The sequence below is a fragment of the Apium graveolens genome, chromosome 9 (genome assembly GCF_009905375.1).
Source record: "Apium graveolens cultivar Ventura chromosome 9, ASM990537v1, whole genome shotgun sequence".
NCBI lineage: Eukaryota > Viridiplantae > Streptophyta > Magnoliopsida > Apiales > Apiaceae > Apium > Apium graveolens.
This window is the reverse complement of record NC_133655.1, coordinates 280,110,627-280,182,715: the sequence shown is the minus strand read 5'-3', so window position 1 is coordinate 280,182,715 and position 72,089 is coordinate 280,110,627. Positions and strand designations below refer to the sequence as shown.

Below are 72,089 nucleotides of genomic sequence, written 5' to 3'. Positions count from 1 at the left end.
CAGGCTCCAGGTGCTTGCTTCAAACCAAATATAACTGTTTGTAACATTTGTTGCTTGAATTGTGAAGTATTATATATTTTTATTATTCCCAAATAATCTAACAAGTAAAATTACAGAAGGGGGGTTGAATGTAATTCTAGGTTTCTTTTTAATCTTTAAAACTTCTTACAAATATAAATATAACTGTGTATGAATATGCTAAGAGCGGATAAGAAATATTCAAGTATTTAAACACAAAGTAAATAAACAAGGATGTTTAAAAACTTTCTGGTGGATTGTTGTTTCCACCAGATATATATATATATATATATATATATATATAAATGTAGAAGATCTCTGTGATGGAAAAAGCACACAGCTGCTTACAAGTGAATTTACAGAGAGAGAACTAAGAAATTCTTAACAGATTATGCCTTATATATTTCTCAGTTCTTTCAATCGATATTTTTATAACTTGCTACTCTTGGTTTATATAACACCAAGTTACATGTAAAAAAGACAAACTAATAAAACAAATATGTCTAAGTCTAATCACATGTTTCTTCATTTCTCCATCCAGCATCTTTGTATTTCTTCAAGTTAGCATGGAAATAGATATGCTTCTTGATCTTCATAATCCTGATTACTGGCTGACACATTCTTTTTGTATACAGTCAACCCAAGTGACTGTCAAGTCACTATCAACTCCTATTTGAATTTGTTATCCGTCGAGACTCTGTTGGATCATCCGTTGAGACTCTGTTGGATCATCCGTTGATTGGAACTTGGGTCATCTGTCGAAGCCTTGTAAAAACATCTGTTGAAAGTATTTTCATAATAGTTGACTCAATTTCACATATGCAAGATTACAAGGCATCTAATATTTACAATAGTCAACCTATTTTGCATATCATCCTTTTCGTCAACATGACTTAGAATATCCTACAACTTTTAATTATCTAAGACATTACAGTACACAGGAATGTGCTACAAATACTTATTTAAACATAAGATACTCTTTCAACGGATGATAAGTAGGATTGTCCGTTGAAAACTACAATTTTACTTAATTAAATCTACTAAGGTGTTTTGGTGAAATATCATCAAGTCTACAACATATTCCTAACAATTTTCTTATCCTAACACAATTGTCTATGATGCATCAAATCTGAGTCCAATATAAATTCTAGCAATAGCGGTTGAAATCTCCACAAACCTTTAACAACCAAATATTAAAAAGCGCAAATTATATAGTTTATAATAAATAAGTATTAAATAAATATATTAATTTATATGACACAAAAGTTATAGTCCGGTACCAGTTAAAATTTAATTCAGACTTATGGTTCTATAATCGACATGACAACGAGGTATAACATTCTTGGTCTCTATAATGATATTTGATCGAATCCAGAAATAAACCAAGTTCATTTGTTCATTTTATTAAAATGATGAGACACAAAACATACGGGATATAATAACTTCCAAATTAAGGTTCTTATTTTATTTGAATTAATTTTTTACCATATTTTTATCATTTATAAAACGAACACGAGACATGTATTGTATACTCAAAACATATATAATTAGAGCAATCAAATAGTTTATAACAAATTTCAACGTGAATGATTGATGCATAAAATTTAATATTAAATCTGATCTAATATAAATAACATAATACATGTAGTGTGTAATACTATTTTATAAGTTATGTATTTCTAAAATTAAGAAAATTAGGATTAAAATTATTATTAAATTATACAATAACTATTGTTTACGTTATATTCGTCATGTCTATTCCTTATTAATATTTTTCTTATTGTATACTAGCTGAAATGGCATGTCTTTTTTTTGTTAATTTTGACATATCTAATTGTCTATGTACATTGTCCATGTACTTTCTAAATGTTAATGACTAGGTTGAGATTTTGAAAAATAAGATTTCGCAAAGGCAAAAGATATATTCATCAGTTAAATATTCTACACACTTTTTGTAATTTAAAAATGCAAAAAACTACTAAATTAAAATTTTAAAAAAATGTGTGTTCATAACAAGATTTTATAAGATATATTAAATTGAAACATAAAGTTATATCAATCAATATGCTAAATGAAATACTAAATATGTGGATAACTTGGGAATATTTTTAAAAATTATCATGTATGTTATTTTTCAATAATATTTTGATATTAAAAGTAATATATGTGTGTGCATATATAATATATAGTCAATTCAAATATCATCACTTTATTAGTTACATAATTAAATAAAATATACAAATTTATAAAAGAATATTGAATGTAGTAAATTTGAGTTAAAATGAGTTAAATCTTAGATCTTCAATAATATATAATTCTTGAGTTAGTTAAAAAAATATTATTATATCAATATACGATAAACTCAATATATATAATCCAAGGTTATAACAAATAAATGGGGGTTAACTCGTAAATTTTCAAAAAAAATATTTATCAAACTGCAATAAAAAATATATTGAAATGTTTTTATAAATTTAAAATTATTAAATGCATTTTATCATATAGATACTTATTCAAATTTTACTATATATATTCTAATAAAAAATTTATTAATGAGAATCATATGTGATGAATTATTGTAAAAGTATTAAATAAGGTAAAAAAAATATTTTTTAATATTTTTAAATTATAAATTATATATATATATTCAAGAAATTATTTCATTTATAAACAGATCCGTGCCTCGCACAAACTTTTATGCTAGTTTACTTAGATAAATTTTAACTTAAAAATTTGATTTGATCAGTGTGCGGTTACATCGCTATTTCTTAATTATATTCTCATTATATTATAAAAACAATTACATTGCATGATTTGTAGATATAATGGTCAACGTTTTTTAAATATTTAGTAGGTTAATAAAAAAAATTATTTATCATGCATTAATTTATATTTGAATTCATTTATTTGAATTAAAATTTGAGGCTAACGGTTAAATAAAAGCCGTTGAAATTTTAAATTTAACACATTAGAGAATTTATAAATACCATTAAATATAAGACTTATAATTAATTCACTTGATTAAGTTATATTTAAATGAAAATATTTAGCAAAAATAAAGATTTAAGAGAATGAAAACCATAAGACGAGTTTTCAATCAAAATTAATTTAAAATTTTATTTGCAATACTTAAGAAACAGGTGCAAGGAAATTTGGAAAACTAAAATGAAATTTGACAAATAACTTAAAAAAGAAGAAGATGGGGTTAATATTGTCAAATAAGATAAGAGGATGTGTAACAATCAATTTCCCGCTGGCTGCTTAAAATACATGCATGTTTAAAAATATTGGTATTTGTTATTGTGATTTGTGAGATTAACTTTCAATAAATTTTTGTTGTATTCATTTTGTTAAAAGTTCGTGTAAGACAAATATATGATCTATATGTAAAACATATTACATAATATTATCACATGCATGATCCATATGTAAATTACATTATTGTCAATTTTTTCATAAACATTTGATAATGCGTTCTTTGAAAATAATGAATGGTAATATTATATGATAAATAACTTGGAAAGGCATTCATCAGTATAGTTTTACAAGTATACTCTAAATTAGCGTATGGCGAATAATTTCATTTTGTTAATCACCTATATTATAATTAAAATTATATGAAACATTGTTATGTTATTAAGAATTTGATATCATGAAATCATGTTATATTTATAATTATTTCAACATTTCTAATATTTTTAATAATATTTTAGTACTTTTTTAAAAGATATACATATATATATACAAGTTTTAATTATAAAATAATTAATATTCTTTATATTGAATATTAGTCATTAATGAACAAAGATATAATGTTATAATAATAGAGAAATTAATATGAAACAAATATTAGAGGGGCTAAATTGTAATTTCACAGTTTGGAGGGTATAACTATCATTTTACCTTGAAAAATTGTTTCATTCAACCCCCATTTGCTAAATTGTTTATATATGGTCTTACTCTAGTGAGAACCCATCTAAAAATAAGATATGAGATCTAATTTTCATCATTCAAATTTAAATCTACTTTAAATGTACACCATTCATTTTAAATCTCATCATTATCCCCAACTATCACCTCATACATCATCTTCATAGTCCTCCAACCACCCATCACTATCTTCAACCACCGTCGACCATCATTTCCTGCAACCACCACCTCGTGCGACCACCAGAAAATCACCACTGTCAAATATAAAATCACCATCGTTAAAATAAAAAATCACCACCGAAAATACAAAAATCACCACATCTGACCACTGCTTCTACTCATCAGATACGCCCATCAACTCCATCATCAACTCCGATCACCGGTATCATAACAAAAAATTATAAGATTTTATTACAAAATACCATATTTTAAAAATAAATAAAATATAACCACCATATCACCACCATAATCATTTACACAGACCCCCAATTATAGAAAAATCGCCAATTACAAGTCAAAATCATATCTGTAAATAATAGGAGGCTGGCGGAATTTGTGTGATGAAAAATATAAATTGGAGGCTGAAAAGTTTTATAGTCGCTGGTTTTGAAGCGAAAGACTGCGGAGATTGTTCCAGCCGACGAGAAGATATTAGCGACAATGAAAATGGTGCTAGAAGTATGGAATGAAGATGTGGAGAGAGAGGGGGGGGTCCGACGAGCAGTGGTGGAGTGGCGGCGTCGGGTGGTGAGAGAGTGCATGGGTGGGGGTGGTGTCGATGAGAGAGAATAGATAAAGAAACCAATTGGTCAGAGAAATAGATGTACAATGAGGATTAAAAGAAAATTATAATAAAAAAAATAAAATGGAGGGTTGTGATTAGATCTCATATCTCATTATAATTGGGGTTCTCGTTTGAGTAACTCCCATATATATACGTGTGTGTGTATATATATTATCAAACTCCAATATATTTAATAGATAATAAATAGATGGGAGCGAAGTCAATAAAAATCAATCAACTAAGGTTGCATTTACTTCACAAAAAATGAAATGAGATTGGAATGAAATACATACAAAGGGATGAGGTAGGAGCGGAATAAGAAAGGGAACAAAAAATTATTGCATTATATTTGTCACTTTTTTGGAGAAAATTAAATGAAAATTCAATAAAAATTGACCCATAATAATTTTGGGCTAAAACAATTTTTTTTGAAAAAAACTCCCAGGAAAGCAATACATGAAAAAGAATTCAAAAAAAATTCTCGAAAGATCGTTCATGGACAATTCTAAAAATAAATTTGCCGAAAATATTTTTCTCGAAAAACTTTTTTCAGGAAAAAATATTCCCAAGAAAAATATTTCTCGGGAAAAAATATCTAAAAAAAATGTTTCCAAAGAAAAAAGTTCTCATGAAACAATTTTTTCAAAAATAATTCATCAACATAAAAATAGTGAGAAATATATGATGTGATATTTGTGAAATAATGAGGCCTTACTCCCGAGTTTTTATAAGGGAAGGAAGTAAATGATAGGGAGGTAAAATACTTTAATCCCATTTTTGGGATGAAAGTTTTGGAGTGAAAGTATGTAAAATTTATATTCATTATCACTTACTTTCGTTACTTTTAAAAATTCGGGAGTACGATTAATAATGAAAGTAAAACTATTTTACTTACCTTACATTTGCATTTCACCCTTTTTAAAACTCGGGAGCAAGGGGCTTGTGTTATAGAATGAAATTTCATATTTCAATAAAATGGAATGAATATGAAAATTTCTCGTTCCATAAGTGAAAACCCTGAATTTTTATTTTGAATAGATGTAACTTCATTCCCTCAAAAATTCATTTCATATCTAATAAGTGAACTCACTCAAAATTTATAATGTGTGTCCATGAAAAACCGATAAATAAAGTTTGTGAAAATTTTACAAAAAAAGGATTAAAACTATCAATATCTTTTAACCTCAACATATTCATTATATTTTAAATAAAAATGGAGTGACACTTCTCTTATCTCTTATATATCCTTCCATATATTATAGCACAACATGAGTATAAAATTAGTGAGACATTTAATTTATGTGAAATGACGAATTTGCTATATCTACTATAAAAAAAATATTGTTAGCGGGAGTCGAACCAAAATCTACCGATTAGTTCTCACAGTACAATACCATTATGTCACTATGTCTTTTATATTTTTAATCAAACACTTAATACGTGTCTACCACTAAAAGGTAAAAATTAAGTTCCTTATTACAATTCATGAAATTACATTTTTAGTCATGTGTTTCCTTTCATATATATTGGTTTACTTAGCTATATATTTCTAAATAATTAAAGTTACAATTAAAATAATAATTTTGAACAATATTTAACATAGAAAGGTAGCCATTACAAGAAAAGTATAAATAAATCAAGACATAACATTTATTTAGTAACAATGTAAAAAGTTTTTAAGTATTCATTTTATTAAAATTCACGTTATTAAGAATTAATTAACAATGTCAAATAATCAACGTCACACTAATACAAAAAAAAATCTTATGTTATGGGTAAAAAACTAGGTTGTAATTAATGCTAGGTTTCGTGAGCTCAAGGCCCTTGATTGACTGCTCTCGTGTTTCGTGACTCAAATCTGCCTTCACAAGATGCCTACGTACCTTACTCTATGCTAGAGATGCACAAAAAGTCTGGCCCGAAAATTTGGCCCGGTCCGATCCAGTCAAAATCCGGTCAAGCCCGGCATGGTTAAAGCCCGGTCCCGGCCCGGGCTTAGGGCTTCTACGGGCCCTATATTTTTAGGCAAAGCCCGGCCCGGCCCGGTTAAAAACCCCAAAAAGCCCGGTTAAAATCTGATTATTCTAATATATTTTCTTATTTATTTATGAATTTACATTTACTATAAATATAAATAATTCTTTAAATACATATATATTTACATATTTGTGATTAATAATATTATTTATATACTTTATTACAAGATTAATGAAAGAAGATATAATAAGTACACTATATATATTTGGATAAGATTGATAAAACATATTATTCTATAAATATGTTTATTTTTTGACAACAAAAATGTTTTTAACCAAGTAATATTTTCTTAAAATATTTCATGCAAACTAATACATTTTTACGATGATCAAGTTGCTAACATATGTAATCTATAGAATCTCTAATAAAATTCGATCCGATTTAAATTAGAAAAAAGCTCATCCCGATCCGATCCGGCCCGGAAAAAAGCTCGGCGAGGCCCGCCTCGAGGGCCCAAACGGGCTTTGTCATTTTCGGAAAGTCCGGTCCGGCCCGGTCAAACTCAAAGCCCGAAAAATCCGGCCCGGTCAATGCATGTGCTTTTTAAGGCCCGGTTAAAACCCGGTCCTGTGAGCCTTTTGTACATCTCTACTCTATGGCAATGATCAAATCAAAAAATATAATTCTGATTTGTGGGGGTGAGACTGCATATATAGGCGTGGGAAACCTTGAGTTAGATTAGGGTGAGAGACTTGGTAGGCAAGTCTCAGACTTTAAATGGACTTTGGAGTTCTGGAATGTAGGAAATTGATTTCTTGTCCTTTGAGGTTTTTTGGAGGCTAATCCCCAAAGAATTATATCCTTAATTGGATACTTTTTGACAGCTAACTTTGCCCATATTTATTAATTACAAAAATAATAAATATTTAGGGTTTCGGGCCTCATTAAATGGGCTTTACTTGTGGACCAAATCAGGTCTAATTAATGCGATATTAATTACGCAATCAGAACTTATTTTATTCCCTATCATTTGCCCCTAACTTCTAGGAAACTGTGCGGGATTTCGTAGATGTTAAGTTACTTTATGCCCTTGCAAGGTATCGTTTTCAGCGTAAAGTGTGGAGCGGCCTACACATTTACAATGACTTGCCTTTTCGAGGCTTCAACATATTTTTCGGGATTTAATAATTTTCCATACTCATTTTGTACTTATCCCTATTTTTAGGAAATTTCTGGAATTTTTCTTAAATTTTCGGGGATTAAAAATATATTATGGCATTTTGGGGAACAATTTTATTAATTATTCTCATATTTCCTTTTTAACTAACTTTCTGGTAATTTTTCGACCGGGATCCACGACCTGGATTTCGACTAGGATCCTGGTCAAAATTTGGGTCTGCTCTTGTGTCATAGTCAAACTTTTTTGACTAGGATTCACGACCGGAATTTCGACTAGGATTCTAATCGAAATAATGGCCTACTCTTGTGGTTTATTTGAAATTTTTCGACCAGGATTCATGACCTGGATTTCGACTAGGATTCTAGTCAAAATAATGGCCTATTCATGCGGTCTAGTCGAATTTTTTTGACCAGGATTCACGACATGGAATTCGACTAGGTATCTAGTCGAAATATTTGGCTATTACTGTGGTCTAGTTGAAATTATTTGACCAGGATTCACGACCTGGATTTCGACAAGTATTCTAGTCGAAATAATGGCATATTCATGTGGTCTAGTCAAAAAATTTTGACCAGGATTTCGACTAGGATTCTAGTCGAAATAATGGTCTTTTAACAGGTCTCCAGTAAAAAAAATCGACTAGGATTTTCGACTTGGATTTCGGTTAGGATTCTAGTCGAAATTGTCATCATTTAATAGGTCTCTAGTCAAAGATTTTTGACTAGGATTTACGACTTGGATCTCGACTAGGATTCTAGCTCCTTTCCTTAGTTTTATTATTATTGGGTTTTGGCCCTTTTCCAAATCCTAATTTGATTTGGGCGTGGTACTTCCAAATTGTAATAGATTTGGGCCTTAATTTTTATCGATGGGCCTAAGTTTCCAAACTCTAATTACTTATACGTTGGGTTTAAGTATTATTAGGCCTAAATTCATTTTGGTTTTCAGTGTTTCTAAAGAACTTAGTGGAAGTTTTCTAGTCTTCTCGAAAAGATTCTAGAATTTGGGTTGTTGTTTTTGGGTCTTGGGCCTACCGGCTATAGTCGGTTCAACTTCCATAATTAGCCTATATAATAGAGTGATTAGGATTTAGTTCCCGCCTCACTTTCTTATTTTCTAAGTTTCTCAAACTTCTCCCAAATTTCTTTAAGGTTCTAGAAATTTCCGGCATTTTCTCCGCCCTTAGCTTCCTAGGTTTCCGCTGCAAGGCAATTTTCGGCAACCTCGTTTCCCATTTTTCTGGTTGATATCTTCAAAACTTCAGGTATACTGATACTTTTCAGGGTTTCCACCTTCATACATATGCATAATTTCTGCATTATCTTCGTGCATATTCATAATTTATGGGTAAATCTTCATAATTTCTAGGTTAATCTTCATAATTTCTCGATTTTATATGCATATCATCATAATTTCTGAGTTTTATATTTAAACTTTTCTCCCTTTTTTGGATCTCTCATATGGCAGATAAGAAAGCTCTACGCTAAGCAAAGATGAATGTGGCCAAGAAATCTTACAAATTCCCCATTCGTTCAAGGTACTCGTCCTTGATTGACATGATCAACGCCAGGGGGTGAATATCCGTCAAACACTCACCTGGATGCGTTTGATCATATCAACACTTTTTACGATCAAAAGGAGTTGGAAAAAAATGATTTGCGTCTACAAGATTGAGAAGCCTTAAAAGCTAGTCCTTGCTAGTGCCGCAGACTGGGATTGTCACTGAAAAAGACGCACTTTATGTCTTCAGGGATACAATGAGGGCTGGTATCAAGTTCCCTTTTCACCCTTTTATTCCCACTTTACTTGTTGATGTGGGTATTAATCTGTTCCAACTTCCACCTCACGTGTGGAGGTTGATTCTTAATTTTATGTCCAATGTATTAAAAATAATTTTCCCCTATCAGTAGCTGTTTTTAGGGAAAAAAATCAGTTTTAAAATAGTCCTGATAAGAATCCAGATTGGGTTTTCTTGAACAAACGTCCCACCATTCCTCATATTTTCAATGCGAAGTCAGTGCTAGATAATAACTTGAAATGGAAGAAAGAATTTGTCTACTTGGTTTGGGAAGGTGGCGACTGGGGAACCTTGTTTTGATCATCCTTTGGTCAGGTGGTCGATGGGAGCCCAAATGATATCATTTTATCAATGGAAGAGGAAGCTTCCTTTGACATCCTTACGAGAGATAACGGGACATCCCATTCTTGGATCTCATAAAAGAGATCGTGCTTGTTAAGCATGGACTTTCACCGGTCTCAATAAAAGGTATAATTCTTACTTTTCGACCACTTTCTAGAGTGATTATTATAGTTGTTGTGCTTTGTTTAATTCTTTTATGTTCTTTCTGCACAGTGGCCGAAATGATTGTGGAGGCAACCAAGCCCAAGAACTTGGAGTTCAAGAGAATGAAAAGGGCTGTAAAAGTTTTCAAAGACCCCAGCTGGGGGATCGATTTCCTGAGTTCTTGACTCAGGTGGGTGGCACAGATGGCGAAGAAGGCCCCAACCAACCCTTGAGGGTATAGCAAAATCCAGAGGCTTATTTCCAACTCGTATGGGGTATAAGGGAAAAAGTCTCAATAATTGGAGATACAAAGTTGGTCAATGTATAGTCACTTAACTTCATATCCCTAGTTGACTATTAGGATATTTTCCTTCAAAGGAACTTAGAAGCAAATGAATTATGAGCTGTCAATCCCCAACCACGGTAGTTTCTTACATTGAAACTTTTAGTATTTCATTTTATCCTTTCTTCATTTCTTTTGAACTAACTTATTCAATTCCTTTTTAGGCAAATGCCACTACCAAGGGACGCTTCATCAAGCTAAAGCTTGGAAGGTGGGCTACGAAGATACTGTAAAGAAGCTTGAGGAGGCCAATGAAAGAATAAAAATCTTCAGACTAAGTTGGCCTCCTCAAATTCTAATTTGGAGACATCTCGGGCCAACATCGTTATTTTGAACAACGAGAGGGAGAAGGGGTTCGATGTTTGGATGGAAACTCCTGAGTTTAAAATCTTGATGGAGGAGCATGACGCCCTTACTCATCCAGTTAATTATAAAGAAGGCACGGATGCTGCAGTCAAGGCTATTTAAGCCGAGTATCCCGAGGTGCTCGAAGTTGAGTCATTCCCTTGCCTTCTCAAAATTCCTGACCTCTATGTTGTCACGGAAAAGGTCGTGGATCTTATTCGGGAAGGAGATCGCCTTACTTACTCAGCTGATGCAAGAGCTTCTGGATCTAAAGTGCCTGTGGTTGACAAAGGAAAGAAGAGGAAGGAGGTTGAGTCAAGATCTAGTAAAGAAGAGTCTTCATCCGAGGAAGAAGAAGAGGAGTTTGCTAGAAAAAAGTCAAGGACTGAAGATCTTCCATAGAAAACTTCATAAGAGGTTTCTAATGAGACATCTGACGGGTCAACCAAGAAGACTTCCAAAGAAACCTCGAAGGATGATTCTGAGAGCGGATCAGATGGGAGTTCGGAGAGCGGCTTAAGAGAAGAGTCTGAGGGAGAGCCTGAGCCTTCTAAGGAAGATGTTTAGTTTTTACTTGTTACTGTAATATTAAGATATTATTATGAAATGTGTTTTGACGTTCACTATATCTTTTAACTTTGCTCTTCTGAATATTTATGTCTTAAACTTGTTGTTTAAAACTTCATAGACATAACTCGGTATTTCAAAACCTTGAAAATATATTACTGGGTCCAACCTTTACAATCTGAACTAACGATTCTCATAAACTGGAATATAAATCCTAATAAACTTGAATATAAATCCTAAGGAGCCAACGCTCATGGTTTCAATGAACCTTATTACTACTTAATAGTCCTAATAACTCAGTATCTGACTTAAACATGGTGTTATATGTAATAAGTCTTCATACTCTGCGCATGCCAAGTTTTTGGCACTTCTTCTCCTTCCACAGTCTCTAGCTTATTGGATCCTCGTTCTTTGACACTTTTGACCATATATGGCCCTTCCCAATTTAGAGCCAATTTTCCCTTTTGCCCTACTCCGGATGCCTCAACTTTCCTTAGAACTAGGTCTCCTTGCTTGAATAATCTTTCCTTCACCCTCAAGTTATAGTAAAAGGAAGCTTTCTTCTGATACTCTACGACCTTAGCATGTGCTTGATACCGAACCTCATCAATTAAATCCAAGGCTAACCTCTGCCCTTTCTCATTCTCTTCAATATTATATGCTTGAATCCTTGGAGAAAAATATGATATTTCCACAGGGACAACTGCCTCAGCTCCATAGGCCAACATGAATGGTGTTTCTTCGGTGGTAACTCTACATGTGATTTTATACACCCAAAGTATTGGAAGTACTTCATCCACCTAATTATTTATGGAATTTTCTATCCTCTTATTTAACCCATCAAGGATAATGTGATTTTCTACTTCCGCTTGCCCATTAGCTTGTGAATGGGCAATAGAAGTGAATCGTAGCTCGATCTTATTTTCCCTGCAGTACCTCCTAAATTCCTCATTATTAGAATTACGTCCCACTATCGGTTACTAGGATGCGGGAATCCCATACCTACACATTATGTTCTTCCATAGGAATTGGGCAACCTGTTTGGTCATGATTTTGGCCAGAGGTTTGGCTTCAATCCACTTAGTAAAGTAATCAATTGCCACAATTAAAAACTTCCTCTACGCAATTTCCATAAGAAAAGGTCCTAGAATATCCATCCCCCACATGGCAAAGGGATAGGGGAGTTTATAGAAGTAAGCATCTCATGTGGTTGTCTAACAACCGGCGCATGCTTCTAACAAAGATTACACTTCCTCACATAATCTTTGGCATCAGCCATCATCTTCGGCCAATAGAAGCCCAAGCGAGTAATCTTGTGAGCCAAGGGCCTGCCCCCAGGTGTTGGCCACAAATTCCTTCATGCACCTCTTCAAGGTCTAATCGTGCCTCATCAGGTCTAAGGCACCTAAGGTAGGGAATCACAAAAGATCTTTTATATAGGATCCCATCCCAACAATTAAAGAGTACATTAGAGCATGTATTGTTAGCCTCCGTGCTTCCGTGACATTGTTCGGGAGCCGTCCAGTTTGAAGATGGGCTTTAATGGGATCTATCTATGATCCTCCCAACCCGATGGGGGAGACCAATTTCACATCAATGTTTCGCGTCTTCGGAATTCGGAAGTACACGCTTCCAGAACTTTCTTCTACTTCCGAAGAGGCAAATTTGGACAATACATCAGCCTTTAAGTTTTCTTCCCACAGGATATACTCAACATGCCATTCATCAAATTGAGTCATCACAACTTTCACTAGACGAACATAATTGGCCATGGTTTCATCCATTGCCTCAAATTCACAATGACATGGGATACCACAAGTTTCGAGTCTCCACAGACCTTTAGGGCTTGTTTGGTTAGGGGGTTGGGAAAGGAGGTGTAGGTTGGGTTAGGCTAGGCTAGGTTGGGTTAGATCAGAGTGAACCCCTGCCTTGTTTGGATTCAAGGGCTGGGAAAGAAGGGGTTCAACCCTCACCTTATTTGGATGGAGAGTTGTCATGTAAGGGTTGAGTACAAAATTTAAAATTAAATTTTTTTATTATAAAATCTGAGTACAGCAACTGCCAGCAGCAATATATTCAGCTTCAGCTGTAGAAGTAGAAACTGAATTTTGCTTTTTACTGAACCAGGACACAAGCTTGTTTCCTAGAAATTGACAGGTTCCTGTTGTACTTTTTCTATCAATTCTACAACCTGCATAATCTGCATCTGAATAACCAGTTAGATCAAAACCAGAATCTCTAGGGTACCAAATGCCAAGTTTTGGTGTTCCCTTGAGATATCCGAAAATTCTCTTAATAGCTATTAAGTGAGATTCTCTAGGATCAGCCTGAAATCTAGCACATAAACATGTAGCAAATATTATATCCGGCCTACTAGCTGTTAAGTACAAAAGTGAGCCAACCACGCCCCTATAACTTAAAATATCCACAGACTTTTCAGTAGTGTTTAATTCAAGCTTAGTTGCAGTGGTCATGGGAGTTTTTGCAGATGTGCAATCCATTAGATCAAACTTCTTTAAAAGATCAAAAATGTATTTAGTTTGACTAATGAATATTTCATCACTAACTTGCTTAACTTGTAAACCAAGAAAGTAAGTCAGTTCTCCCATCATACTCATTTCATACTTACTTTGCATCAATTTGGCAAACTTTTTACAAAGTTTCTCATCTGTAGAGCCAAAAATAATATCATCTACATAAATTTGAAAGATTATACTAGAGCCATTAACATTTCTAAAGAATAAAGTTTTATCTACAGTACCTCTTGTGAAATGATTTTCCAAAAGAAACTTTGATAAAGTGCCATACCAGGCTCTAGATGCTTGCTTCAGTCCATAAAGTGCTTTCAAAAGATAATAGACATGTTCTGGAAAATTTGGATCTTCAAAACCAGGAGGTTGACTGACATAGACTTTCTTCTCCAAATCTCCATTCAGAAAGGCAATTTTGACATTCATTTGATAGACTTTGAAATTGGCATGGGCTGCATAGGCTAAGAAGATTCTGATGGCTTTAAGTCTTGCAACAGGAGCAAATGTTTCATCAAAATCTATTCCTTCTTATTGACAGTAGCCCTTAGCAACCAATCTAGCTTTGTTCCTGACTACTATGCCATTTTCATCCATCTTGTTTCTGAATACCCATTTGGTGTCTATTGGATTCTTTCCTTTAGGCTTGGGCACCAGCTTCCATACATTATTCCTTTCAAATTGGTTTAGCTCCTCCTGCATAGCTAAAATCCAATCAGGATCCAACAAAGCTTCTTCTACTTTCTTTGGTTCTTCCTTGGAAAGAAAGCTGCTGTATAGACATTCTTCTTGAGTTGCTCTTCTGGTTTGAACTCTAGAAGAAACATCACCAATAATAAGCTCAAAGGGGTGATCTTTTGTCCATTTCCTTTGTTGAGGTAGATTAGCTCTATATGAAGAGGCCTCATTATTGTCTTGATGTGTGATTGAGTTTTGATTGTTAGAAACTCCCCCTGAGTTTGTGGATCTTTGATTTGAGAAAGGGAAACTTTCTGTAGGTGATCTATCTTGACTTCTTGCTCCTTTTGATAACCCGACGGATGGTGAATTTTGAGTACCGACGGATGAAGCTGGTTGTCTCCCGACGGATAACACAGATTGCCTCCCGATGGATGAAGCATTATGCAACTCGACAGATGTTGAGTTTTGTGCTTCATTGGTAGTAGACTTTTCTACATTATCCTTAGATACGGTTTCTTGATCACTTTCATCATCACTATCATTACTAACCATCTCCACATTGTCGAATTTGAGTCTCTCATGGTAATCTCCATCTTTCAGTCCTTTAATCTTTTTATCATAGAACACAACATGTATTGATTCTATAACAATGTTGGTTCTTAGATTGTAGACTCTATATGCTTTACCAGCAGCATATCCAACAAAAATTCCTTCATCTGCTTTAGCATCAAACTTTCCATTTTGATCAGTTTGATTTCTCAGAATATAACATTTGCAGCCAAAGACATGAAGAAAATTTAGAGTTGGTTTCTTGTTCTTGAACAATTGATAGGGAGTCATGCATCTTGCTTGATTAACCAGAGAAATATTCTGAGTGTAGCATGCAGTATTAACAGCTTCAGCCCAGAAATATGTTGGCAGTTTAGATTCTTCAAGCATTGTCCTTGTAGCTTCAATAAGTGATATGTTCTTTCTTTCCACTACTCCATTCTGTTGTGGAGTTCTTGCTGCTGAAAATTCATGCAGAATCCCATTTTCCTCACAAAATGCTCTCATGACAGAATTCTTGAACTCAGTTCCATTGTCACTCCTGATTCTTCTAACCTTGAAATCAGGATGATTATTGACTTGCCTTATGTGATTGATGATGATTTCACTAGCCTCATCTTTAGACTTTAGGAAATATGTCCAAGAGAACTATGAGAAATCATCTATAATTACTAGGAAAAATCTTTTCTTTGAGATAGACAACACATTGACTGGTCCAAACAAATCCATGTGTAGCTGTTGCAAAGGTTCTTCAATTGTTGAATCAAGTTTCTTCCTGAATGATGCTTTAACCTGCTTCCCTTTTTGGCAGGCATCACACAGTCCATCCTTAGAAAACTCCACTAGAGGAATGCCTCTAACCAGTTCTTTCTTTACTAGCTCATTCATGGTCTTGAAGTTTAAATGGGATAGCTTCTTGTGCCATAGCCAACTTTCATCCTGACTTGCTTTACTGAGAAGACAAGTAACAGATTCTGCATTAGATGAGTTGAAATCAGCTAGGTACACATTTCCTTTTCTCACACCAGTGAGAACCACTTTGTTGCTTCTTTTATTAGTCACAACACAGGTTTCTGAATTGAAGGTTATTGAGTTGCCTTTATCACAAAACTGGCTGATACTCAACAAATTGTGTTTGAGACCATCCACTAAGGCAACTTTCTCAATGATGATATTGTCCTTTGAAATTAAGCCATATCCCACAGTATAACCCTTGTTGTCATCTCCAAAAGTAATACTTGGGCCAGCTCTCTCCTTAAACTCTGTGAGCAGGGTGGAATCACCAGTCATGTGTCTTGAACAACCACTATCCAAGTACCAATGATTCTTTCTGTTTCCATGCACACATCAAAATCAAATCAAGTTGATTTTGGTACCCAAGTTTCCTTGGATCCTGCCTTGTTAGCTTTCTTTTTCTGTTTCTTAGGCTTTATCTCATTTGACTTGGGGATATCAGATTCATCCTTGGTCATTTGAGTTGGGCCTTTGAAACCATTCATTGCAACAAAATTATCATGCATATTATAATCAACATAGAATGGCATGCTATTAGTAAACATGTGATTCCAGTAAGGCATGATAAATGGCATTTGTGGCATATTAAATACAGCATAATAAGGATTAGGTGCAAATGGCATATTAGCAAACTGTGCATTCATATTCTGTGTAGACATAGCATTCATAGGCATGGGAGGCATGGCATTCATGTTAGGAAAGTAAGGTGGCACAGATATGGAAGTAGGCATGACAGATTTGCAATTAATAGACAAATGATTTACACTACCACAATTGACACGGATTTTTCTAGGAGCATAATTATCAGGTGTGTAGTTATTGTGTTTGTTAATCCCTACTTTACCATTTCTATTGTTTTTCTTTTTAGCCTCTGTTTTTACCTCAATCTTTTCAAGTCTGTCACTTAACTGTTTGACAGTCATGTGACCAACATTAGCCTTTTTCCCTTTCTTAACTTGACTCGATTCTCCTGAAACAAAGTTCTTGGAAACAGATCCATACTTTTCATTTAACTTAACAAGTTTGGCTTTACTGATAGGCTTGCTTACAGTCGAAGGATGAGGATTTTCATCAGTCGATGGATAACACTTTTTGTTATCTGACGGATGATCTTCATCATCCATCGAGTCTACATTTGTTAGCACTCCATCCATCAAATTTGGTTCTAGTTTCTCTTTGTTCTTTTTCCAGGCTTCATCACAGAAAGACTCAATTCCTTGAACTTTGGTGATTTGAGCATGGACATCCCTAGATGTTTTCCATGCCTTAATCACCTCTTGTTCACGCTCGAGCTGCTTCTTCAAAATTTCTTCTTTCTTCAAGGACTCAGTTAATTCCTCCTTGGCAATCTTACACTCAATTCTTAACTTTTCAAAATCAATGAACTGAGACTCAAGCACATTATTCCTCTCACTTAAAAACAAATTATTTTCTTTGATTTTAGCATTTTCTTTAGTAAGAGACTTAAATGTAACACGCAAATGATATAACTCTGTAGACATGTCATTTATAGCATCATTACACTCAGCTTTAGATAAATGTGCAAGGTTTGTAGTAATTACCTGATTACTTGAAGAACTTGTTTTTGTTTCATCAAGCTTGGCCATTAGGGCTAGATTGACATAGCTGACATCTTCATCTTCATCCAGACCATCTGTTGCCCAGTCATTTTCTTGTGTAATGAAAGCCCTTTCCTTTTGTTTGAGCAGTTCAAAGTATTTTTGCTTATAATTCACAGGCTCAAACTTTTTCTTGCCGGAATCTGACTTTCTACACTCACTGGCAAAATGCCCTGCCAAGCCACATTTGAAACATTTGAATTTTGATTTATCCACCATGTTTCTATTTGGCTTGGCTGGTCCAAAGTTCTTTTTGAACTTGAGCTTGGAAAATCTTCTGGAAAGAAAAGCTAAGTGTTCATCAATGTCTTCCATGTCATCTTGGCTCAAAGAATCTTCACTTTCTACTGCAAGCCCCTTGCCCTTGCTTTCACAGACCCTTGAAGTTGACTCAATAGCTTCCATCTTCATCTCCTTCTCTTTCCCTAACTCAGCAACTAGTGCAATGAACCCTCCTTTCTTCTTTCCTCTCTCCATCCTCTCATCTTGCTCTATTTCAAGCGCATATGTTTTCAGAATGCCATACAGTCTCTCCAAAATAAACTCCTTATAATCTTGTGAGTTTCTCAATGAGACTGCCATTGGTTTCCATTCCTTTGGAAGAGATCTAAGGAATTTCAGATTGGAGTCTTTTGTCTGATAGACCCTTCCATGCAGCTTTAGAGCCTTTAGCAGTTTTTGAAACCTACTAAAAATGTCAGTGAGAGACTCACTTTCTTCATTATGAAAATGCTCATATTGCTGAATCAGTAGCTGCATCTTGTTTTCTCTAACTTGCTTAGTGCCATCACAGATGATCTGTATTGTATCCCAAACATCCTTGGCAGTTTTGCAGTTGATAATGTTGTCAAACATATCACCATCAACTCCATTAAACAGGATATTCATGGCCTTTTATCCTTCCTGACTTGTTCAATGTCAGGAACAGACCATTCATGCCTTGGCTTGGGGACAGATGACTCATTTCCAGTTGCAGCTCTCATTGGAACATGAGGGCCTCTTTCTATGCAGTCAACATAGGCCTCATCTTGAGAAAGCAAATGAAGATGCATCTTTACCTTCTAATGATGGTAATTATCTTTATCCAGAAAAGGGATCTTGACTCCAATATCCTTCTTGTTCATCTTGTTGTATTGTTTTGATCTTTAAACTCTTTGTAAATTAAGAGCTTGTTCTGATACCAATTGTTAGTCCCTTAACAATATGATAAGAATTACAGAAGGGGGGGTTGAATGGAATTCTTGAAACTTTTTCTTGAAATAAAAATGTTCTAACTCGAATATATATATATATATATATATATATATATAAGTGTGAATTGATTAGCACAATGCGGAATAGTTACTTAAATGAATCAAAACACAAGTAATTAAAAACAAGAGTCTTTAAAAACTTTCTGGTGGATTTGAATGATTCCACAAGAGATATATAATATATATCGAGAGAACCCTGTGTGCAAAATGCTCACAGCTGCTTATAAATATTGAACAACTAAGAATGCAGAGAAATGCTAAGAATTCTGCTTACAAATGTTTCTCTGCTTGTTTCTCAGATTGTTCAATAGTTGCTACTTCTTGGTTTATATATCACCAAGATTACAAAGTAATGAGACAGGATAATAAAATAAAAACTATCTAGTCTATTACAATGCTATTTCATTACTCTATTCCAGCATCTTTGAATATCTTCATAATAGCATGGAAATGACAATGCTTCTTTGTTCTCGAAAATTCAGTTGAATAGGCTACCACATTCCATTTGCATCCACTCGGTGCATGTGACTGTGTTGTCACTGTCAACAGATATTTGAATTCGTTATTCGTCGGGTTCATGATCATCCGTCAAGTTATTGATCATCCGTCGGGTGGTTGATCATCCGTCGAATTCATTGTTGTTTATCCGTCGGATAGCAATCAGGTACTTGACTTCATTTCACTTATGCAGAATTACAAGACATCATCTATGTAAATTAATCAACCTATTCTGCATATCTAACTAAAGTCAACATGACTTAAGTACTACTACAGATTCTAAACAATGTGTATGCAGAAATGTGCTACAGACTTATTGTTAAATAAGTTACTCACTCGATGGATAATAAGTCATCATCCGTCGGGACTATATTGAGTCATCCGTTGGGACTATAAACCTTATCCGTCGAGTGCTACATAATTTTACTAAGTAAAATCTACCAAGGTGTTTTGTTCATGAAATCGTCAAGTACACAACATATACACAACAATATTGATAGTTTATCAACTTATATTAACTAGCTTAAATCCCGTGCGATGCACGAGTTCCGTTAATATTTTTAAAATTTTATTTATCTATTTATATAATAATTTTAAAATATTTATAAAAATATATAATCATTATAGTTTTATAATAAAAATAATTAGGGAGAAGACGTGGTTGTAGTTTAATAGGATAAGTTTTGGTCATAGTTTGGTGGAATAAGTAGACTATATGTAAGTACTTTAGCAATTTAGTAGTTATCGTGTGTATAACACTATTTATTTTTATTTTTAATAATCAAAATACGGGGATAACCGTTGAACCAATATATACCTCATTTCGTTTATTATATCATACAAGCTAAATCTTGTGCGATGCACGGGTTCTCGTTAATATTTTAAATTTTTATTTATCCCGTCATATTATAATTTTAAAATATTTATATAAATATACAATAATAATAAATTTATATAAAAAATAATAGGATAACATGTGGTTGTAGTTTAGTAGGATAAGTATATTATATCTAGTAGTTTAACGGATATATAACGTTATTTTTTTTAATAATAGGATAAGTTGTAATTGTAGTTTAGTAGGATAAATAGACTATGTGTGTACTAGTTTAATAATTTAGTAGTTTAGCAGATATATAACACTATTTTTTTTAATAACCAAAATTAGGGAATAATCGTTGAACCAAATTATACCTTATTCCGGTATTATAGTCTAGTATAGATAGATTAAATCTCGTGTGATGCACGGGTTCCGTTAATATCTAAATAAATTTTAAATTTTATTTATCCGATCATATATTAATTTAATATATATTTATATAAATATATAGTAGTTATAGATTACAATAAAAATAATAAAAGAATTAGGAAGAAGCTGTGATCGTAATTTAGTATGATAAGTTGTGGTCGTAGTTTAGCGGGATAGGAGACTATATCTAATAACTTAGCAATTCAGTAGTCTAGCATGTGTATAACACTATTTATTTTTATTTTTAAAAATTAAAATAGGTGGATAATTATTGAACTAAAATATACCTCATTCCGTTTATTATATTATAGTATAGATAAATTATATTTGAGATATTATAAAAATATTACTATTAAACCGATAAACAATAATAATAAAATTACGTGTTATATAAAAATATTATAGAATATGACCCGTGCTTGGCAATGGCATAAATTATTATGCTAGTTTCACACATGAAAAGTACACCTATATTGTCCTTTTACATCACTGTTACACTTACAACTTACAAATGTGGGGTCATGTTGCTCAAAAAATTAAATAATGAATCTGAAAATGAAATAATTATGACATTAATTAGAATAATGAAAAAAAAAGTTCTGAATCACTGTAAATCACTGCCACGTAAATGAGTCATGTTAACTATTGGGACCATTTATAACCTTATTAATTATTGCGACGAGTAAATGTAGAGATATAAACTCTTCAATTTTTATTTAAAGAGTTCACCAACCCACTTGATAATAATTTTATATATAGAAATTATTAGCTTACCTGCACACCACCTTCTAGAACCTGAATAAAAATATTTAACAATTAAAAGTTACCGACATAATTAAATTGGATAGATGCATAACATAACATATTTAAAAACATTTAAATTTACATTACTTTAAATCTTAACATTCATTTCTGAAAAAAAATAAAATAAAATCATAACTTATGTTCCAGCTGGTTTCAGATTTCAAAAATCAGAAATATTCATTTAAGTTATCAATTTATAATTTATCGATGATTTTGTAAAAATTAAATAATTTTTCTGTGAATCATCGGGTGAGTTGCTATAGACGGTTGGTTTTTGAAAAAACCGTCCGATTTGAATGAACAAGTTGTTACCTAAATATATTTAAGATCAAGAATTTAGACAAATTGGTACATTATCTTTTATTTTATTCAATAAAATGCGATCGACAGAAAAGCATACATTTACCATTTTATGATCTTAGGTCGAGGGTGATCACAGTTCAGTTTGAGTCGGTTTATATGTTAAATCGGAATTAAATCATATAATTACGGTTTGAGAAAATTTAAATCAATTTGAATCTCATAACCCACTAAAATCAAAACACTCATTTTCATTTTATTCGGTTCGATTTAACAAATTTTGACAGTTTGCGACAATTATTATTAGTGAACTCGATAAATAAAATAACATTTGTTTTATCTAAATGTAATTAATAAATTAAATATGTTCTTTCATAGTAAAGTTAATTACTCATATTAATTATAAATGACTATTATTAGCATGTTTGATCAATTTAGTTGCAACAATAAATGTTCAAGGCAAAAGAAATACAAAAGTCTTCAAAATAATTTTTAAATAAAAGCATTGCACAATCAGGTGAAATGTATGACAAGTCATTCATTTTTTGAGATTTAACGTAGACCCGGCAATTTTGGACATGGCATGACTTACACGACACGAAACGACATGAAAATTTAGTGTTTATGTTTGCATTTTTGGTACACGACACGAAAGTACACGAACACGAAAGTACACGGTCGAGATTTAGTGTCGGTTTTGTGTTTAACTTTCGAGCACACGACACGACACGAAGTATACGACATAAATAAATATTATTATTAAATTTTAATATTTTTTATAAATATATGTATAATTACAATAAATATATGTATATTTATTTTTAAAATATTATATGATTTCATTATATTGTCTAGAATTGGGATCTAAATATATATTTTTCATATATTTTATAATTTTTTTACCTAAAAATATAATATTTTAATTAATATTAATATTAAATTATATATATATATATTAATATTCAATTAACACGACATACACGACACGAAACGACACGAAACGAAAATACACGAACACGAATGTACACGAACGCTAAATATGTCGGTTTTGTGTTTGACATTTAAGTACACGAAATATGAAAATAGACCACACGAAAGTATACGACACGAACGAATTGTCAGGTCTAATTTAACCTGACTTTAAGATTATAGGATAAAATTACATTATATAATCCTTAATATAAAAACTGTGTATATATATCCATATTAATGCGGTTTAAATCGGAAGCAGATTGGGTTAAATTTAAATTAAAACCAATGAAATACCTTCGAATTTTTAAAATAAATGAAATATAATCACGAACAATATTTGGTTTTAAATTTGGGTCGGTTCAATATCGGATAGGTTCATCCGAATTATCCAATTTAACCCGAATTATGATCACCCCTATCTAGGTCAAAACAGAAGAAAGAAAATAAATTGTGAAGGGACTTATCTGAATTGTTAGGATCATTCGCATCAAACAGTATCACCCACCCAGAACCCAAACTCATTCATCTCTTCTGACCCTCGTCAGTATTCGTATTTTGTGAAAAAGCTTTCACCCTCCTACATCAACTACTGCCTGCTAGTAAAAGCAAACAGGTTTCATCAATGTCTGTCTTTTACATCAGACTTCAAACCAAATGGCAAAATTTTATTTACTTAAATTATTTATTATTGTTTTATCAATAATTTAAAACCGTTTGAAATGAATATGTTCTCAATTCTAAATTTGTAATCAGTTATAGCGATTTGATTGTGAATTAATTATTCTCCCAGTAAGAAAAGTATAGCAAGAGAACAAAAGAATGCCTTTTCTATCCTATCCCCATCACTCTTAACAGTTGTTTCTTTTCATAAAATAAATATGCTTTCAAAATTGTCTAGGTTTTACATATTTACAACGTAGATTTGTTTTTTTTGTTTTTTATTTTTAATTTTTATTCCTTCACCATATAATGCAGGTTGAGCTGAACTTTGAAGCATTGAAAATAATAACCAAATATTTCATACTTTTATATATATATATATATGGGAGCTGTTCCTCAGTCATCGTTGGATGCGATACAGCTGCCGCAATAAAGCATTGCGATAATAAAGCATTGCGGTAGTACTCATCTGCCGCAATGAAATATTGCGGAGGGTGTATCCAACCAAGTTAGTTGGGGATAATTTACCTATATATATATAATGGAAATTAAAGAAAATGTATATGCATGTTGGCATGAATAAATTCAAGTTCAACAAAGAGATGAGCGAGTTTAGATAAGATTCGCATACTAAATATTTTCTAGGTCCCAAAATACAAGTTTTTTTGAATTTTTTATGCGTATTTTAAGATACATAAAATTCAAAGTTTCACATACTTCTTTATAAAATTTGTTTTCTTGAATTAAAATTTAATATGTATATTTGTATTCAGAAAAAGAAAATTTGAAAAATAATTTGTGTAGTTATTCTTTTTATTCATCTTAAAATACGCGTAATAAGTCAAAAAGATTAGTATTTTGGGACGGAGGAATTACACGCTAAAAATTCGTGCTTAATGACTTATCAAAATTTTATTAGTGGAGGGTATAATAATGGACCCTCTACATGCACAAAAATTTTTATCAATTAAATTTTGATAACTCATCGGGTACAAATTTTTAAAGTGTGCTATTGGGCACTAGAAAAACAGTCACAAGAGAAGTAATAATTTGGATTACACATATAACACTATTGTTGCATTGTACTTCCTCTGTCCCTCCCATTTGTTTACAATTTTCTTTTTTGGATGTCCTTTCCAATTATTTACATTTCAAAATTTTCCAAAAAATAGTAAAGTTTTTATAATTTTCAAAATAACTACATCCACTACTTCTCTCCACTATATCCACTTTATATATATAATAATAATCGGTCCCACTACTTTACTCACATTTTCAACTTTTCTCCACTACTTTATCATTTTTGTTAAACTCCGTGCCCAACCAAATGTAAACATTTAGGAGGGAGTACATTTTATGTGTAGTTATTTTTTCTTCTTTAAATTACCTTCATTCTTTAAAAGGTTTGCTAGGCAAGGAATTCTAAAAATTTAGTTAACTTTGATTGTTGCCGTTTTTGTGCATGTGTGGAGTTTACGATTGTTAAAGAAATGGAAGTCAATCAAACGACCTAAATTATACTAAAATTTAGTGTTAAGTGGACACACAGTAGAAAAAAACCGATCTTTAAAATTGCATCCATCACAATCGCACACGGTGGAATTGGCTATAGTTGTCCCCCCAGGACATGCAAAAATGAAATGAGGGCAGTAATTGCAGTTGGTGTAGGCCGTGTGTGTGGAGTGAAGAGTCATTGTCTGCAACAAAGGCCGGTGGTGGGTCCACATCTTCTTTCATTTTCATCCACCAGGCTCGTGCAACTACACTGCTCTCTGTGTCTCCTTGCATATACTTCTAGAAACACGGATGAATAATGGATACGTGAAATGACAAGGATTTGAGAGAGAGAGAGAGAGAGAGAGAGAGAGAGAGAGAGAGAGAGAGAGATGCCGCCTTAAACAGTAGTAATTGATTTGTTTGCGACTGAATGTGAATAGATGACACCTCTTCAGTAAAATTGTTGACAAGCGATTTAGAAGCGATTTAGAGGCAGAGGGAGAGAGAGCGAGAGAGAGAGAGGGAGGAAGGGAGGGAGAGAGAGAGAGAGATGGATGCACTATTTTTAATTTACTAAATGGATAATTTAGTAAATTGTGTATAATTTCTTTAATGTTTCTCTTAGCCGTAACTACTAAAGGAGTGAATCGACCTGTACAGTACAGTTATGTAATTAACAGGCTATAATGAATGATATATTAGCATGCATTTATGAGACTATGCAATAAAAACGTCAACAATGCGTTGCCTACCTCCCAAAGGAATGTATACAAGAACTAACAATGTTTTGAATAAACTGTTATGGCGGCTGTACAATGTTTTTGATTCTTAATTACACAATAGTTTTGGATTGCAATTTACGTATTAAAACAAACCAGACATGCTCCGTATATCTTGCGTAAAAGATTCACGCAAACTTCCAACGGAGTTTCAGATGATTACATGAGCATGTTAATGTCACTCAATTATCTGGTTCAGCCTGAATAAGTGGCTGCCGGATTTGAATTTTTTTCCTGCATAGTGTTCTCTAAAATAGAAAATCTGTTCTGACCAAAATTTTGAACATCTTGCTGAAAGGGAGATGTATTTGACAAAAATAAAACCAGAGGCAAGACAGATTGTTGAACTACACTTGACCGATTATTCAAAAAGAACGAACAAAGTAATAAAATAAAAAATGGAGAGAAAAACATCATACATCAACTGAGAATGAATAAATATATAAACAGAAAACACAACTGAACCTACAGAAAACTTTTACAAACAATATGAACACATACCACTAACAAAGACCACTATTGATTTTCATAGCTCGGAAAGAATGGCAGGGATGTAATGAGATAATTCTGCAGTCAGTGACTGAAACCCGTTGACTAACTGTGTATGGAAATCTTGGTCTTCCTCCCCAATCAACCTGAAGTGTACCCGGATGGCACGCTTGCAAACAGCCATAAATTCAAGGAGAGCAGCAATGAGTTGCTGCAGCTCCTGTGACCTCAGCCTTGTCGCAGGCTCACCTGACAGGAAAGCCGTGCATACACTAAGGACGCCACTGTTTACCTGTTTATATATAATACAAGGATATTTACAGGATAAATTAAATACTGCTCAACTAAAAGGAAACCAGATATACAGCAGACTCCTAAAATGATAATGAACGAGGGATTTAAATAGTTCAATTGCAGATAGATGTGTTAATTAGAAATGAGAGACTGAAAAAATCATAAAATTAACTGAAAGAATTTGCTTCGAAGCTCTACCTGAACTGCGACAGAGCCTTGAAGTATTCTCTGTAGACTCTGCAGACGTGGGAGCTGATCACCATCAGAACTGCGAGGCTCTTCAAGCTCATTTCTTAATGCAGCTGTGCGAGTTTCAATCATTCCAATTGCATTCTCTACGGGGGAGAACTCAAGAGATTCTGACTTCGTAACCACGAGCCTGTTGACAAGGGCAGGAAAAGATCCCTCAGTCTGAAGAACAGTTCGCCGTTTCCACTGGTCTTCTAATCCACCTTGGGTCTTGCCATTTTTTGTAAAAGGAGTATCAAACAAGAAGCGATCAAAGACACGTGCACGGACACTTCCAGTAGAAAGAGAGATTATTCTCTCCCTTCTACTTCCCAAATCTTCATCTTCCATGACAGGATCCACAGCAGTTATCTGCAGGTAACAAACTCCAGGTTGCAGTTCTTCAGCTTTGACTTGTCTAGAATCTGGAATTATGTGCAAGGTGTGATTACCATCCATCCTTGACTCATATATATGACTAAGTTTCTCCATTATGTCGCCCAACCGAACATCACGGGGCTCTCTGTAAACATATTCCTTTTTATCCAACTTGCCAAATTTTTCACCATAAAATCCTACTCTATAATACGTGGCATCAGTGAAAGGAATTGGACTTGATTCCTGCTCAAGAATTGATTCATAGATATTAGTTAGCATTGTGTGGCATTTGGCTAGCTGTCCATATGCCCTTCTGCTTTTATAAACTGGAATCACAAGTTCTAGAATGTTTGCGCAGAAATGATAGAGCTCAGCTTGAGAAAAAAGCTTATTTGCAAGCTGTAGGTATTTCACTGCAGAATCAACTGTGAGTTTTGAAGCACCATATCCTTCTACCTCAGCTGCAGAGGCCTCAGATGTTATCTCATTGCTAACCATGGGGCAAATTTTGCGTAGTGCAGTGATATGATCATTGCCCCAGACTCCATCATTTCTACTTACGAGAGCCTAGAATATGCTTATAGTTAGAATGGATTAGACAACTTGAAAACCATTCATATGTAGATCATTATGATGTCACCAAACTACAACAGGAACATGAAGTAAATGGCAGAAAGATAATAACAAATTAATAAGAGTCAACTATAACCCCCACATTTTTATTTAGCAAAAAAAGAAAAACTATAAACCCCACAAACAATTTGCATTATTACCTGCATAACAACACCTGCAACGCCCACTGCACACTGTGCAGCTTCAGCCCACGACTGCATCTCCTGATGTGCATCACAAAGATGCAATAACCACATTATGTGGAGATCTGGTACAGGAGCAAATGCCATTGCAAGTTTAAAGAAACTCTCTGCGGCTGCATATCTATCCGTGTTCATAACAGAAGCCTGTAAATAAATGTACTCCACAGTATTATATCAGTTCCCAGCACTTGTTCTAAAATCTATATATAAAAAGCCAAAGGGAAGTCATCACTTACCAACAGTGCATGTTCCAAGCTAGCATCAAGAGCCAGGATAATGCTATTCGCAAGGACTTTCACCTCCGACCACGACCATTTTTTCTCAGCTAATGTGTCCGGAATAGTTCCAAGTGCGTTCTCCGGTAGACCACACTCTGTAATTAAGTTGCCACTCTTAGACTCATCCGCCATTTCCTCTAAAGAATTACGGAGACGACGTGCTTCCCCACTTTCTTCAAGTGTTCCATCAGACTTCATCTGGGTGACTTGAACATCAGACATCAACTCCGATAATGTTATTGTCAGCATCACCCTTAACCTTGCCGTTTGCGTAAAGTAAGAGAAAGAGCTCTGCAAAATGAGAAGTGGACCAATGTTGTAACAAAGCAACATGATAATAAAATCGGAAAGTAGCACATACAGGATACAGTTACAATAGTAGGCAACACAAGCTTTACCCGGACGAGTATCTGGAGGCCCACAACAGCTCTTTTCCTGATATTGTGATTCCGAAAAACAGCAAGCCGTAGAAGATGAAAAGCAATTTGTTTTAAAAATCGATCATTTTCCCTTGCCATTAGTGTTGCTCCGTGAAGCTGAAAGACACTGGTGAACACTGGAAACATTGCTTTCCAAAATGCCAGCGGCTGATAACGTGAGAAGAAGCTTGTGAATATGGATGTTATGCAATCAAGTTTCCCATAATCTGTGGTGATACTATGTGACGATGCGGTACTGGAGAACTTTTCTGTTATTTCCAAGACCTGAAGACTGACAGCAGCGCTCAAGTTTTCTTCCCAAAGTTCCTGAAGTAAGAAAATATTTTAAGCTGACTTGTTCAGTCTTCATTGTTTGTTGGGAAACGGGAGAAAAGGCTCAATGTAGATTAAAAGAACAATTAGTTAGTCGTCATTATTATCAAGTAACGGCATTTCGTGGTTTCAGCAAAAGACTGATCACACTTACAAGCTTTTGCCTCAAGATCGGGTGCAATGATTCCCTTAATGCTTGAGTTGAAGCGCCAATTCTAGATGATTGTGCCTGAGCAAGTGCTTCTCTTAAAGAATATGGCTGACTAGGAGAGCTTAACTGGGAATTTGCCCTCTGCCACATATACCCATTCTCAGGAGTACCTTGCGGCTTCAAAGGAAAATGTTAAAACATAAGTAACCAACCCAAATATTCATGAATAATTAACAAAGTCAATTCATGGACACAATTTCAAATAGAAAAACTAGTCACAAAATTCTTTTAAAAAGGGTACACTTACTCTAACTTCTTGCCTTGATGCCTCAGATAGATAGTGGTTAATAGCAGGTGAAAGCCTGTCAGAATATTTAGGAGAGACAGGTCCATCAGCAACCGGGCTGCGAGAACTGGCGCCCATAAGCATACTATCAGCAGGTTTCCTATGCTGTATAATATAGAATCAGTACAATGGACAATATTTTGATGTATGCAGATTTACGATAAAAATAACTCTTCAGAAAACGCAAGCAAAATCAGATATTGGTAACGATGGGATCCATTGCACTGGAATTCAGGGCTTAAAATGGATCTTATACCAACCTTGATACGGATGATGTCACAATGACTTTTCTGGTAAAATTTTAATGACATTATCAGATAGTTTAGAGCATCTCCAATAAACTCATCATTCAAGCTCTTTAGCTAAGTTTTGCGAAGAATCCTCCAAAATAAACTTCAAGAGTCTATAAGCAACTTCTCAAATCATTAGGAGTTTCTCTTCACTCTCTCGTAAAGGAATCCTCTCCCCGTTCCCAAATAATTTAATGCTTACTTTTTCTTCTTTCTCACTTGTGTCTTCCATCTTTGTCAAATTTTATCACTTTAACTAATAAATAAATGAAAAGGAAGTAACAATAAGGAGCACTGCTGGAGAATAACACATCTAAGAACAAGGAGCGCTGTTGGGGACTGACACAGGATATTTATGTACTAGGTAATTAGGAGCCAAAATCGTTATATTATTTTTAGAGAGGGGACTAGGAGTCTCTTGAAGATGCTCTTGGTCACAGAAGAAGAATAAGTAACATTTACTCTATTCTAATCACATCAATTAGAGTTTCGACAAACAAAATCACAATCATTTTCAAAGAAAAAAAAATTATTATTTCCATTTGCAGTTTACAAAAAAAATATTGAAACAAAAAGTTAGGGAATATGCAACATAATTTGTCTAAATTAAATGCTGTCATTGCATGTCACAAATTTACAGCATACTTAATAAACAGTTGTCTAAAAATGTCAAATGTGAAACAAAAAAATAATTAAGAACATCCATAAGATATGAACAGACCTCAAAAAGAACCAAGCTTTCTTCCAAAAGTTTGAAAAATAATCTGGTCCGAGCAATGCTTTGCTGCCAGGCCTTCACCAGTGATGCATCATCCAGATTACGTATAATTTGCAAGATGACGATCAAGACTTCACGTTTTTCAACAGAATTAAGATTATAAAAGACAGGCATCTCATCCAGAATCTGCATTATAAACAGCAATAATGATATAAATTCACTATTATAGACGCTAAAAATTACCAAGAAACTTTTACCTGCCTATCATAAAAACCCATAATGGATTCACAATGATAAATGCTACTTTGATAATAAACTAGCACAGATTGCGGTGTCCATCTGTACATTATTTAGCTGCCACTACTCCCACACTTGGTGGTAATTTTCATACCTATAAATTGCAATGAACAGAACTCTACGCACTTCTACACAGTAAATGTAAAGCCTTAAGAGCTCAGCACAGTTTAAGCTACGTAAGGACATTCCAGCATAAGATACAGACATACGGTGGTGCAGAATGTGACACAAAATTACACAGGATAATAATATATACAAAAAAAGATAAAAAGAGGAATTTATTAGAAACCTGGCCAACAAGGGGAAAGTACAGTTGCGCAATATATAATTTATCTTCAGGCTTTTGGTAACGAGCATCAAATTCATGCTTGCATAAAAGGACTACCAAGATTCGAGCTGCCTACAAATACCAACAGCAAGTCATGTAAGATTCGAATAGGAAATATAGAGAAAAAAATAGAACGCCAGTCACTCACTAAACAATATAACTATGAGATTAAAGGGTAAAATATCATATACTATACTCACCTTTGCCCGTAGAGATAAATCATCATGGTCCCATGTTAAGAAAAGTTCTTGAATCAAGACAGAAGAAAGGTAATTTCTGCAAAACATATAACAAATATATACAAAGTCAAGCATAGTTTCATGCTTTGTTGGAAATTTACTACCAAGCAATATAACCACCTTGCACTAGTTGTCACCCGCGTGATTAAGTAGCAATAAGTAATACAAATATGGCTCTCAAATGCTACTAGGCACCTGACGTACAAACAAACGATTTAAAGCCAAGTTTGTCCATAAACGTGTTTGGTGTCATCATGATAAGCTGAGATAGGAATCAGCTTCTCATTTAAATTCGTCACTTCTAGATGTCACACAGAATATATGAACATTTATATCCGCACTCAAAATGCCTCCACTGCGGCTCAAACCCTCAACCTCTAGTACACTAGTACTTGAGAGATACTAGTGAGCTACAAGTCACCGGTGCTACTGCCAATTTCAGTGTGACTGCTTCAGCATTTTATACTTCAAAAGAAATATTTATTAGACTGTGAAAAGCTTCAAGCAACAACTTTGCTTTCCTAAATGGTGTTTATTGGTAGCAAGTTGTGCCCAAGAAAGATTCAGTAGAGCACTACTTAACCAGATAGCCCACAACTACATCACCGAAATATAAACTTCTGTTAGATCTTTAAAACACTTATATGCTGGGATTCAGTATCAACTTAACATCTACTCAGAGGAAGAAACATAAGTACCAAGTATAAGTACTTCGCTGCAGGTAGTTTTAAGATTAATATTAAATGAGTCCCTAAACCTTAAAGGAGGATAAAATGTCTTTTAGTATAAGCGCTATAAATTGGGATGTGAATTCAATGTTGTTTTGTGAGAAGATTCAACAGGGAACAAAACAGATGAAAAAGTGTAATAAATCATTAATGCGGGGAACAAATGACAATGAACTGCAGCTGGTTAGCCTTTTCTTTTATATTGAACGGTTGTTATGATAATTGAATTATGTATTGTGTATCACGTATTCAGTGACCAACTGAAACATATCCTTTAGGCAGTAGAATAATTAGGCCATAATTGATTATAGAAAAATCACAGGACATACAAGAAGTTACAGATACTGTACTGAAGAATTTAAACCAAACAGTTACCTATCTGAAGGATCTCTCCCAGGCATTTCCACAAAAAGATCATGATCGCAAATTATCTGTAAAAATGTAAGCTTGCAATCATGCAGAACTAACTGACATACCCCCGAGAACTTATCCATGTACAAGGAGACCTGCATGAAATGTAAATAATCATTAAACAGTAACTGAAAGATGGGAAAAGGCTGTAAAACAAAAGAGTTGAAGGAGGCACATGAATTGAAATTTCACAAATATAATATTGCAACCTATGAATGAAAAAATATTTTTAAATGCAGACAACCACATGCAATCATGACATATATATTAATAATGGGATACGACCAACAACTACAGGCGGTCAAAAGATATAGCTGAAGGAGAAACATATTTAAATTTTAGATTCATTTAGTATAGTTAGTATATATTTCCGGGTGTGTTTACTGCATGTGTATAATATATATATATATATATATATATATGTGTGTGTGTGTGTGTGTGTGTTGTATACATACAAAAAAATATGCAATCACAATAAAAGATACAGTACAGAGTATAGAAAAAGCTTTTCTGATGTTTTCACTTGTGCAGATTCAAATATTCTAGAACTCTTATTACTTTCAAAGTGTATCAAAAAAAGATTCCCTATATGTAATCCTGATTAAAAATTTTAAATATTTCATGCCCCAGAGAGATGAAGTTAACCTATATATATATAAAGGAAACACATAACGCAGGGGACAAGAAGACGGAGACTCTTTTGACATGAACATATTAACACAAAATACTGCTTGTTGACATAAGAAGTGCATGAAAGATGGAAAGTCCAAAAGACCATAAAAAGTGAAGATTACCAATTCAAATACTTGACGAGGCTCAATGATCGACAAAAGATCATAGCAAAAGAAAGCCAAACTGCTGTTTAAGCGTTTCGCCAAACTTAGCCCCCTTTTGCAACGCTCGTGTACTTCTGTTAGAAGGCAATCATATAATTGCAGTATACATCTGAAGACACCATCTTTTAACTGCATGGGAGGAATATCTTCACCTATTTCATGAAATAACAATACACAATCAACATGGATAATCAACTAACTACACTCAATCAAAGTTCTCTACACTCTTTTCTTGCATTCGTTTCTTTTACTTGTTTTTTGCATATGTGAGAAACTTGTATATTTTTTTTATTTTTTAGTTTATTTTTAATGGAGGAACTAGAAGTCCACCGTAACCATACAAATACAAGGGGGGAAAGGTGCACCATTTTGGTCCCTTACCAAATCACATGGACAGTCGCATTGATATATCATGAGAACCTATACTAGAAGCTTTAGGAGAAGAAAGATATAAAAGTCAAGGACTCAAGGCTGCCACTAACATACATTATAGCTACAAACTAGTACAGTCCCCTGATTGACGAGAAACCAACACTAAAACAGCTAAGCAATTCGTGAGAACACTATAAGCCCTTGTACTTTAGCCTGGTAATGCATACAAATTTCCATAAAATCATTGTGTTACACAAACAGTCCACAGAATATGACTGTTATGCTGTGTGATCTAAGCGATTAAGAGCTGTAAGATGCTGATGCAATTATCCACCAATTAAGTTATCACTGTCACCAGCAACAGGAAGGCATAACTGGAATGATATTCTAAATGTCGAGAAATTTAGTATATCATACTTAAAAATAGTGTGAGACTTTCTCCATGAAAGGCAAAGAATGAACAATGTCAAACTTCACAATTTAGCTTCAAAGTGCTTAAAAAACGAACATGCCACAAAACACTTTGTTTGAAAAACAAATACCAAGTGGAAGGTTGTGATAGAACAGTCGAGTCTGCTCTAAGGCCATCGACTTGACAATTAACTCTAGGAAAAACCATGCCATTGACAAGACATCATCATAAACTGGTCCTACACGGTAGCCTTTCGCCTGTCCATACAAACATTAAGAAGTTACAAGGTAAACTAATCACTTCAACTTATACTACATGCAAGTACACGATCCTTGCATTCTGTGAGATGTGGTAATTTAGTAATGAAAAAAACCTACTCATCTAAATAAAATATAAATTGAACAAACAACAGCAAATTAAACATCTATAAATGTTTAAAAAGAGTAGTAGCTTGATCCTGTAGACTAGAAAGTGACCACTATACTAGCCAGTCACTGCACAATGTTAACTAGCAAAAAAAATCACTGCACAATGTAACCTGAGTACTCACCTTACTGCGAGCCAAGCTTCCCCAAACAGTTGATAAACCAGGATAAACGGGTGGTTGACGACCACCAAAATCATCAAAAGAGTAATCCACATAGTTCACTAGAAAAATGTTTCGTTCTGCCTCATCAACTGACTCTTGTTGCACCCTGCAAAACAACAAGCCATACTACTTATGATTTGCGCATACAAAACATAAAAAACCAGAGTGCCTCCGCAGACAGTAGATCTAAATTACTGACCAAAGCTAAGAAAATAACAATGAAACTATTACCTATGGTCCTACATACTTAGATTGCATACTTACTAAATTAGATACAATTTATACAAGTTGACAATATATGCATGCAATGGAACGCATACCATTGTGAACCCTTCTGTTATTTGTAATAGCGTGTCATCAGAGGTGACACATCTATCAAGTTAATTGTTCAAATGAAAAATTATTTTAAGGCAAGTCTGACTAAAAACCAACATGGTACTTGTCCATACTATTTTTAAATAAGAATGGTTAATAGAGGCCTCATTGTTTACCAAATTGCACACTTGTGACGCATGATCATATTTATTTACTTATTACTAAAGCTAACAATTTGAGAGTAACTTGTACTTTGAAAAATATTGTATATACATACCGAGTTAAAATATTGACCATGGCTCTGAACGCTGCAACCTGAAATAAAGAAGAAGCGACCAAGTAAAAATTTGAAGCTTATGCTTAACACGTGTCCTGTGATAGAGAAGCTTCAGAATGGAGGTAAAAACTCATTTCATTTAAAAACAAGAGGAACACATTCTAAGATATGGCCAATGACCTGAAGAGTTTCACCCCCATTTCCAATTAGGTGGAGAAGCATATTTAGTATTGGCTGAAGAAACTGAAGCAGAGCAGTCGAATCAACATTTTTCAAGCTGTTAATAGCCTGCAAGGATATGAAATGTACATTGTTCTGGTAAAAACTTCTGCTTGTACACAAACATTGCTTATATAACATTGATACTCAGTACCGACTCAAAACATGCATCATCACTAAAACGGTAAAACGAGCTACAGATGCAACAAAAGAGATGGGGCATTTCATTTTTTTGTATTTATAAAACAATCAGTGAAGAAGACATCTCAACTATCAGCAAACCAAATAATGTAGAATATACCTCAAGTAGTTCAGATCCCCAAGGGGGACTTGTCCGAAGTGTGTGTCTATCATACTCGAGGAAAAAATCTCTAATGCGCTCACTAATGGGATATAGGGACGAACAAAGTCTTAACCGTAATTTAAATACATTCTTGCCATCCTCTAGGTAATCCAACCTTTCCTGAAACCCCCAAGTGTAAAATACAGTATCAGGTCACATATATTACTACAATAATGACAATTCGGACTACATAAATAAGAAGTCAAAATGTAAAGTACGAACTTTCAATAGTACTATATTGCAATTAATAAGGAAAAAAAAACTTTAAGTAAAGAAAGAGAACAACTTCAATACAGCTCGAAACCAGAAAACAATTAGAATTACACTTAAAGTTCTTACTGGACTCAACAACTGAAATTTTAAACATAAGTATAAGCCTCATAACAATTTAATCCCAATTTTACACCCATGAACACATAGAACCCTAACATTGATAGATGTACAATTTCATTTTTAAAAATTTACATAATATTTGCAAGTAGGGGAGGGGGGAGCCGGGGAGGGGAGTTAAAAATTGAACTCCTGACATTTCTTCACGGTGGAGTGCCTTGACTCATAGGCACAACCTCAAAAGATGTACACTTCAACTCTTTGAATTTAAGTGATTAAAACAACAGGCACCACGAGCAAGCTCTTTACATACACATCAGAAGGCATCACTAAAAAGACCGAAAGGTTTATATTCCTAAACTAGATAAAGTTTCAAGCTTTAAGGTATACATATATGCGTATATGCTTTTATTTGTTAACACTAGTACACATCGGGGTTTAATTTACTGTCAAGACCAGGTATGTACCGAAGTCAAGGATAATTTGCTTTGTCTACATATTTAGAGCTAAAAAGCAAATTTATTGATATTTTTAATATAACCGAAAGGTGGAATTAATTGGGGAATATAACATAAATATAGGATTAAAACATAAGTCGCGAAATGTAGAAGCTGTCAAGCTATACCTTTCCACCATCTTGAAGATAGTGAGGAATCAGCTCTCTCATTATTGGCAGCGAAATTTCTGATCTCAACCTGAATGGTTTCATAAAGTTAGTTATCTATTAATTTAGTGGTCAAAAAATTATACAAAAGGCATAGAGTAAAGATTTATAACAGCCAACTCCCATAACTTCCATAGATATCAGAAGAAAACAACTATTGTATCCCTATAAAGTATTTATTAAAGCTTCCAAAATTGCTTTACCTCCCCCCCCCCCAAAAAAAAAGGCCACTTAACTTACTGGAGCAGACACTTGATAAAACAAAACATTTCTGTATGTCCGGGTACTCTAAATCTCTCCTAAAATACACATTACAAGGATCCAATATGCTCCACAAACGATATGTAAACCTTTTACTTAAGCATTACATGTTTGAACCTCATATACAAAAAGATTTAATGGGTGCTTGATGTCTTCCTTTGTAGCACAAAAACACTTCAAGGCTATGAGACTAAAAAATAGAAAAATTGTCTAAATTACGGATAAACTGAGAGAAGCTCATTTCGACAGAGTACTCCGCAACATAGCAAATTACATGTGATGGCCGAGATCCCCCAATTATTGTTGTTTAACTGGTAATTTGCAATTTTAAACAATTAATAACGCAAATAAAAGTACAGTTATGCTCCGCCCTCCGGAACATAAAACAATTCTTTGACTAGAACCCATATTGCCGAAAATGGAAAATTAATGTTCTTAATAACCATCCCCGCTGTTCCACATGAAAGCATGTAGACGATAAACAAGTATGTCCTACACGTCCTGCCATTTTGGGTGAATATGCGATGACCTACAACAGGCTAGGAGGAGTCCAGCAAATGCATTCTGGAAAAGGAATTAAGATATGTTTATCCAACTAAGAGGTGTGCTGTGTTGTTACATGTTTCTCTTGCACTTGCAATTGACTCGATACACAGAGAGCAGCAAAGGTATCACACTCAAAGAACAACAGACTCAAGTGGTCTTTATCCAACTAAGAGATTTGTCCTGGATGTTACATACTGCAACTCTATTGAGTACATTACTGACTACATACAAGAAGAGCAGCAAAAAAATCACATGTAAGAACAGTCAGAATTCCAGGAGACACTTATTTTCGAAATTTTTACATATATATAATAAGAGAAAGGACATCTTAAAAGTCGATATGTTAAAGGTATTTATAAAAACAAAATTAAAAGCTTGTGCCAAATTACATACTGTGCGTGTGTCGATAATGGCAGTGATGCATATCCAATTACCACCTGTATATTAAGAAAATTGTTAGCAAAAACAATGAAACATAAATATGTGGCATATAATAGTGTAAATGTGGCACTACAATGTAAGGTGGGCATCACACCGAGTATAATCAGTTTAAAATGCTAGTAACATGATTCAACTTACTGGCTTTGGAGCTTCTAGTTTTGTCTGAAGATCAATATGAAAGAAAGTGAACAGAAGATGATGCTGTGGTGTCCATATTGCCGGAAGAGAAACTTTAATTTCATCATGGTAACAAGCAATCCTAGCACCAACAGCAACTTGTGTGTGGGCACATTTCTGAAGGGATGCACCAGGTTCCCTTGAATGCATTGCCTGATAAAAATGAACCATATATCACTAACCTGCACAATGAGATCTAGAAGGTACATTGATTTTGAAGATAAACACCAGTTTACCTCCAACGGCTGTTTACGAACATCACCATCATCTTTCCTGAGTTCAACACGTATAAACAAGTTCCTCTTCCGACTCAAACTTACAGTAATGGGATAGACATAAAGACAATGAAATGGCTGCAGAAACGGCTCGTTTCTTGTTGTTCTTCGGAAGTCAAAGGCTTGGAACTGCAATAATAACAATACAGTGTATTAATGCTGGAAAGAATAACACACCATGTCTGCTGAATCTTATCCATTAATTAAAACCAGGACCTAAAATGTCTGATGGCACAAGGAAAAAAAATCATAAGCTAATCAAATACTGCCTTCGTCCCAAATTAATTGTCTTGTTTGACTTTTCTGTGATCAAATTGAACAAAGTTTAATTGAAAATTACATACATTATATTACTGAAGAAATTTCTAAATATATATATAGATATATATATATATATATCATATCTACTTTAAAATGTAATTTTCAGTTTTTTTAACAGGTAAAGGTTTATTTTTAATTTTTGGTCAATTTAACCACAAAAAAAGACATAAACAGTTTTTTAGGATGAAGGGAGTACAAGATGTTATCTATGACTTAAAAGGGCGTGCTTGTAAATTTACATCATCATGGTTAATTGCAGAATGAAGTACAATACGATATCACAAGGCAACTCCATGAATAAACATAAATTAGTTTAGGTTGTTGTATTAGGCAAACTTAATAGATAGAAGTGACTAGATCGACAAAGATGCAACAGTATATGAGAAGGTGCATGAATTATTTGCACTTACATCATCAGTATTTACATCTGTATTTCCCAAAGATGTTGATCCATTTCGAGGCAACTCTTTTCCTTCAAAGTAATTTACTCTCGAATGGCCATTCTGAGGACCCTCAGAACCATTGCTAGGACATTTTGCAAACCTTGAATCAGTAATTTGATCTTCATGATCAATGCTGCCACCTTCTGAAGCATTTTCAAAGTCAACAGTACCTGCTTGGAGCTTTTCAATTTCCAATCTCAGTACTCCTTTTACAGGTTTATGGATTTTGCGCTTGGGATCCTAAAACCGATGTCAAAAGGCCCGGTCAACAAACTGCCTTATATATTAGCTTAAGTTATAAACATAACAATGACATTAATATGTGTAACAAACAGGACAATGTTATTAAAATTTCAACAAAAGAGAGCAGGACATTAGTTATTTACAAGTTAATAACTAACCCATACTAATAACACATGCCACTTATCTTCCCTATATCAGCATAAAACCCAAAACCAACATACACGCTAAGATTACAAAAAAAATTAAAGAAAACCTTATACAAGCATAAGCATAAAATCTTTACGAGAGAAGAATTTTTAGTGTTTTTTAGGCGAAGGAATGCAAGCACATAGACAGGTTACGCTCATTCAGTCTTCATCTTCAATCTGCTTACAGTTCGTAACATTTCTATTGTAATATGTTTTGTGTTACACGAAGTTCATAGTGAACAACTATATAATCACAAACTGAAATTGATAACCCATAATCCATTACCAACACAGGCAACATTGAACAGCAGCATAGTCTTCCGAGCATCAAATATATATAGGATAGTTAAATACTTAAAATATCCAGTAGAAATTACATACACTTATTCAATACTAGAACAGAAAATTAAAGGCGATAAAATGCTGAAGAAACACAGAAAAAAAATCATGCAAATGGCCAACAAACCTGGAGTGAATCCTCGGTATACCCTTCTTTTACTTTGTTTAAATTTGATACTTCAACCACAACAGAGTTTCCGCTGGTATAACCTATTTTTCCATCTAACTTTGCAATGGGATCTGAGCCTAAATCTTGGGAGCTTGATACGGACACATTAGGAGCAACAGAACCACTGGGGGAAGTAGGCCCACCCGGGGAAGAATTAATATTGCTATCAAACAATGAAATAATAGCCCAAGCAAAAGATTCCCTGTAAGGCATGATGCGAGACCACACTTGGAGTTTCTGCTTTTCCCTCTCTGTCATGTGGACCTGTTTTATTTATACAAATGTAAAGTATGCCTTCCTCTATAAAAGGAGCATGCTAATGACATGCATAAATACACAACTATGAAATTATAATTAAAATATTTTAGAGTTCCTGACTTGCAAAAAAATACATATTTCATATTTGAGTTCTGGGATTGGATAAGAATTGTGTGTGACTTTTAAAGAGCATTACATTTGAGTTTGATTGCATTAAGTAAGAATTTCAGTGAACTTTCTACCTTTTATGTGTGTGTCTGTGTGTGTATAGATACCGGTCCAAATGAATACATGAAGATAGTCAGGCAAGTTCACTGAGAACAGAAATTCAATTTACACAATAAGTTGTTAAGGGAAATACATACCGGTTCTTTACGAGAATAAACAGAGGGAGTTACCCCACCTTCTTCTGTGGCAGGCTTCTCTAACTGGATCAGAAGACAAACTGAAGCTGATGGGGTGTCTAGGTAAAAAATTCCACGAGGCTCATAAGAACTGCTAGCCTGGTAGCAGTGACAAAAGATGACATAAAAAATCATATCAATTAATATTAATAGTAAATACCGCAAAAGAAAACCTAAACAGGCATATAAGATAGGAGTATAGGACAGATATGGGGAGGGGAGAGAGCTTGCCTCCTGCATTTCAGTGGGTAATGCAGAAAAAATGAAGTCCTCTGAGAGTTTCTCCCTCCTTTCCTTGTTATACAAACAGATGGTGCCATAAAATGGCTCTGCAAAAAAAATTGACAACATTAGATTACAATTTGATAGAAGGCTTCAGAGTCTCTAACGTAAATTTAATAAAAAATTGGTATAGTCCTGTAGTAAATCCAGAAGGCTCACCCACTAGTCCCGCTTGAAAAGATAAGGAATGTACTTTAACTGAGATCTTCAATCCACTGCAACACAAGAATATGGAAGCAACCAAACTCAATAAAACAAGATTGTAGACAGAAAAAACTAGACGAACACTAACATCAAAAAGATTCAAAATCTACTCTAAAACAGTTATTGACCTGGAATATTGTCCCAGCTGAGTTTCTGGGATCCTTTGCCCAAATATGGTTGACCTCTCAGTTTCCCAATCAAAAACAGGTTCATAAGTGGGCAGTGGGGATTCACCCAAATGCTGCAGTTGAAATATAGATCAATTGGCAATAAGTGAATGTTATACTTGCTTCTAAAAGAACATAATGTATAAATTGTATGTAACCAGAGGATTCATAAATGAAGTACATACACAAATACATTGATAAACCATCATAATTTTCTCAACCTTTAAGACTTTTGAGCTTGATGACTTGGAGGCGGTATCTGTAAACTCCCTCCCAGACGTACTTGGGATGTCGTCATCAGTATCATCAATCTTATTTTGCCTTGCATTCGCAAGATGCATTTCTGGAGACAAAAAATTAATATTACTACAGATCAATAAGAAAAACAGGCTTTACAGTGTACACTCCATAAAATAGTAATAATTTATGATCAGGTCAAAAATATATTTTGCAGAAAAAAAATTATTCCTTTCAGTTGCATACACGAAATAAGCCCAAAACAAATTAAGAAGCAAATACATGCACAAAAAAATCTTCCCCGCCCTTAATCAAGGAGCTAAACATGTCAATTATTAGTTTTTGGTCTAGTTTACCTGTTTCAAAATCAGTATCGGGTCCCTCAAAAATCTGATTCTGAAATGATATGGGGCCAATGCTCTCATAATGCCCATACTTATTATCATCCTTCACCCAATCAGTTCTGTAACACTGAACAAGTTCACTGAGATGTGGCCACTGTTCCAAATTTTCATCAAGCTGGAAAAGAAACAAAGTATGTTACTGTGTTACTTTTTCTGGTTGAAAAGATAAAAAATAACTTTAGAATTCATAGGTAGAGGTATTAACCATGATCTGCAAGCCATTATGAGTGACAATTTCAATATGATCCAGCTCAAAAATCATTTTAACAGCATAAGACAATCCAAGGGGAAAACTTTCCACCATTATATTTTGAGAATGTTCACTTATTATTATTAATGATCACAATTAGCACAATAACGCTATAAATTATTAATTGCAGTAAAACTTTATGGATATAGAAGGTGACTGGATGTTGGAACAAAAAGTTCTTTTATGCAATTTGTGTTTGAAATAAAATGCTTTGCTGTCTAACCTTTAAAATAAATTGAGGCTAATAAATATATAAATAATAGACTTATTGTGCATTCAGATAATACTATGTTATTGTTAATGCATCAGACATTGACACTTATTTCATCTTATAACACTTAATTAAGATGTATAGAAGTCATAAGCAAGTTTAGCTATAAAAAAATGCGGAGGCTTCCAGCAAAGGACTGGCAAGATATCAAAAATTAAGTGTTCCAAACTCACCAATGGATCTAAGTTCAGACTACCAGCAAAGGACTGACGGGAAATTCTTCGAAAACGATGCCCGTTTGGAGACAAGTTCTCCATCTGAAATTAAGGCCAGAAAAGAACATTTAGCTTATTTCATTAAATCCAGATTTGAATATATAGCATTCTGGTACCCCATTATGTATACACATAAGGTTGCCCTCTATTAGAAATAGATATTAGCACAACAGTGAACAACTGTTCTGCGCATCTTTTACAATTTTTGTTTTACATTTTCCTGTGTTTTTAAGAGTGTGGCCCCGTACATACAGACTTTTCTCAAGCATTACATAACTGTGTCATCAGCCTAGAAAAGATATAACTGATATTCAAATATACTTTTTGGGATTTTAGTATCATTGTTACAGTAACTACGTGCCATGCTATCATTTATTCACAGTAATACTCCCTCCAGAAAATTCATCCCGTCGACCAAATTCTTTTCAAAAATAACATCTACAAGTCTAAAAGTGCAAAATCTTGTCACTGAGACTTGTGCCGATAAATAGTAGACTTTAGCAACAAAAAACTACACCTTCAATTTGTCAAACTAAATATGTGTTAAACGCTTTCTTATATCTCTTAATACTGGAAAGTTAAAATAAAAATAAAAAACAGGTATATAGACACACAATGGAGTTAGATTTTAACTAACTGTTAAAGAATTACGATATCAGTGAGAAGTAGTAAAATTTAAGTCAAGCAAGAAAAAAGCACTTTGTTCAGCTCGATTTTTACTTACAGGAACTACGAACATTGTAAAGTGACAGTTTGATACTTTTTACTAATGCATTTGCAGGCATAGTTCACATTTTAAAAAAAAAATAATAGAAAGCACAAACTAATTATCAAGTTATTTATTTAAAACTTTATACAAAATTGACAGATGAAAGTAGGGTAAACCTAAACACACTAAACAATACGAAACAGTATACAGTTAACAACTAATTTCAATTCACTTCCATTCGATTGAAAACCGAGACCTAATTTCGACTAAAAGCTAAACAACTATCGGTAATTTAGTTGAATGTAGCATACAGTATATAAACAGTAACAAGAGAGCCAAGATCGAAGCAGCTGAGGCCTAATTAGTGAAGTCAAGACCTAAGTCAAACAGTAAATGTAAAATTAAAAGCAGATTCGAGTTGAATTAGAAGAAACAAGCGTCTGAGATTCGCGAATCTAGAGTGTAATTAGTAGTAATTAGCAATGCAGGTAAAAATCGAACAGTAAATCTGACCTGAACTTCAAAAGTAACAGTATTTAAGGAGAGAGGGAGAGAGAGAGAGAGAGAGAGAGAGAGAGAGGGAGGGAGAGAGAGAGAGAGGGAGAGAGAGAGGGAGAGAGAGAGAGAGAGAGAGAGCGGGAGAGAGAGAGAGAGAGAGACTTACGAGGAGGGAGGATTAGGAGGGGAGATGTAAAAAAAACAAAGGAAGGTGTGTGTGTTTATGTGTGTGTATAGATGGTTTGAATAAGGGGGTGAAACAAAACAAACTTGGAGAGTATGCGACAGTGATTGAGCACCTAACGGGATCGTAGGGATCCCTAGATACGCGAACAACTATACATACACCGTATACTCTCTCTCTCTCTGCTCCTCTCTCTCTCCTCTCCTTATTTTTTGACGAACCTCTTTACTCTCCTTACAAGTTACAATGGTGGTGTTTCTTCATTTTTAAGTGTGTTTCCAATTTCCATGTTCAAAAATCAAATATAATAAAATATTTTGGAACAATCAAAGGCAAAGGAAAGTACTAGTTACCAACTCTGTTTAGAATATATCGTGAATAATGTTTTAAACAACTTGGCATGATATTTGTCCCATTTTCACTTATGAATCTGTGAATATATATAGTAAGTTTCGTCGTATTATGAAAAAATACAAAATAAATATGCACTTTATATATAACTTTTAAGAACGGTTTTGAAAATTGTTCAGGAAATTCTAGCAAATCTTTAATCACATTGGTTTTTAGTTTGGAAAATGCAATATATTAGGTTAAATAAACAGAAGTCACCAATTTAGGTATTAAAATTGTTTGAAATGATGTAGAGATGTCAATCTGAAACTTAGGTATCAAACTGTTTGAAATGATGTAGAGATGTCAATCTCAGTTTTTATTTATAAAATTTGTGAGAACATGCAACAGTTTAAACCATGACACTTTACATTCGGTGTTCTAGAAATCAATTTGGCATTTTTTGGTATTTTTCATGGTAAATTTAGGCTTTGTTATAGCATCTCCAATGGTAATTACAAGTATTGTTAGCTAAAATATGATAAAACACGGATTATGTAAAATTTTACCTAAGGGGAAAGCCGGAAATGAAAACACTTCAATGATATTATGTATAATTATGATAGCAAATTATACTTAAGGGTGGTTCGACAAATATAGTCAACCAAATGTAATTATCTATATTTTTGCTAACGGCAACTATGGTTTGAGTGCTTCAAATGTTACATAGTTTCTAAATATTGTCATTTTATGTGCCACATTGATTCCACGTAGATTATTTAGTTAAGGATTTTGAACCGTTGGAGATGCTCGGTTACATCTATTTGGTTAATTTTACCAGTTCCAAGTAGAGTTGCGAATTGGTTAAGAAAAAGGAAACCCGCACTCCCGACCCCGAAGCAATTTCGAAAAACTAAACCGAAATTCATGAAATCGATATTTGAATCACATAATCTGATAATTACCATAAAACCAAATTAAACAAATCTAAATATTATCTGAACCGAAAATTTAACCGAAAATGATCTGAAATATTAGATCTGATTATAACTTGGAACCAATCGAACCGAATAATATATTATCTGAACCGAAATTGATCCGAAATAAGCAAAATTCATACTTAAAACAATTTTATTGTTATGATAATATAATAATATAATCATAAGTTTTTGTAAAATTACATTATTGTATATTAAAAATATTACATTTAATAAAAATGTGTTTTTTAAGTCTCGCGAATTGAAAAAATGAATAAGTTATGATTCGAAAATATCCAATTTAGATTTTGTCCGGTCTTAATCCGAATTTCGAAAATATTAAAGCAATGCCACGTATCCAAAATATTTTCCAAAAACTTTCCCAAAATGAAACCTGCAAGGGCCGACTCGGTTGGTTGGTTAAAGAGGGGATAATTATCTTTTTGGTCACATGTTACAATCTCATATGAGGAAAATTTATGATAATGCCTCATGAATCAGAACATGTCGCTTAAGTGCAGTTTATCTTGATTCACGTGATTTGCAGACTATTGTGTGAGCCCGTGGGATTTACCCGGTACATCCACGAATGGTAGCGGCTACGGGTTTTTTACGATAAAAGAAAAAACTTTCCCAAAATGACGTGTCGTTTTTTAATTCATGATATTCATATTAACACACTAAGGACTTATGTTGATAGGAATCGTTAAATATTTTCCTTTATGAGTAAATATCTAATAATATGCTGATAAGTTATTATTCAAAAACGAATTTCGGGACTCTAGTATTTCTCCCAATTTTAATGTAAATTAGATCTGAATCGAATTATATCTAATTCAATCAAAATGGTATTCAAATATATTATTTGAAAAATGAATTCTATCATGTGATCCAATTATCCTAATTGTCCGGTAAAGTTCAACTTACATTTGTTAGAGATGAATATTGAACAGGGCTTCTCGAGTGACCCCAGACAGAAAGCAACAAATATAGAAACTTTTCATGACTAAAGAGTATAAAATTATAAACTTTTCTCGAGAAAAAATATACCATCACAGACCAACATTACACATCCCCCAATCCTGTGGAATCTCATTTAACAAACGTCCAAATTCGATTTTTCAATCGAGAATTACAAAAAATAATATTAACAATTATTATTATTCCATGGTTACCTCGAATGAAATCACGAGTTGTTAATTTGATTCATTTCATTAAGAATGTTACATGTTGTGATAAATATAAAAATAAGCTTGAATCATAGCACATATGAACTTATATGAAAAAATTTCTATTAAAATAATTTGGTTCAAGATTTGAAAGAAAATACTTCGATTGGCAAAAAAAAAATAATACTTCATGAATAAGTTATTTGAAATAAATACGTAAACAAGTAGTTAGAAACTGAAGATTCAGACAATAGCTTCAATCTTATTGATTAAAGAGACAATTTAGAGCATTTGAAAATGTGTTAAAAATATCATAAATAATATTATAGAAATTGTGTAAAAATTAATCTATTCCAATGATGCAATTTTGTTATTGGCTATATTTGTCGAACATGTAGTTAAATTACACATCATGTGCATACCATATTGAAATAATGCATTCTATTTATAATAATTTTTTTTGTCCGATATATTTATAATAACTTAAAATAATAAAAACATACTATTTTTAAAATATAGTCAATTCAACTCATTTGAGTAAACCACTTAACAGGATCAACACATTTTACATAATCAATATCATTTTAGCCAATCATTTTAACTAATAACAACGAAGATGGAAATGCTCTTACATGCCTCTAGAAAATAATTTACATTTTATATAAATATGCCTCCAATTTAAGTTTAGCTCTTAAATGTCTACCTGGAAAAAAGTTGACATAATCCATGGCATGATGAAATAGCATGATTAGTATCTAGAAAGTTTGTAGCAGGATTAACCTAATCACTCACTTAAAAAGGTCCAATTAATCATGTCATTTATATATCTAATCCAATTCCACTGGCCAGTTATGACTAAACATGTTGTGCAAACAGAGCAGGTGCTCAAAAAATGTGATGATCCACTCTGTAAATGACATACATACCAGCTGAAGTTCCAGTCATTCTTTTCATTTGTTTCTTATTTATACTAACATCAACATTTTCAGTACTTAACATTTCTATATCAGATATGATAATTCATATTATTATTTTTTTGACAAATATATAGCCTTACAAATGAGTATTTGTTCTCATAAATTCTCGGGATGAGAAAGAATCGAATCCAGGACATAGGACAGGACATGGGACGAGACGACAGATGATAAACTCTTAATCACTCGAGCTATCAACAGTGCTCATTCATATTGTCTTTATTAAGTTAAATAAAGAAAGAAAAAGAGGAAGTCTTGCCTTACATTTCACTCTTAGCCATCCTGGGATGCAGAAGAGATTGAAGGAGTGTAAAATGCAGGATCATCATTAGAACCACCACCAACTAATTTAGATAGATAATTTGTACCTCGTAGTCTCGATAACGAGGGCGCAACAAGCTACTCGCATCCTGTAGATCTTAGCTAAGAACTATTTAGCTGAAAGAAGTTCAAAACTCCGAGATCTTAGCTAAGAACTATCTGTGCATTTCCACTCCAAAGGATCAATCTCGTCCAGTCGGGTTATTGTACAGTCATGTCTGGCACCGCAAACTTCACTATATAACCTGCAGAGTTTAACAGGTCTCAAAGAAAATGCTTCCCCTTATTCCCTGCAAGGGTTCTGGTTCCGTAAAGGTTGTCAAATCTGAGCAATAGTGATAATGTCTATATAAACATTTCATGGACCAGGAACCATAACAATAAATTTATACTGCCACACACCTGCGATATTCAAACTCAGTACATGGGACGAAAGTTCCATCAACCTCGTTTTATACACATTTTAACTATGCTTAAGTATTTCGATTTGATTATCCAGCTAAATGATGACATGATTCATTTACAGTTTAAATAAAACCAACCACTCTGATGAAATCATAGGTCACATTCAAGGGAATTAAACTGACCAACCACTCTTGCGAAATCACAGTTCACATTCAAGAGAAACAATAACTAGATCAAAAATGACAGAACAAATTGTCCAAATATATACAGTGATGACAGGAGCTACTGCACTTGTCTAAATGAAAAACAGCTGCTAAGATAAACTACATTCGAAGCTTCGAGACCAGAAAGATAATTAGCTCCCACAATCCCATTTTCCCTTTCTGCATATTTCCTCTAATATAATAGGCTATTCCGTTTAAAAGATCGGAATTTCAGCTTCATTCTATGCACATTTCCACTCCAGAAGCTAACACCTACTCAAACTAGCATCACTGTATACACACGAAAAGAAAAGGCCCTCAGAAGAACTAACAAACCACACTACCTGGAATTAAAAGAAGATTCTGCAACAAAATGGAACGAATGTTTGTTCCTTAGGCATGAAGACCATTCCCGCTGCCATTGCTGTAGATGCCGTCTAATAACTTATTTGCATGCTTCAGGGAATGTCCATTCTGGTACGTTGTAATTGCTGAGGTACCATTCCTACCGATAAAACCACTAATTTTTGTCTCGCTCTTCCTGATGAGAATATCTAGTTGTCCACATGCCGCTGCTATAAGCCCTGTTTTTGTTGACATTGTACTATCAGGGAATTGTGGGCACAAATTATTGTACAATAAGCTTGGGAGATCAGAGTAGGATTCAAATATGCACATTTTAGTGAATAAAGATGACTATCAAGCATATTTGACACCACGCTGATTTTTGTATTCTCACATAAATACTACCTCTGTCTTTCAAAACACTTCAACTACATGCTTGCATCTATTAGTAATTTGTAACTTTTGGAGTGTGAAATTATTAAATCCTTTCACTCGTACATTCACTTCCTTTGCTAAAATTATCAGATTCAAGAACTGAGACTGAGACAGATTGATATATACACTTTTGAGATAACAGGCTAGGCATTGACTATTGGATTATAATTAGAGGGCTTGAACCTTTAGAAAATCTGCAGATCCGTTAAACACATAATTGGAAATTTGGAACATGATAACAACTCGAAAGTGGAATAATAATTTTGGCCACAAATTTAAATCTAGGAAACACAAATTTATCTAACCTTATCAACAATCAGTAGACAAAATGACAAATAATGGAAAAAAGGGAACCAAAATGAATTGTACTATCATCATGGTGAATTAACCCATCTTCGGAAAGAGTAAGATAAATTATTACCTACAAAAAGGGGAGAAGGTCTTCCTGGCCTTGATTTGAACTCAGGGTGGAATTGGACACCCACGTAGTATGGATGTGAAGGCAATTCAATAATCTGCATTTCAGGGAAAAAACAAGCTTAAGACCAGGGCGGTAACATAAGTCATTGCAGCAAAGCATCCCCCTTCTTAAAAGAAAAAAGAAGATAAAACACATTCACTAATCATTACCAAAGACTTACCTCCATGCGCTGACCAGTTTCATCTCTGCCAGTGAACAACAGACCTGCCTTTTCAAGTTGTGGAACCATATCAGGATTTACCTACATGAAATAAAGCACAATTTCAACCCTGATAGAGCTTGTAATATTGTAACGATTACACAAGATGAGCATGTATCCCAGAACAATGTGTGTTAACAAACAACCAACAGAAAGAAAGAGATAAACATATGCATACCTCATATCTGTGCCGATGTCTCTCATCAATGAAGCTCCTGTTGCCATATCTATATGAAATGAATTTCAGAAAAATATTAGAAATCACTGTAGGAGAAGTAAGCCATATTTGTTAAGTGTTTGACCTATTAAGAGAGGTACATTTTTAAAGAAAGATGCATGAATTGAGAATTAACTAATGAGACAATTTTCACTATGCACGGTTCATAATTAGGATCATGCTTTGGTCGACAAAAGCTGGAGGAAGATCAGTTATAGCATATTATCTTTAATTATAATTAGGAGCGGTCTGGAGTAGCACTATGAGTTTTTACATAACAATACCTAGAAAGGTAGAAGTTCTACTTGTATGACACAGTAACAAAAGATCATTGTAGCTTTAATTTGTAAAACACTGTCTATATTTGTATATTTGCTTACAATTTTGCAGATTTGCAGTCTTTAACCTGAAAGTATGTTCTCCTTGATCCGAGACGCATTGTACCTCCCATATGGGTCTTTGAACCCTGCAAGAATACAAAGATAAATAGTGCAGAGGATTTAATTTTCAAGAAAAATGAGAATCAAAGCTTTTGACAGAGAATGAAGACGAACCTCTGGCATAAATATAACACAAGGATTCGGAGTTTTTGGGTCAAACTCTGCACTGTTGGCATCTTCCAGCCCTAGAACAGACCGGGCAAATTCAACAACAGCAATTTGCATTCCTAGACATATACCAAGATAAGGGATTTTGTTCTCTCGGGCATAGTTTGCAGCAAGTATTTTGCCTTCCACGCCTCTGTCACCAAACCCTCCAGGAACAAGTATAGCATCGGCGCCCTAAAGTTGAATGTTTGTTAGAAGCTAACACAAACCTTTTGCAACACCTAACTTAAAGCAAGTGGTTATGTTTTTCCAATGACAATTAATACACCATTGCTGCACATACCTTCAACAAATCCCAGGCAGCTTTGTAATCTTTAAGACTCTGCAAGGATGAACAGATAGTCAGACAGTCATGTACGACAATTAGAAATTTCATGAGAAAGTGAACTCGACAATAACCTCTTTTTCGGTTTCATCTTCAAGGTCACTAGCTGGAACCCAATCCACAGTCAGTTTCCTGTGACAAGCAACAGAAGCATGCAGCAGAGCCTGAAATATGATAAAGCTTAATTAGAACACATTCTTCACTCTATGTGCTTTGTACCGCCCTATTGACGTCAATAATTTTTGAATTTTGGGTGTCTGTCTCTAGTTTGACTCAAATCGCGTCAATGAAATAGAAATTGAAAGAATGCAATAGAGGCTGTTAATATTAACGTTTAACGATTTCATCCAAATTCTTTCTAAATAGCCTATAACAATCCGTATCAACCAAAAAGTAATAAATAAGTATCCTTTTAATGTAAAAAACTACAGATAGTGCACTAAAGACACCTGTGAGGGATAGAGATTGTATGTTTTTAGTAAGCCTATGTCAACAATCAAAAACCAAAACCAACGAACCGTCTAGAGCATTAGTATACTCTTCCGTCTCAAAAAGTTGGCTCATTTGCACTTTTCTTATATATTTCACCTTGATGTTGTATGGGTTTTAGCTAATTTAAGACATCTTTAGAACCAAATAATTTATTTGGTTCTAAAGATAAGAGGTGGGGAGCACATGGTAAGTATATAATAGAAAGAAATAAGATTAGCAACTGCAATGTATATCATAGATCTGTGCTTTTAATGAGCAAACATGTAAAAGGAGTTGTAGAACAGCCGATAAATAAATATCACCTTCAGTATAGATAAATAAGAATCTGAAAGGCCTGTATACTTGCCAACCATGGCAACTCTAACCTGTAAATAAATGACACGAAATTCTTAGGGATACTCTAAGAGATTAGCAACAGTGAACTAATACAAAGTGAAAGCAAGTGTTAGAACATACTGGAACATGAAGCCTATCACAAAGATTCGCTCTAGATGTCCACTCCTCCAACGTAGATTTTTTAGCAACACTGCATAGACTTAGTGTGAGTGCTAGCCTTGAATTTCCAGAAAAACATAAATACAGCCAAAAACATAATCCCAGCCAACTGTGACAGATAAAAAAAGAGTGAACTCTTTGGAATTACCCGGAAAGGTTCAGCACTTTCAAGATTGCTTCATGAGCCCTCTGCTCCTATATATGGAGGGAGAGGGGACCAGTTAATTTCCGATTGCAAATTTGCAATAACATAAGACAATTATATAAGAGAACCATGTACTTTTAATAGCAAAGGAACCCGCCAGATGTTGGAAACATCATAGAGCGTAATGATGTTGTCCACCTGAAATAAAAGGATGAAAAAAGCATATGCAAGTCATTCAGCAAGTAGTAATGGAAACACTGATAGATAAATAACTAAATTCATTCTGGCGCAGAAAATAGTGTTTGTTTGGGTGTCTTATTAACTTACTGATACATTGCAAAACTGAGATAGCTTATTTATGACACTATCATCAAGTTCCTGCAATTGTGTATTGAATAAAAGACTAGGTTAAGCCTGAAAATCATAAGTGAGATGTTTCTCTAATGGTATAGGCAAGTTTACAGGCACTTGACTGCACATGTACATGTACAATGAAACAAGAGAGATACCGTTGTGCTGCGGCAAGCTAGTACATGTGGCATCAATCCAAGGCTTCTTAATCTTCTAACACTGTGTTGGGTTGGCTTTGTTTTCTGAATATGCAAACAATATAAGGTACAATTAATTAAAACCTCCTATAAGGTCCGAATCCATTGACATGTGCAATTATTGCTACAACATGTGCAGTGTTATATTCACCTGTTCACCAACAACATTTAAAACAGGCACCAGGCTGACATGTATCAAGCAAAAGTTGCCTACGCCTGAAATGAAAGAATTATGGACACAATCTTAATTACATATTAACCTTGCTTCAAGTTTCTTTGAATTTGTACGAAATATGTAGACTAATTTATGCAATATGCGTGTTACATACCAACACGGACTGAGAACTGTCCGAGAGCCTCAGTAAACGGCATCGATTCAAAGTCTCCGATAGTGCCACCCAGTTCTATAACACAAGCATCAGGTGGCCCATCTTTCCCATCAACGGGTATAGCTGCTACACGTTCAATCCAATCCTGAATGGCATCTGTGACATGTGGGACAACCTGATTGAGAGATATCAACCATTAGACCAGGCTAAAACAGATAATTTTAAAGTGACAACGGCTGCTTAAAATAGTGGACCTGAACCGTTTTCCCCAGATAATCACCCCTTCTCTCCTTGTCAAGGACAGACTATCACAAATAAAAAAAGAAGTGATCAATTCTTCAAGTAAAAGCTCAATCATAACACCACACAAAAAATTCATAAGGGATTCAAATTCTTGCTAACCTGGTAAATCTTTCCGGTAGTGATATTATTATCACGAGTCAACTTAATGTCTAGAAACCGCTCATAGTTTCCTAGGTCCAAATCCACCTTCAACAAGGAAATCATATTATTTTCTTGTTTATGCATTGGGGAAATAATACAATTTTTACTGCTTGCAGTAATCTTGCAAAAAGGATTTCAGATACAAGACAAAATCGATACTGAACGCAATGAAATTATGGAGCTCTGATATCTGATCTCAAATTTTCATATAATTTGTGAACTGTGTGGGCTGAAAACTAACATAATACAGGATATACTACCAGTAACAGCAGTTTCATGACCCTCTTTAAACAGATTATTATAGGTTTACAAAATTTGGCTAGCATATTTTTTTAATTGCTATAATTTTAATTATTCTTGTCAGGTGTACATTTTTATGATAACTTTGGTTCAAGATGTAACTAACTGTAGTATGTCTTTCGAACACTAAAACGAGTAATAGCTTGTCATGCCCATCAGTTAAGACTAAAGAATCAGAAACATATGTGTCCTATTCAAGTAGGAAAATCACAGATGTTTCACTACAAAATATTAACAACTGTTCTAAGCCTCACAACTGTACTCTTCCTGGCAAGAAAAATATATAACTTATGATTTAGTCGTGATATCCCTTTCTTTCTGTTTTCCCTCTTCAATTTAAGTCCACCACAGAAAATATCCCCGCTCTATTCATGATTCTTTTCTGTCTCAATTACCCTGAGGTAAGGCACGCTTGCACAACTAATAAATTCTGTGCAAAAAATATCATGGAAGGGGGTGGAGGGGGATACATAAGTGGTTTAAACCGTGTTTTTACCTCTCCACCATCATCCAAAACAAACACTTCGCCATGCTCGAAAGGGGACATTGTTCCGGCATCAGTATTTAAGTATGGATCTGAGAAATGTAAAGAAAAAGAGCATACTGAGCAAAATGGACTGACACAAAAGGAAGAGGTTTAAAAGCATACGCATGGAACATTCAATAGGCAAACAACATCATGTTCCATAGGAACACAATCAGAGGGGAGTTAAACAGAAAAATGTAGTAATCTATCAAATAGACAAAAAGAAATAAAATCATGAAATTAATTGATGTGAGGCCTTTCTATGTAGTAACTCATATATACAATCATATAACACCAGCTGGTTCAATCCATTTCCACCGTCTTACTCGTATGAAGAAAATGACCAAAAATAACTTCGTCTTATTTCACCAAGATTCCAAGAGTACCCGTGTTTGATACTCACAACCAGGATCGGCATAGGTCTGGACACTCAACACCTTATAGCATACAAGACCATGGTAAATTATGATAAAAACATGCAAAATTTTGAAAATATAGTAAAATCTCCTGCTTGAAACACTTCCAGTCCTTAAACCATATTATACAAGAATGATTAATTCCAAAACTGGCAAAATTACCGCATAATATGGTTCATTTTTTTCCACACTCCGAACAGAATAATGATTTAAATCATCAAAAGTCAAAACGATATATGTGGATGAAAACTTAAAATCACAAAGAAGTACAAAAAGCTAACACCCTTCCTCTTCTCCATTATAAGTGAAAAAACTACACCTCCTTCACCCCTCCACCTCGCGGCCAAAGATCATGGGTAAAATTCTCACTAGCTAGTATACTTAAATATATAATGCACCAAGTCTGTTGATAGATTAGTGCCAAGGGTCCTTTGCCCCTCCGCTCAGCCTAAAGTCACGGCCTCACGGGTTCAAATTCTCACATCTATACTCCTATACTTAAAAATCTAATGCAATAAAAAAATCTTAAGATACGTAATATCGAATTGATCAACCATAAGCATGATGACACAAAACTCCAGCTAAAAAATATCGAAATTATGAAAAAAGCAAAGAGTAAGCAGGGAAAAAAGGAAGAGACCAATTTTAATGGAAGTAACACGAAGACCACAAGCTTTAAGAATAAGGCCAATACTGCTAGCAGTGACACCTTTGCCGAGTCCACTCACCACTCCACCTGTCACCAATACATATTTCATCCTTCTCCTTCATCATCAAGAAAAACAAATAATTAGCTTCAAACATGCATAAATTCACAACCCTTAATGATCATACTTTTATAAAACCAAGAAAATGAGCTCATAGTAAAAAAGGTCAAATTTTGACAAGACCCTTGTATGTACAATATCATCAAGAACACCAACTAAATTAGCTTCAAAACATGCATAAATACACAACCCTTAATGATCATAATTATATTAAACCAAGAAAATGAGCTCATAGTAAAAAAGATCAAATTTTGACAAGACCCTTGTATGTAAAATATCATCAAGAAAACCAACTAAATTAGCTTCAAATATACACAAATTCACAAATCTCTATGATCATAACTATATAAAACCAAGAAAATCAGCTCAAAGTTAAAAAGAACAAATTTTGACAAGATCCTTGTATGTAAAATATCATCAAGAAAACCAAACAAATTAGCTTCAAACATGCAAAAAATCACAACCCTTAATGATCATAACTATATAAAACCCAGAAAATGAGCTCAAAGTTAAAAAGATCAAATTTTGACAAGACCCTTGTATGTAAGATATCATCAAGAAAACCAAATAAATTAGATCCAAACATGCATGAATTTCACAACCCTTTATGATCATAACTATAAAACCAAGAAAATGAGCTCAAAGTTAAAAAGATTAAATTTTGACAAGACCCTTGTATGTTAAAAATATGAAATGAGTTACCTTGTTAATTTTTACACTGTTGGGCTAGGAAATGTTGCAATGCTGTAGTTACAGAGACTTGTAAGTTATAAAAGAGAAGAGTAGAGGTTGGAAAAAAAGAGGGAAACAATGAGATTGGGTGAAGAAAATAAGAAGAGCAAGTAGGAGCTTTATACAAATCTACCACCTCCCTCTTCAACTCACAAGCACTCGGTCCCAATGGTTGTATAACACTACACACAATTTTAATATTCTTGTTGGTACGGAAAATAAATTTTTGTATTGGTGATATCATAAAATATTTAGGAAAATGTTATTTTTAGAGCACTAAAAAATTGCGAAAAAATCAAATTGTCTTTGCATTTTTTTAAGAGATATTTATGTGTATTCACCGGGCAGATATATCATTTCACCCCTCACTGTGAAAATTAAAAAAAAATGACTTTATGAATAATATTTCTTAATGGTTGTTAGGAAAATTTTATGTTCTAGTAGTGCATTTTTAGAAAGAGTTGGTAGTTTAATTTACCCATTGCTTTGAGTTTTAAAAATAAAGAAAAGCAAGTGATAAGTGGACTAATTTTACTTTTTATTATCCTTCAAGTTTTAAAAATAAACGAAATTAAGTACGAATAAATGTAAATTAGCATATTTTTCCTCCAGAAATTGAATGAAATTACTTTATCTCCAAATCAGTATACTATTTTCCCTTTTAAAAACTAAAAATTCACGAGCATGAGCTCAATCTATAAAAGAGTAACATTACTATTTATATTAACAAATTCTCAATTGTAGAGGAATGTGATAGGCTTATGGAATATTCAAATTGTAGTAAAAAAAAATACAATAATTCAAATTGTAGCATTTGAATAAGTGTAATTTAATTTATTTTAAATTTGTAATGAAGTGAAGACAAAATTCAGGCAAAAAAATCAGAATTTGATCCGAAATATGATAGTGACGTTAATAGTAGAATTCAGAATTTAATCGGAAGAGTGTGACATTAATAAGTAAAGTGAGATTAATAATAAGTATAGTGAGACTATTGTAAACTACACACATAAAAATCTAACAGGGGCTGGATTCTGGAATGGTAGGTTGGAAAAGTTCATGAAATACTAGAGTTGAATTTTGAAATAAAAACACTAGAGTCGAACGTGTGACAGGGAAATTTCATTATATTTAAATCTAAGTCAAATTTATGACTAATACAATTTTTGCTCTCTCAGAGAACGAGAAAGACAACCAAAAAGAGAGAATGGATGATTGAAATTTGTATTTTATTTATGTAGCCTACGACAGGAACTTAAACATACTAGAACAATGAACCAAAAGATAATTTGTAGTGTTAAATGACTCAAAATGTCACTTTTAAAAATAATGGCCCAAAATGTCACTTCATAACGATACTTCGTCTTATATTTTGTATATTTTTTCAAAAATGCAAAATGGTACTTCGTCTTACGTTTTGGTACTTTATTTTTGTAAAAAAAAATTATAATGTGCAAAACGTTAGCTCAAAACGATACATCATATAACGTTTTGTATCAAAACGTTACTTTATCTACCGTTTTGCGCATAAAAATTCAAAATGTCAAAACGTTACACGAAATACCATTTTAGGTCTTTTACATAAAAGTTACACGATATATGGTTTTGAAGTGACATTTATGGTCATTTTTAACCTCAAAGTGATATTTAAGGCCACCACCCCAACATATTATGTATATTAGGATTAATTAATTTTGTACTCGTGCAATGCATATTTTATGAATTGTTTGTACGACTATTTTCAATTTTATTGATTTTTTACAATCTTGACTTTTCTAAGTACTGTTAGTTTAATTCAACAATGGTTTTATAAATTATGTTCCGATAATTATAATATAGTATAGATATGTATAATAATATTAATCAATTTTATATCCATGTAGTATACGAATTAAATAAAGGGTTTGTCTCATGTGTACCCGTGGCACATGCTAATAAAGTGTCATTGATTAGTTATAAAAAAATTATTAGTGGAGATTTTTGTGCATACAGGCCTACAGGGTATCTATTATTATTAATGAGTTTTTCACCATTATTTTGTGAAATCTCATCAAGCATATACTCTTAGCATATGTACATGGCACACACTATAAAAACTCTTAAATAAATTGTTCATATTTTTTTTCAATTTTATTGATTTTTTACAATCTTGACTTCTCTAAGTGTTATATTAATAACAATACTTTTACAAATTAAAACAATTATCAACAAATATAACTTATTTACTAATTATTCTTTTACGATATTTTAGGGTATATCAGTTTTCTTATTAACAATTCTTATTAACTTCATATAAATATACAACTTATATCCCCATAATCAAACTACCTAACCCACTTATGTTAATAATACATGGATCATGATCCTTAACAATTGTGTATCAGTATCGTTTGTATAATGTACCGCATGATATTAGATCTTTATTTTAAGGATTCAGACTAAATCACGGAAAGAAAAAATACTGGTTCACAGAATATTATAACAAAAATAAGAAAAAATACATTAATCTGAGTCATTAAAATACAGCTCAAAAGGTTCTTACGGTGGGTTAGATAAAGCTTTCCTAATAAGCCTGGATCAGGAAAGTATCCATTATATATTGGATATATTGTTTGTAATTTTATAAGGGTCCCCTTCCGCAGCTAAGGTTGGCTAGGACTCACTCCTGAACCAACCAATCAAGACCGTGCATTTCAAATATTAAATCGCTGGGATTAGTTCCTTCCGCAATGAATCATTGCGGAAGTAAACAAAATGATCCTTGTACCCTTTCTTCCGCATTGATTCATTGCGTAAGGTGTTAAATTACCGTTTTACTCTTAATCCTTTCGCAATGATTCATTGCGGAAGTCGTGAACAGATAACCTCTGCTAACCAACTGTAAGCAGTTTTATCGATTAAAAACTGTTCTTGAGCGTTTTTTGGGCGATTACGTGCAATCTTAGGGCGATTTTGAGCTTTTCTAATGTAATTGCAACTGATTCTTTTGTATTCTCTTTCCTTGATTCAAAGGTTCGTTATTCTTCTTCTATTTTTTTTCTTGTATACGCACAAACACACACGAGATGTATGTATATATACACAGTACACACACAAGATGTTCTTGATTAAACACACATGATAATCTTGATTATTTGTGTTGATTTTATTCCTTTTTAGTCGAATTGTATGATGATTTTATTTTTTTTTAGTTCGAATTGTAGCATGATTTGATACTTTTTAGATCGAATTATATGTTCTTTATTCTTTCTGATTCATTAGTTCGAATTAGGGTTAGTATTAATAAGGAATTTTTAATTTTTTATTTCGAATTAATTAATTTTTATTTCGAATTATATGTTAAAATGTGGCATAATTAACAATTAGGGTTATGATTAATTAGGTCATTTTAATTTTTTAATCTGTAATAAATTAGTTAAGGAATGAATTTAGGTTTAATTTTGAGTTGTGAATTTCATTCGAATAATTAGGTTAATTATATACATATTAATTCGAATTATTAGATTAAATTTAGGATTAATGATAGATGATTTGGGATAATTATGGGTGATTAGACATACTTTTAGTATTTAAATATATGAGTTAGGCATACTTGTTTAATTGGGACTAATTAGAATGACTAAATATGATTTGAATAATTAATTTGAATTTAAAGTACTAATTTGAAATAAGGATGTCTTCTGCAATGATACATAGCGGATGTTTTCCGCATTGTTTCATTGCGGACGCCTTTAACGGTTGTGATTTGTTGGCTCCTATCCACGTGGAGCCAACCGTGATTCTGGAACTTTTGTCATTTTATAAATTGAGTTAATTATACATAAGACATATCCCTCTGTTTTTAAATAATTGACACTTTGACTTTTGTCGCACGTTTTTTGGTGTTTTGGCCGGATAATTTAAATTATTTTTTTTTATTTTTTTTATAAATAAAAATATACAACCAAAATTTTAATTCACAATTTTTTAAAAAATTATTAATTTTAACTATACAGTCAAAATACCTAAAAATATGTGTTACAACTTAAAAATCAAAGCGTCAATTATTTCAAAACTGGGGAGTACATGCTAAACAATAATCATATTATTCTTATGAGGGTACATTCTTTTGCACCCGGTGTTAACCTTTTTCTTTCATACATGTTAATCGAGGAAAAAAGTCGGATTACAATTTTGTTGAGCTAAATATATATTTGAGGTTTTTTTGAAAATATTTAATAATATACAGTACAATCTTATATGCCACCTAAAATAAAATTGCTTTAAATTGTGTCCGTGTTTTTACAAAAAATTTAGATACTTTTGATAAATTTCTTTTTGAATCCGACAAATTTCTTATTTTAATAAACTATGTGTGTAGTGCGTGTGTGTATACGTTTACAATAAGCCTCGCTCGTAAAGGTCTATTAAGATGACATGCCTTGGCTAATGTAAAGATAGTTACATTTTACAGTACTTAATGAAGAAAGGCGTTTATATTTTAATTGAGGATTCGATTCGGTACATGTTTAGGTAGAAATAGACAAAAACCAAACGTGTATTGAAAAAATATACTTTGATTTTTATTATTTTATTAAATAAGAGGTTCATAATCAGCTGATTTGAAGATTCGAATTGTGTTGTTTTGAGTGTTAGTCAAAACAAGCATGCAGTTGATTGAAAATGAGATATTATGGATAATCTTGATTAACACATTTCGGTTACAATGAATCCAAATGCTAATTACCATGTTTTGGCTTTCATTTCAACTTCTTTTTGTATGTTTTGACAAAAATATGATATAATTTTACAATCCCATTCGTGAGGAGTAATTATTTTAATCATTTATTTGTTATATTTTTAAGCAAATAGATTTGATATTAAAAAAGTTAAGAATTTATGAAATCAATCTGCGAAAAATGATAGCGAATAAATGATGGGTAACAACAATAAATTCATAGAAATTAGATATTTGTTTTCATATGCTTTTTATATAAAATAAAATTACATAGTTAGTAATAAAATTTGTAATTTTCGGACGTTTGCAGGTGAGTATTCAATATAAACAAAGTTATTAAAAAAAATTGTTTTAGTAGAAAAAGTTATTTGAAATAAGTAATTTAATTCCGGATAAATTTTTTTTCTTTAATGAATCTAGAACATTGTGTTAACAAAAAACAGAGAAAAATATAAAAATTATTAAAGATTGACCGGCCAAATATTTCACCTGAGAATCTACATTATCCATGTAAAAGTTGTAGTATTTCACTTTCCTTATCTTATAGGGAATTGACAAATGGGGCATGAAGAAAAAAACATATACATATGAACAATATAACAAAAACAAGATACTAGGAGAAAATATGAAACATATATATACCGTGACAAATGATAAAATCAATGAAAATTGCGTCACATAGTAATACAACGTGTCTCCTATTACAATACATAAAAACATAAGCATCTCCTCAAACCCTAAAAAAGCTCTCTCAGCCTCTTTTTTTTCTATACGCCGTTCGGGGCTTCTATCGGTTTTCACCGTTTGGGGCTTCTATCGGTTTTCACCGTTGAAAAGTCTCAAATCATCTATTTTTCTTACTTTATTCGTATTTTTCAATAATATTCCTCACCGGGTAAGGATTATTATCGTTCAAAATTATATTTTTGTTTGATAAAAACTTTGTTGGGTGAGATTTGTTCCTAATTTATTTGAGTTTTGTTTATTCGCTCCTTATGAGAGCTTGATGTGTTTTTTGGTGTGTTTTGGTGTGATTCGATGTTCAGAACGTTAGATCTGCCGGATTTTCAGAGATTTGATTCAGTGATAAAGATTTATATGGGATTGCAATTACGATCGATAGCTTAAACTGGTTTTGGTGAAGACGATACATGTGTATATATCAATTTCAACAAATCGCTTGATTGTGTCTTCATAAAGACTAGATTAATTAGCGATATGATCTATTTTATGTTTGTTCTGATCTATTTTATCTTTGTTCGACTCGATTGTTCTTGTAGATGTCGTATGTCTTTTTATTGTTGAATTAATTCTGATTTTTTTTCAAAAAAAATAAACAAATACAACGTGTCTCCTTTTAGACCTTGTTGCTATGCTCTTTAGGTTTTACTATATTAACTCATACTTGCTCCTTAAATCTTTTGGCTAAAGCGTTTAAACAATTCGACCTTTGACTAATTCATGGGTCGTTGAATCATCGCAATTCAATTCGGTTAACGGAATTGAAAATAAAATTTTAATATCAAAATATATTAGAATTTTACATCATTCGGATTCCCGTCCTAAATTCTCATAATTAAAAAAATCCATTTTAAAAGGTTAAATTGTTCGTGAATAAAACACCTCGAATTTAACTCTTCTACATAAATTATGTTCAATCAATCAGTCTGTTCACGAATAATACTCGGGCTGAGATTGTTTATACGTAAAACTCGAGCTCAATTGAAAACCGTCTCTACTTTCTTTTAAAGGCTGCGTAAATTATAACATCCCGGACACTAGCTTATAAGACATATAGATGGAACTAGACTATATAATGGCATGAAAAATTCTTCTTATCCAAACAGGAATCACACCCAATGCTGACTCTGTAAACAATCTTCTCCCTCTTCATCTCCGTCATCACTTGCCGCTGAACGGCTTCTTTTGCATTGTCGTTGTCTATGAAGATTATGCTGCTTCAATTTAAAACGAAATTAATAATAGTAGTACTTAGTACACAGCTAGCTCCATGTTGTTCATAGTGTACACAAACACAACACAATGAAATATTCCACGTAGTTCCCACATCAGCTGTACTATGCTACCAAAGTCTATCAACTACTATGTCTTTGGAGGCAACGACCTTTCATCCACCACATTTTATACATAGACACGCATTGTGTGCCTGCATCACACAGCTGTTTTCCGGGCCTTGCCCTCCTTATAGATAACCTACAAGTTTTCATAAAGTATTATGATGGCCCGGTCGCAGGACAACTCGCAGTACTTAAATTTTTAAAATTTTTAAATCTTATATGCAGGGCATGAGTACGGGGTGAGCCAGCCTGCATGACACCCAAAATGAGAGCGCCCAATTATGAACACCATATATATTGGAATCAAATGGTAACTCAATTTTATCACGTAACTTCCTAACTAAATTTGAGCTGTTAGATGAATTTTGTATAAACAATTCAGATGATTTGAAAAACATAAAAAATAACTAATTATACGTTAGCACATGTTTAAAAACCTAATTAACTTATACTTTTAAATACATTATGTTTAATTTTATAAAACAAGTTAAACTTAATTTTTTAATCTTAATATGTTACATGTGTTTTAATTGCAACACCATAAATTGCATTTTAAGATGAAAAATAAAAAAAGCATGTTCAATGTTGATATGTCATGTAAATTTTTAAATTTTGTCAATAATCTCTTTTTACATCTTTTCTATCCCTTGTTTTTTAACAAATAATATTTTAAAATTAGAAAAACTAAAAATTACATAAAAACAAATAAATTCTAGAAAAAAAACTACTCGTGATCAAAATTTTAAAGAAGAAATAATTACTATAAAACACAACAATGTTAAAAAATACAGAATAATAAAGAAAAATATTCAGTACACAACATAATTACAGAACACATGTTAAACTTTCACCCACATTAGTTAAAAATAACATTAACGAAATAAGATAACGTACAAAAATTACATAATATTAGTTAAAAATACCAGATACGTAAAATTACATAACATTAATTAAAAATAAAGAATACTGGTAAAGAATAAATCCTATAAAAATAATAATTAAAAACCATAAAAATAAATATAGAACACATAATTACTAGATGCAAAAAAATTAAATAACACTACAATGTAAAATATTTAAAAAAACGCTGCACACGTGTAACAAGATGTTAAAATTGCATAACATAAAAATAGTTAATAACAATAAACTCTAGAACATATATACGCGGATATATGATAAGTAGTTACTTAGTTATGTTAATAAAATAGTTTTCCAACTGAATCTGACTATATATATATATATGTATATATTTATGATCAACAATATCCCAATAAAAGCCAGTGAACTTGTTTTGATAGCAATTTAAATTGAACATAGGAATGAAGTGAACATCAAAGTGTTTTAATAACTTTAATATATAATATGCGAGAAAAATCTCTTTTTTAAATTAATTATTTGAGCATATTTTATAATACATTTTGATAATTCTTTTTACTTGTCAAAATATGTCTCTTTTATATTTTTATTATAATAAATTTAAGAGCTCAATTTTGAAATTTCGCAAAAAGTTCCGATTATTTTGCCCCAATACTGCTTATGTGTGTAAAATTATAAATGGAGCTTATATATATAATATAACTTTTTTAACGAATTCCTAACTACTGACCGTCTAATTTCCAAAATCACCAGGGCTAAGTGTTGGATTCATTTTTAATATTAGTTAAAAATAACTAGGCTTGAAATATGAGATTAGTGTGTTAGAACAAAATTAGTCGAAGCTAGACCGATGTGGTCGTTGTAGGACCAGCATGTTTGAAAATGAGATGTCAACTATCCAACTGACGAGTTACACGTCCATAGACACGCCAACGAGGCAATGAGTTAACATATGAACATATTTTGTGTGTCACGTGCCAACATACATATTATTCAATCTTTATGTTCGGTTGGTAAGATTCAAAAATTTCATGCTTGTATATAAAAATTATACAAATAATTCTATTGAATTATGATAAGTAGTACTATTTGAACATTGTTCTTAATAATTTCACGTGAAATTGGGTTTTTGATTAATTTAAACGATACAAGTTAATAATATATCAATATGGTAATAAACAAATCAATCGATCGACTTTACATCAATCATTGAGCGCATGTTGAACATTATAATATTTTGTTTGGATCTTTGGCCGACACCTTAAAATTCTATTAGTTAGATTGATTTACTTAATATGGAATGGTCGAGGTAGTAGTCTCGTGTTCAAATCCTATTACTTCCTTTTTTTTCCGGAACTTATAGTTCAGGTAGTAATCTCGTGTTCGATTCTCTAAGTTCCCTTTTTTCGCTGTAAATAGTTGTTGATATTAATGTTAGATCGAATTGAAATGTATCGTATAATAACATTGTTAAATTAATATAAAACGTATCGTACAATCAAGTGAGAACGTTGAATAGGATATATTCGATATATTCTCAACAATTGTTAGATGAGATATAATTATCACAATAAAGTATTGCGGAAGCATTCCCCTGTCGTAATAAATTATTACGTTGCGACATGTGTATTTGATCCAACTTTGGCGGAGAATAATTTGCCAAGTAAAAACAAATGCAATTACGAAAAGCTGATTGGTATGAAGCTAGAACATAGAAGGACATGTGCATGATGCATGAGCAGGGGAAATTTGGAAAGCTTAACAAAGATCATGCCGCTTATATACAGGTTGAAAAAGGAAAGAAAAGAAGCAAAATTTGCGGGGATAACATGGAAAAATATGCAAGTAACGTGCCTGCTACGATGACCAGAAGGACTACATGGAATGGAGGTGGCGATGACTCACTCGTTTTACATCTTGAAAGTGATATGTTTTCCCTCTCTTCTACACCGTCTTTCATTGGCCTTTTGCATCCCCGGTCTGTTTAATATTAAAAAATAAAATTAATTATATATTGAAATTGGGGTTATAAAAATCGGAAATTATATTAAATCGGTTGAATTACGGATTTACGATTTATCAAAAATCATGAATTTTTGGGAATGTTAAATCTGTTCTCTTTCTCCCCTCTCCAACTTCTTCCGTATGCCGTACAACTTTTTTTGGTTCTTCAATTACTCTACTCTCTCACTATCGTTCTCTCGAATATAATTTCATCTCCTTTTCTAATATATATGTATATATAGAGTAAAGTTCTATGGAGTCCACCTTTAATTGGAGTCCTCGGAGTCCATATATGTTCTGCAAGTAAAATATAGCTTAAAATATTGCAAAACATATTATTTTTCGACAAACGTCACTATTCTATCAAAAATCTTATAGATTGCATACATTTTACAAGCAGAACATTGCAAAAATATATATTCTACAAAACATGTTTAGTTTGCAGAACATAAATGTTCATGTTGCAGAACATATTGCAGAACATACATATTGTACCGTAAATATATGAGATTTGCATGATTTTGTTGAAGTTATGTTATTTGTGTAACATGTTTTGCAAAATAACACGTTTTACAATATATTTTATTTGCAGAACGTAGATGGACTCCGAGGACTCCGATAAAAAGGTGGACTCCATAGAACTCAGCCCTGTATATATATATATACATGGATAAGTAAATGAAAGAGATATATTAAGTTTTCCTCTTTGAAGTATGATAATAGTGAAATTGGAACATGTAATAGTGACATTAAAACCGAGATATTCAGATTTGACCGGCTGAATTTTTCGATTTTTGGTCCGGTTTTTGACCGATGTTACAAAACCATTTTTTCCCTAATCCCTACTAATTAGATGGGCAGCATTGATTTGGCCGATATTTCAGTCGATTTTTTGGCGATACAGCGGTATTTTGAACACCGATTGAAATCAAAATTATAGCTTTTTCTAAGTGGGGTGTATTGAACTCGAATTTTAAAGGATTTTTTTTTCTTTCATGAAATCTAGGTGTATTCACCTGGAATTTTAAAAATTGTATTAGAATTTTATGGTATTCAACTATGATTTTAAATTATGATACAAAATCTGATGGTATTCAATCAGAATTTTAAATTATGCCTAAAAATCTGATGGTATTGACATGTTGACGTTTTTTTTGGAATTCATAAAATGATGGATTTTATGGGATTGTTTAATGTATTTTATGATTTTTGAAATCCCACCTTAATTCATGAGATTTTGAAGAATTAAAGACTATACATCAATTCTAAGACATTCTACGACATTTTATCTAAAATCCGTGTAAAATCAAAATCAGATATAATCCATAGATCTCTTCTATATATAATAACACAACAAGAGGATAATATTGTGAGATTAAAAAGTCTCATTGAAAAGACTAAATTACCCATATTTTTAATATTTATATAAAAGTTGGGTTTTGTGGGAATCGAACTCAGGTTGCTTCATTCTTCTATACAATATCGTACCACCACACCATATTGTCACATGTGCTTTTTATCGTACACATAATATGTAAGTGTCCTAAAAGAATATGTTATTTAACTTTAAAGGATAGGTACTTGAATTCCGCAAAAAAAATGATAGTTACTTAAATATTTGTACAATTAATTTTAAAGAACTGAATTTCAAATATAAAGTTAGGTATAATACATAAATGGATTATTATTTTAATTATTATTATTTTTTAGTTTGAAAATATATCTCATATATTTTTAACATTTTTCTATTATTAAAAGTAAATTAAAATGTATATATATAATTTTTAAAGAAAATATTGAAAATAAAATCGCGTATATATAATTAATCTAGATTGGTATTAAATATTTAGATAAGTTCGAATTATAATGAGTTAATGAATTTTAGTTTATTTTGAATTTGAAATCAGAATTTGGTTCATTGTTCAAAAAATACTCGAAATTTGACTTCATGACTAGCCAAAAAATATTGTCACTTTCTACGTTTAGTAAATTTAAATTACAAGTTCGACGAGAATATCTTACCAATAATGTGAAATTTTTTGATATCTTATATTAATATAAATTAATGTGTTTGAGGTATTTATAGGATCAAGTCAATTGATTATTTGTATTAAAATTACTAACTTCACTAATAGTGCAATAGTGTTTTGGGACTTGTTCCTATTTTAAAAATATTTGAAATTTGATATGAAATCTCACGAGATTTGTTAAAACTACGACGACATATTAAATCGATTTATTTTTCATTTTTCACTTTAAAAAAACTAGCATTTTAAAAAAGAATTCTTTTAGATAAACAATATTTATTGATCAAGATAATATTGTACAAATATTTTGAATTATTTTAATATTTTGAAAATATTTTAATATTTTGAATCATTCAAATAAAAGTTATATCTATACTATATTGTAGAATTTGATTCGATAAATTTTATACTATTTAAAATATATATATATATTGTTCAATAATTTGAAGGAATTAACTAGTTCAACTAATATTTATAAAACTTTATCGAATTGAAAAATATTTAATTTTAGGAAAATAGTATACAATATTATCAAATTATTATATGAAGAGATATTAGAGTTGTAATGAAAGAAACTTAAAAATAGATTAAATAAAAATATATTTACAATTTTTCCTTCAAATTCTTGAAAAAAATCATGAAAATCAATAATAAGTCTTACAATATATAATTTATTTTTATGTTACATGATTAATACTCGATCGCGTAAAAAACAGATATGGATTATTTGTCAGTGCTAATGTGAATACCATATATATATTATTGCAATTTATTTATTACATAATTTTAATTTTTGAATAATTATAAATACATGTTATTTAAGTAATCAATTGCCTCACTAGATATTAATATTGATTATACATGTACATAAATCAGATATTTAGCATATAAATAATTGAAACCATCGTAATTTTCTAAGAAATGTAACATACAATAATTCACATGCTAACATAGACACATATAACTTAATCTTATTTTGTTAAGAGTAGTGTAAAAAAAATAACATTTTTTCAAACATACATACATTAAATTTCAAAAACTAACATTTTTCATTAAAATCGACTTTTATATTAACAGTAGTGTAAATTTTATATTATTTTATATTATGATTGCAAGTAGTTATGAATTTAGTTATTCATTTTTTATCTTTTGAAATTGAGTAAGGTAATTGTAAGTTACTAGCGAACTCAGTAATAATATATACAGTTATATAGTTTTTAAATGAAATTCAAAATTTTTGGTCAACTATGTGTATTCAACATATATGTTAGTTTTTAACTTTTTCTTTGTAAACATATCAACGACATTCTACATATTAAGTTTATTTGTTTAATTTTAAATGTACTGACTACCTGTTTATATTCATTCATTAAATAAAATTATACAACACAAACAAGAATACATATATTTTTCTTAATAAATTATATTGAAAACGTTGTGTAATTTAGTAATGTCTTGTATGAAAATGATACACAGATAAATACGTTAAACATTATACAACATTTACAAATAAGAATATAACTAAAAACATTATAATTGCATGCATAAAAAAACTCTAGAAAATGACCCGTGCCTCGCACGGGTTATTATGCTAGTTATATATAATGTATTGAAATTCCAGTTCAATACACCCCTTAAAAAAATGGATAAATTGGATTTCGATATTGTCATACTGAATAATAATTCATGAGCACGTATGCATGTACAATAGGTCCAATATATTATAAAAATTATTTCCAAGTAACTTTTATCAATGTGTTATTGACAAATTTTGGTACCTCTCCCTTATACTATACATTTAATTAATGCCAAAAATTTAGAAACCGGTAGATGGGCATGAACATAACTTCTTTTGTAAACATTATTTAGTAATTTAGTAAAATCAAACAAGTAATTATTTTTCTTAAAAAATTATATTACACTAAAAAAATTAACACCATACAAAACTAAAAAATAAAGAAATTTACGAATAAAAAGAAAGTTAATAACATAATATGTACGACCCACATTTATATGGAAGTTATTTTGATATATCAGGTGGAGGGAGTAATGTTTAGAAGTTCACTTAAATCAAGGATACAATATTAAGGGTATGTTTGGTATTACTGTTACAGACAGCAACATCAGCTTTTTGCTGAAAATCAGTTAAAAAACTGTTTTTCGGAAAAGTGTTTTTGGCCTAAAAGTTGCTGTTAGAGAAAGCAAGTCCCCATACTTTTAGAAAAAGCTGTTTTTCAGATGTTGCGGGAAACATATGCTGATTTCACCATCAAACCTTACCAAAATCATCATTATTTTTAATTTTTTGCATCAACACATATACGTATCAAAAAAATTACCAAACAGTCTTCTGTTTTTTACAACGGCACTTTTTTCAGCAGCACTTTTTCTAACAGCACAACAAATTTTAACAACAATCTCAAACATAGCCTAAAATACCAAAAAACATCTTCGAGTCACGTGAGCACCACGCTATCCTTAAAACAGATTAGCGCATTCCGTGTGTGCTTGAAGGTGATGCGGCTTCCAGGATGCAACGAACAAAGGTAGTCTTCAGCACTACAAGACCTGCCTTCTACGAGCTGAACAAAAACTAATTTCTATCTCACAGAAAAAAGAAACTAAAACTCTATGAGGAATACAAGAAAAATAATAATTGTATGTATTTTTTGTGTGTCCAAAGGCAAGACCTCTTTTTTACAGGAGAAATGAACTTGTAACTTACAAAGTATCAATTTTGTAACATCAAAATTAATAATCAAATTAAAATCATGACATTAATATAAGAGTTACAAAAAATCAAAATACAGTTACAAATCAAATAAAATAAATGCAAATAAATTTTTATTCAAATATTTTCCAACATCCGGCAGTACACAGCTAAGATACCCCTGCCTCCATTCAGTACAATTTCAGTAGCTGTTGTCGAAGATTTGGATGGTCAAAGATTTTGTAAAATAGATCTAGCAGATATCTTTAATAATGCTCGAAAATAGTAGACAATGAATTATAAATGGATCTTGTCGCTGCTTGAGATTTAAGAATATTTTACTAATTTTATCTCGGGGGTAAGGAAAAAATATGATACTTCTCTTCTCTTTAGTTTCTCAATTCTATTAATATTTTAATAATAGAGAATGAAAATTAAATATATTGTTGGAAATAATTTTTTCATTATTAAAAAATGAAAAATGAAACAGACATACGTAATAGTGACTTAACAAAGAAGCATGCTAATATTTTCAGAAATTATTAAGAAACGGTTGGAAAACCCTTTCTCGGAACCCTATTATTCAACCCCAAAAAATTCAATATCATTAGACACATGAGCACCTTACTCAAATCAGATATTAATTATTTTTCACTAGAATTTGTGAAAATTAAGATTCAATTTGGTAGAGATCTACGAACTCGAACCCGAACAAAACTCGTTATGTTCGGGTTTGAATTTAGCGATTCAGATTTTTTCGGGTTCAGATTCGAGGTGGGTTTGGCAAAGAGAATCACAATCGGATTTGATTTTTTTTAAACCCGTTTCAACTGATTCGATTACCATCCCTAATGAAATGGAACAAGATGCAATAACTAAAAACTGATGAGATTATGAGAAATAATAAGTCGAAGGAATGGTTTGAGAAAAAAAGAGTGAGTGGGAATTTTTTTACTCCATTACCGCCTCAGTTCTAGCATGGTGATATATAGGAGAGGATCTAGTAATGGGTACCGGAAGACACGTGTCCCTCTTAAAATAATATTTTATCATTTTTTATCATCAATATTTTTCAAAAATA

General features: G+C 32.6%; 2 protein-coding genes across 3 annotated transcripts; both read right to left on the bottom strand.

Annotated features, from left to right (window-relative positions):
* Positions 1-26,114: 26,114 nt before the first annotated feature.
* Positions 26,115-44,646, bottom strand: LOC141684592 (guanine nucleotide exchange factor SPIKE 1). 2 transcript variants are annotated; one of them, XM_074489641.1, is made up of 31 exons: positions 44,396-44,646; positions 42,981-43,064; positions 42,239-42,401; positions 41,867-41,988; positions 41,607-41,719; positions 41,434-41,489; positions 41,224-41,321; positions 40,954-41,091; positions 40,289-40,594; positions 39,359-39,631; positions 38,589-38,756; positions 38,314-38,505; positions 38,128-38,171; positions 36,889-36,958; positions 35,892-36,053; positions 35,552-35,659; positions 35,372-35,409; positions 34,741-34,885; positions 34,321-34,447; positions 33,365-33,558; positions 32,535-32,665; positions 31,393-31,468; positions 31,154-31,264; positions 30,571-30,753; positions 29,521-29,664; positions 29,217-29,390; positions 28,709-29,056; positions 28,269-28,601; positions 27,991-28,176; positions 26,810-27,784; positions 26,115-26,609 (listed from the first exon to the last, which is right to left on the bottom strand). In XM_074489641.1, exons 2-31 carry the CDS (start codon positions 43,062-43,064, stop codon positions 26,355-26,357), a joined length of 5,517 nt encoding a protein of 1,838 aa, XP_074345742.1. In that variant the 5' UTR covers positions 44,396-44,646; the 3' UTR covers positions 26,115-26,354. The 2 variants fall into 2 exon arrangements, with proteins under 2 accessions (XP_074345742.1, XP_074345744.1); XM_074489643.1 differs by lacking the exon at positions 44,396-44,646 and adding an exon at positions 44,245-44,297.
* Positions 44,647-48,729: 4,083 nt separating this feature from the next.
* On the bottom strand, positions 48,730-56,732 carry LOC141683672 (uncharacterized). Its single transcript, XM_074488420.1, has 21 exons — positions 56,567-56,732; positions 55,738-55,862; positions 54,652-54,731; positions 53,814-53,900; positions 53,666-53,716; positions 53,412-53,586; positions 53,234-53,298; positions 53,044-53,127; positions 52,862-52,912; positions 52,670-52,732; positions 52,538-52,584; positions 52,351-52,420; positions 52,197-52,259; positions 51,477-51,566; positions 51,361-51,399; positions 51,024-51,251; positions 50,850-50,935; positions 50,431-50,479; positions 50,214-50,294; positions 49,994-50,087; positions 48,730-49,376 (listed from the first exon to the last, which is right to left on the bottom strand). The coding sequence occupies exons 2-21, from the start codon at positions 55,853-55,855 to the stop codon at positions 49,186-49,188; spliced, it is 1,812 nt and encodes a 603-aa protein (XP_074344521.1). The 5' UTR covers positions 55,856-55,862; positions 56,567-56,732; the 3' UTR covers positions 48,730-49,185.
* Positions 56,733-72,089: the final 15,357 nt, after the last annotated feature.

What these genes read in the sequence shown, in the direction of transcription:
- LOC141684592 (XM_074489641.1), bottom strand. Translation starts at nt 43,064, where the DNA reads ATGGAGAACTTGTCTCCAAACGGGCATCGTTTTCGAAGAATTTCCCGT. An exon ending in GTCTGAACTTAGATCCATTG is followed by an intron (nt 42,402 to 42,980) that starts GTGAGTTTGGAA and finishes TTTCTTTTCCAG; the next exon opens with CTTGATGAAAATTTGGAACA. An exon ending in TACCCACTGAAATGCAGGAG is followed by an intron (nt 41,092 to 41,223) that starts GCAAGCTCTCTC and finishes CACTGCTACCAG; the next exon opens with GCTAGCAGTTCTTATGAGCC.
- LOC141683672 (XM_074488420.1), bottom strand. Translation starts at nt 55,855, where the DNA reads ATGAAATATGTATTGGTGACAGGTGGAGTGGTGAGTGGACTCGGCAAA. An exon ending in TGTTACTTCCATTAAAATTG is followed by an intron (nt 54,732 to 55,737) that starts GTCTCTTCCTTT and finishes TACATTTCTCAG; the next exon opens with ATCCATACTTAAATACTGAT. An exon ending in AAGATGAAACCGAAAAAGAG is followed by an intron (nt 51,400 to 51,476) that starts GTTATTGTCGAG and finishes TCATCCTTGCAG; the next exon opens with AGTCTTAAAGATTACAAAGC.